Source organism: Trichosurus vulpecula, chromosome 8 (assembly GCF_011100635.1).
Source record: "Trichosurus vulpecula isolate mTriVul1 chromosome 8, mTriVul1.pri, whole genome shotgun sequence".
Lineage (NCBI taxonomy): Eukaryota > Metazoa > Chordata > Mammalia > Diprotodontia > Phalangeridae > Trichosurus > Trichosurus vulpecula.
Genome location: NC_050580.1, coordinates 240,717,009 through 240,789,097, shown reverse-complemented (window position 1 = coordinate 240,789,097; position 72,089 = coordinate 240,717,009). Strand labels below are relative to the sequence as shown.

Sequence of the window (72,089 nt, the reverse complement as noted above, 5' to 3'; positions counted from 1 at the left end):
TCCATTTCCTTGCCTGAAACATTATGCTTAATTTTGCTGGGTAGTCATCCTTGGCTGTCGTCCCAGCTCCTTTGCCCTTCGGAATAACATATTCCAATTTCTTCTGTAATTTAATGTAGAAGCTGAGAGATCCTGCGTGATCCTGACTGTAGTTCCACAGTATTTGAATTGTTTCTTTTTCCTGCTTACAGTATTTTCTTCTTGACTTTGCAATTCTGAAATTTGTCTATAATATTTCTTGGTGTTTTCAATTTGGGATCTCTGTCAGGGGGTGATCAGTGGATTCTTTCAATACCTGGTTCTCGGACTTCTGGGCAGTTATCTTTGGTAATTTCTTTGAAGATACTGTCAAGGGTCTTTTTTTCATCATGGATTTCTGGTAGACCAATAATTCTTAAATTGTCTCTCCTGGATCTGTTTTCCAGGTCAATTTTTTTTCCAATCAGATATTTCACATTTTTTTTTCTATTTTTTCATTCTTTACATTTTTTTGACTACTTCTTGATGCCTCATAGAATCATTAGCTTCCACTTGCTCAATTCTAATTTTTATGAGTTCCTGTCTTCATTTTGCTTTTGAATCTCCTTTTTCAATTGGTTGATTTTACACCTTGGAGTATCATTTTCTCTATTTAGATTCTGAATCTCCATAACCATTTCACCAATCTTATTTTTTTAGGACATGATTTCATCAGTTTTCTTTTCCATTTTTTTTAATCTCCCTAATTGGGTTTTTAAAATCCTCCTTTAGCTCTTCCAGTAATGCTTTTTGGGCTGGAGAACAGTTCACATTCCCTTTTGATGTATCAGATACGGGTATAATGTCATTGCTATCCTTTTCCAAATTGGTATTTTGATCATGCCTATCTCCATAAAAAGAATCAATGGTCCTCAGTCTTTTTGTGTTCTTCTTCATGTTGGTTAGCCTTTTCCTTGGCTTTACAATGAATTTCCGCTTTTGGGGCTCAGGGCTCTCTGTTCCAGTTTTCTTATTCTGAGGGTTGTGAGTCTAGTTACTGGCTTTGTGAATTATAGCCTTCAGTTTCTTGAGGTGTGGAGGAGGGGTCTGGCTGCCTGAAGTCTCCTCTTTCCCTGGGGTTGCTCTCCATCACTGTTGCTCTTCAGCAATGGTCTCAGCTGTTTGTTGTTTGAGCTGGTGTCTGGCACTTCCCCTGGGGGAGCAAGGGTAAGTCTGGGCTCCTGGTGTTGCCCCTGCTGGCTCTGCCTCCTGGGACTCAGGAACTCCCACTGCTCAGCCACTGAAGCCCCACTTCCGTCTCCTTTATTTCAGCATTTTTTTTTTCCTGAGGAATTATCTGGGGGGGATCGGGGGAGGGATTAGAGCCATTTACCTGGCCATTATGTCTCCCAGAAGTTCAAGAAGATGTGTTTCATACCTTTGGGCTGCAAGCCTCAGGAGTTGATGTCTCACAGCCAGTCGCATTGCGCTGCTGCCTCTCATGACTTCCACAGACTGCCATCCTGTGTTGGGAGACCTGGGGATCTCTGCCAGTCTCAGGCACCCAGCTTTCTTCCAGCCGGTCTCGCACGTTGGTTTCTGCGGCCGCTTCCACTTTGGTGCTGTCTGGAGCAGCTCCACGTGTGGAGCGCTCTCCCAGCCTACAGATTTGTCCTGTCAGCCAGACTCTCCTGGCTTGGAAATTTGTCTTACCCAGACTCCTCACAGTTTCTAACTCTCTCAAATCTGCTAAGATTCACCTTTTTATAGGAATCCGACAGAACTTGTGAGAGAGCTCTGATAAGATGTTGTTTTCATGTAGCCATCTTGACTCTGCCCCCCAATATTCAGTATTTTCAAATTTTATATGATAACGAACTCAATGAAAATATGTATTAGGAGTAAAATAGCATGGCAGGAGGTGTAGTTAGGTATTTATTTTTCCCCCAAATAACAAATGAAAAGAGGCAGTGTGTTAAAGTATATAGAAAGTTCTTGGAAGCAAGAATACCTGGTTTCAAATCTTGCTTTATGTTGTGGTACCCTGCACCTGAGGATCTCTAGGATTTGCCTACTAAATCAGAGACGGGCTATTATCTACTTTGGTAGAGGGAGTCACTGCATTGGGAGTTTCTCACATTTCCAAAATTACAGTTCTTTTAAATAGTCACATGACTATTCTTAGAGAGCAGTAAGATAAGACACCTGGGGGGTGTGAATATAAATGGGTACATACCATTAGGAGAGATAATTATTTGTGAATTCAGAAAAGCAGATTCAATTCCAGAATACATAAGGCTCTTACGTAAGCTAAGAAGGGGGTAAGGTAACAGAAATAGTCATACTGCTCTGAATACTAGATATCTGAATTGGACCAGTGATTTCATTGGTAAAGGAAACTTTCAGGATAAGGAAACCCCTTGCACTGGTGCAGGTTAGCACCTTCTCTGCAAATTTAAAATGGACTTTCTATAGTCTATATCATGTTGCCTCCCTACAGGTATTAGAAATGGCACTGGAGACGGGCAGAAGAGAGCTTTTCAATAACATCGGTTAATTATGTCATTTTGAGTCTGCTCTGCTGCATTCAGAAGAATGCCTCAGACGTGTGTATCTGAAATGAGTTGCAAAAATACTGAATAAGGAGTCAAGAGATTCAAATTTGAGTCCCAGCTCTGTCAAACATCTGCATGTAATTGCTTAAGCTCTACGGGACTCAGTTTTCTAACTTAGAAAATGAGAGGGCTACGAATTTTACAGATAACAAAATTGTGTAACAAGCAGAAGGTACAAGTAGAAAAGACAGAAAGTCCAGAATTGGAGTTAAGATATGCTGGGTTCAAGTCCTAACTATGATACATAATGGCTGTGTGACACTGGGTAAATCACTTAACTTCTAAGTTGTATACATAACTCTTTAAGTCTCTAAGTTGGAAACAATTGTTGATTTGCATTGTTGGAGGGAGTTGTCTAAATGGATGAATTTACAAGATCAGTCTAAATTAAGATGGAACATTTTATTCAATTGAAATGAAAAGACATACCCAAGTTTCTTAATTACCACTGTTTTCCATGACTGAAAAGCAAAGTTGCAGACCCAAGGTTACCATTTTTTCCCCACACAATGAATAAAACCAATAATGTGGAAAAACTACAGAGATATAATCATAGAATCAAAGAATCCCAGATTTCAAAGGATCTTGGAGGTCATCAAGTAAAACCTTTGTGTGTCTAAGACTTATGATCTCTCATCTCCTTCCCCTCATAAGTAACATGTTGCCAAGGACTGTCAAGTTCACCTTTGCGACATCTCTTTAAAATGTTCTCTTCTCTACTCTAACACTGCAACCCCTCTGGCACAGTCTTCACTGCCTGGATTATTGCAATAGCCTGCTGGTATGTCTGCCTGCCTTTTGTCTCTTTCCACTTCAATCCATCCAAAACCAAAGTGATTTTCCTAAAGTTCAGGTCTGACACTGCCACCTCTGCCTACTTTTCCAGTCATCTTACACCTTATTCCTCATTTCATATATATATATATATTTAAATTTGGTGATACTGGCTTACTTGTTCAATGAACAGGAAATTCTATCTCTCAGCTCCAGGCATTTTCTCTGGTTCTCTCTGTAATGCTGTCTCTCCTCATCTCTACTGACTGCCTTCCGTGACTTCCTTTATTTCTCATATAAAAGTCCATGTTCTACAGGAAGCCCTTCTCAACCCCACTTAATTCTATTGCTTTCTCTCTCTTAATTATTTCCAATTTATCTTGTATATAGCTTAGTTTTTTTTTTGTCTACTTGTTGTCTCCCTCATTAGTCTGTGAGCTCCCTGAAGGCAGGAACTGCTTTTTTTTTGGTCTCTTTGTATGTCTCCGGTGCTTAGGATGGTACCTTGTGCATAATAGGTGCTTAATAATTAATAAATGTTTATTTACTATAAGAGTTCCCTCTGCAATGAACCCAAAATATGGCCATTCAGTTTTTCCTTAATGATTTTTAGTGGGGAGGGAGGGAGGTGCAACTATGTCCCAATGGAATCGATTATACTTGAAGATAGCACTAATTATCAGAAAGTCTTTCATTTTGCAGCAATCCTAAAATGGTTTGTCTTCGCCTTCTGTCTTCTTGTTCTAGTTCTGTTCCCTGGGGGCAAGCAGAAGTCTAATCCCTTTTCCCACATCTGTATAATGTCAACCCAACCTGTTATATAAAGAAACAATCAAAGTTTTTTTTTTTCCCTACCTACACAGCACTGAATAAATGGTCTGACTGATTTCTTCCCATTTACCCCCTTTAAATTTACTACTGAATGTTACTTTATGCTGACAGACATTCAGAATGGGATGGCAGACTCCAAGGGATACCTTCTTAGGATGAGAGATAGAGCCTGGTGGCAGGATCACAGGACAGTGGCATGTATTCTCCAAAACTACTGGGTTGGTTAGAGACTAATCACAAAGACTAAATCCCCTTTAATTAAAGAATAAACTTTTTAAAAGAAAGGAAAATGTAGCAACTGCCAATCTCCTGCATTTGCATTTATCAAATCAAATTATCTCAGTCACTAGGTATAACATCATAATAGAATATTGTCAGAAGAGCGATGTCTCCTGCCTGGAGAATAAATGGCTCCCCTCTTTTTTATCAGCAGGAGACAGTCAGCCTTTGACAAGGATCTAATCCACTGACATTATGTCTTGATTTGAGACCATTGGGAACTTAAGGGTCTTCATCCTAATGAAGTTCTCCGTGAAATGACTGTGGGGAGTCCAGGTGTATAACCTACAGTGTGAGCAAAGTAATCCCACAGCACAAGTAAATAACTTGCACAAAAGACTGTACATCTGGAACAGCATAAACATTCCTGTAAAAATCCCATCCCAACCACAAACAATGATAGTTTGCAGACAATGAAAGGAGCTCAGTGAATATGCAAAGATGTATCTTTATTGCAAGATAATCCCCTGGATGCAGCTCCTGTCAGTACCCATATCTCTGGACCTAAAATGAATTAGATTTAACCCACAACTCAACATGTTTAATTTAATGGATACCTTTAAGGAAGAGTTTTCATCATGTTCAGATGTTTACTTTTTTCATATCCATAAGAGCAGTTTCTTTCTTTTTAAAAGATATCTAGGTGCTTGGCATCATATGGCAATACATATAAATGGCTGATAAAATTTAATATATTTCTTCTGGATGTTATGATGTTGCATAGACACAATCAGAATGGGGCGGGTGGTGGTGAATGCAGAGATGGAGACATAGCAGGCATTTCTGATAGCACCACCCCTTTCCTGAAATTTTGACTGCAGGAAATAGATCAGTAGGACAACTAGGATATTAGGGAAAAATATCTAAGTGTGTACTTTCCCCAAGATTTCTGGGCTTCCATTTCCTTTGAACATTAGGTGATTTTCTGCTATTCAACTGGGGGTATGGAAGAAAAAGAAAGATCAGAGAAAAGGGAAAGACCATAAGGTATAAGCCAGTTAGCCACAGAGCACATCGTTTGATTTGTGTGGTTTCACAGAGGCTGGATAATCACTTGCAAGGCATTGCAGTGGGGATTCCTTTTATGTTTCAGTTGGACTAAATAGCTGCTAAGGTCCATCCCAACTCTCAAATTCTGAGACTCCCTTATTTGAATCTGTGAATTAAGGCTGCTGGGACAAGTTGAGTGTAGAGCTGAGAGGGATTCTGGGACATCTAGACTAGTAGTATCTGGGCCATATCTGGTGAAAGAGGAGGACCAATTCACCTCATACAATATTTCTTTGCCCTCAGTGTTTATAGGTCCATGGCTCTTAAAAAAGGGCTTTTAGGCATTTAATTCCTTTTTCTAATACTTTTACTATGTAGAGAAAGTGGGAATAGTAGCTTGAGGTGAATAGACTGAGCAAATAGTTCTTACCAAACCTCTATTAATTTTTTCATAAAAACAAAATATGTGTGGCCAGAGCATGGATTACCTATGTAACATTATGAATCTAGAAAGTATTGAATGAGAATGTATATCACCAATGTGATACCCACAATGGCTGCTATGAATACTGCAGTGTATTCACAGGTTTGAATCTCAAGATTAACAGACTCTCTTCATTGAAGATAAGACCAAGACATTTATTCAAACACCAAAAAGTCAAATCCATCATAGAAATAAAGAAGTCTATACCCATTACCAATGCAGAGAGCACCTCCATCCCCAAGCCTTCCCTGCATCAGGGCTCCCCACAAACAAGCTCCTTTAAGCAACATCACTCCCTTTCTCACTCATGCTAGCTGCTGTCTGTGCCTGCCTCCCTCCCTCCCTCTCTCTCTCTCTCTCTCTCTGTCTCTCTCTCTCTCTCTCTTTCCTCTCTCTCTGTCTCTCTGCCTCCCCCACCTCTGACTCACTCCAACTTCCTGCTCCATCTCTTCCTGCTCCACCTGTTCCACAAGCTCCTCCCACCACAGGCTCCATGTGACTCAGACTCATGTGACTCAAGCAGGTCACATAGGCCTACGATGGGCAAGAAAGATCTTCCCATTCCACTAACAATACAGAATGGGAGACCTTCAAAGCAGGCATGGGGTTGGAAGTTCATAAGCAGAGATGCAAGTTTTTCCATTTTAGTAATTTTAGAACACATTCTATATGAAACCCAGGCCAGTATGAATTCCCTTCTCTGCATAATCCTTTATTACAGGGACAGCCCATTTTTCTGTATTCTTAAAAAGAACAGAGCCATTAGTGCAGACTATTGTTGTTTATTCAGCACCTGGAAAAAGCAACCAAGTATAGATCGGGGTGGGGAACCTGCAGCCTCCAGGCCACTTGTTCTGTAAAACTTGGACTCAGTCAAAAAGCCACCCCCAAGGACCTAGAAGGCCACATGTAGCCTGGAAGCCACATATTCCCTACCCCTGGTAGACCCTGCCTATACCCACTGTCAAAGAGTATTCATGTAACATGTAAGGTATTAGCTATTAAATGTTTCAGTGAGGAAAGAGAATGTTACATGTGCATGGCATCAAAATGATTCAGGTAGGGTAGTAAATGAAAGAGAGAGAAGCTTTATTGGTTGGTTAACATGGATTGGTGATAGAATCTTGTTAAATTATATCTTTTCTTCCTTCCATTAACCATAGGATTCTAGTTTATACATTTTCCTATAACCTTGCATATGTTTTTCTTATTTAAAGAAATATTATCCTTTTTTACTGCTCCAAATTTTGCAGACTAATAAAATAGATTACTAAATTCTATATGTGTATATACATACATACATACATATATACATATACACATATATACACATATACATATATTCAGACACACATAAATACATATGCATACATTCATACATATACACATTCAATAATGCACACTTTACATATGTCTACATGTATATATACACATATGTCTGCATGTGTATATATACACATGTATATATGTATATATACACACATATGTGTGTGAGTGTGTGTATATATTCAGCTAAACTGGTCTAGTTATTCTTTTCAGAATCAGCATTCCATCCTTCCATCTCATACTTTTCCACAGGCTGTCCTCCATACCTGGGAAATACTTTCTATTCATTTTTTCTTCTCACTATCCTTATCTTCCATTCAGATCCAACTCAGTCTTCTCCTCCAATGGCAAACCTTTCCTGATAATTCTGATTTGTTGTGTGTTTTTCCTCAAACTATCATGAATATTATTTTCCTTTTTTATTCTTCCCAGTAGAATATAAGCTTCTTTAGATCACAATCAATTTTGCTTATGTCTTTGTACATGTACACAATGCCTCTCGCAGAGTAGATATTTGATAAATGTTGTTTGAATTCCAAATTCTGTTTAGAAAACATATTCTTCAAGCTGCATTGAAAACACATTTCAGCAGAGTAGCAACAGAAAGGATAGTGACAAAAAAGGAAAAGCTATGGCTAGTCATTAGCAAATTTGTTAAATGAGCAAAATGTTTCTTCATTGTCCTTTGTTTTCCCCTTGTTAGTACTTTTGCTCTAATATACATAATTATACAGAACAACAATCTCTGCTTTCTGATTTCTAGTACTCTTTTCTCTTCCCCACTTTTCCTCCTTACAAATGTCCTTTCTTTTAGTTTTTCTTTTAACCTCAAAACCTTTTATTAACTACTTTCCAGTGAAGAAAAGTTTTTGGGCAAACCTCATTTTTTCTTTAGAAAAAAGCTACTTCTTTCAATTATCTGAGATAACCAGGGATAAAGATAACATGAGTAAGTGAAATACTCATGTAATTCTGAAACTTCATTTTAGCCGATAATGTCAACCTCCTTTCCCTCTTAACCCTTTCCCACAGGTGTGAAGCATAAACAACAAAAAAGTTTTAACTTATCTCTCCTTTGTGCTCTCCCTAGACTCCAATGGAAATGTCAAGAAACAGTCAAATTATAAAAATATAGGCAGCAAAATTGAGGAAATGATTGGATAATCAGTCTCTAAATCACCCAGGGTTGGTTGACTAACTATGTGAACTTGGCTATTGAACTTGTTCATTTAATTTTAGAACTCACTTTAATTGTCTGGAAAGAGAGGGGATTGGTATTAATATTCCCTAAAAATTCCTTTAGCTGTCGTATTCAGTGAATTAAACTGGGTAGATAGGCCTAAAATTTTTAATAATAAAAAAATACAACTTGGGACCCAAAATTAAGAATCAGTTGGCCAACTGATTATGGAATTTTCTCAACTATTGTGCCTTTTGTTTGTAATGTGAGCCCTAGAGAAAGTAAGTAAATATGAAACATAGATAATAAGTCACTGAGAAATGTCAATGTCATGTAATATCTTCTTTTTTAAAATTAAATTTTATTGATTTTTTAAAATATCACTGGCTTTTTTCCTCAGTATCTTTTGCCCTCTTCTGTCCAAGAGAGCCATCCCAGGTAAACAGTAAGATGTTTAAAAGAAAAAAAAAGAGGAAGAGAAAAAAATCACATAACTGAACAACAGATAAAAAATGAAAATACATGAAATGTAATCTATTCACAAATCATCTAATTGAAAGAATAAATTGACATCTCATATTTCTTCTAGAGCCACACTTCTTTGTAATTTTGCAACTTCCACTTTTGATTGTTTTATGGTTATTCTTTCCATTTACATTGCTGAATCACTATACATAAATATATTGTTTCCTGGTTCTGCATATTTTGCTCTGCATCAAATCTTGTAAAACCATGCTTCTCTGTATTCAACATATCTGTTGTTTCCTACAGTACTGCAATATTCCATTAGAATTTGTTTTTAATTCTTTGCCATTACAAAAAGTGCTACTATAAATTTGGTGTATATGGTGACTTTCTTCTCATCAATACCTGCTTAGGGTATAAACCTAGTGGTGGAATTTCTACATCAAAGAATAGGGTCATTTTAGTCACTTTTGTTTACATACTTCAAAATTGCTTTCCAAAATAGTTTTATTAATTCATAGCTCCACCAACCATGTACAGCTATTACTGTCTTCCCACAGTTCCACCAGGGGCCATTTCCAGTTGTCCTGATTCATATCTTATCATTGGACCCAGATGACTCTGGAAGACAAAGTTAAGCTGGTGACTTTGTGCAGCCCTCTGTCATTTGAATCCAATTCACTTGCAGGCCATGGTATTGCCTTCCTGATGCCATAGACTTCCTAGAGAATAAAGGTCAAACAACAACCTGTGTATGGACTGCCCAACTGGGGACCCAACTGACCAGTTCCAGTTGGGCAATGCAGTTGTTTCCTCCCTTTCTTTCCCCTTTCCCCCTTTTCCTATTTCTCTTTCCTTTCCTCTTTCTCTTCCTCTTTCTTTTCCTCTTTCCTGTCCTCTTTCATTTCTCCTTTCTTTTCTCCTTTTCTTTCCCTTTCCTTTCTCTTTTCCTTTCACCTTCTCTTCCTCTTTCCTTTCCTTTCCCTTCTCTTCCCTTCCCTTCCCTTCCCTTCCCTTTCCTTTCCTTTCCTTTCCTTTCCTACCATAAGTATTGAATATCCCTTGAGCTGTTAAATTTGTTCTTCATTTCTATAAGGAACACTGTGCACTAAATCTACACATGTATTTTGTGTGCTTTGTTAGATTGATGCCCAAGTATTTTATTTATTTTGTAGTAATTTGGAAAATAATTTCCCTTCACATCATTATTTCCTGTATTTTGTTATTATTATACACAAATGTTGTTCATTTTTGTGCTTTTATTTTATAGCCAGCAACTTTTGATAACTTACTTTATGATCTACAGAATATGCTTTCATTCCTCAAAATATTCAATCCTTGGCTCATACGTAGTCTTTATCTCCTTCCTACCTCCTTCCTTCATATTAGGATCCTCCAACATATATATTGAATTCTCAAACACTGTAACTTCCCAATTCTCATACTTACTCATTTTTCATGACCTATTTCTCCACTATATCCCACTCAGTTAGAGAGAGATGGCCATGCCCTTGATCTTGAGGCCATTAGCCTCAAATGTTCTACTTCCATGTTTCTAAACTCTGAATTTTTTTTATCTGATCATAATCTGTTGAAATTCCATCTTTCCTTCTGCCTTGAAACCCTTAATGCTGTTCTTCACCACAGCCTCTAATTTCTCCATCCTTTAGTTCTTTTCCAGACCAACTCCTCAGCTGTAGCTACGATCTCCTCTCTTCTTCACCTTGATTCCCTGGTGAAACATTTCACTTATATGCTGACTTCTTCCTTGTAGTCCCTTGATACCAAATAATATTGACAACTTTGTCTGTTAGCCATTAGCTTTGGATTAATCTTGCTCTATTTCTCACACAGGCTGGTTTACTACTCCTTAGGCAACCTGGTGGCCCTCTTCTTCTAAGAGATTACCCTACTGGTGCCATATTTAGTACAGATACTTTATTAGCTTAATTCACTGCAGCTCAGAACTCCCAAGGTCAAGAAGTCTATTAGAGTGAGCTTCTCTGGTAACAAGGATTATAGATATGCACCAACGTACCTAATATCAAAATATACACGACAGTCTCATTTGCACATTATTATAACCTAAAAATGTGACTTTTGCAAAGAGTGTTTTAGTTCAAATTTTATGTCTACCATGAGTGCTTTTATCCCCTAACAAAGGAATCTTTTTTGTGTGTGTTTAAATATAAATTTTGCTTTTTTTAAAATTCTGATTTGAACCACCAACTGAAAAAATGAACATTTCCATGTACAAAATAGAACAGGAATGGATGACCTTATACAAAAACACAAAACTGTTTCATACAGAAGAATTTTATATATATATATATAATTCAACATGTTCCTTTCACAGCAGCCCTGCTCATACGTTGCCTTCTGAACTTCTCGGTGCATTTTTTAAAAAAAATGTTTCAATGCCACTCTTTTCTCCCTTTCTTTGAGCAACCCTATAACTAGCTACCCTCTTGCTCTTAAATTTCCCTCTCAATAAAGAAAATAACATAATCCTTGAAAGAAATAAACATAGTTAAGCAGAACAACTCCTCGCCTTTACCATGTCTTTTTAGTAACGTGTAAGGAAAAAAAAACAAAAAAAGAAGATAGCTATGTTTGCTTTATCCAAGAACATGAATTCACTAGCTTTTCACTAAAAAAAATCACATAGGTGCAGCTAGGTGGCACACTGAGTAGAGCACTGGCCCTGAAGTTAGCAGGATCTGAATTCATATCATACCTCAGATACTTGACATACTTCCTGTGTGACCTTGGGTAAGTCAATTAACCCCAATTGCTCTGCCTTCCCCCCTCCAAAAAAATGGAAAAAATCAGATTAACCAAGAAAAATCTTTAAACTGTCCAAAATACAAGCTTTGGCTTGATGCACAACTGCCACTTTTTCCACTGTTTTTCTCATCCCTTTCTTCCTTCCCACTAGAGGAGAAATGCATGTACATAGCATTTGGATAAAACTTAGGAGAACTTAGGACATCATTGTGCCAAAGACTTACTAGCCAGAGCACTCAGCTACCTTCCCCTTTTTAGCCTGTGATGAAAGTCTGGACATATATTTCCCTCTATTAGCATGTATAACTGATAGGAGCTATATTCAGTTCCGAAATGCTTGACTTCAACAAGACTTCGCACACAGAGAACCAATCGTGAAAGTCATAAGCAAAATCACAGAAAAATCTGGAAGATCTATTTCCAGTTGGGTTGGACTTGGGCTTTATTCTCATTAGTTAAATATCTTTATTTGTTACCATTGGTCACTTTTCAGAAAATACCCTGCAATGTATAAAACATGTGTACAAGTGATGTGTTCTCCAATGAAAGAAACTGATGTCACTTTTCATAAATCACCTGGTCTCTTTATAGTTTATAAAGAAAGAAACATCACCAAAAAACTAAGAGAAAGTGACATGATAGTGTCAAGATAACTTTTAGGAGATTCATTGCAGGTAACTTTCTCTGATCAAGAAAAGCTAAGCAAAAATAAAGACACTCTATCCTTTGGAATGACAAAGAAAATTATTTAATTGGTTATTTTATATATCTGTAGTACAGTTAAAAGAGCTTAAAATTTGAAGTCCGAGAATATATCTCTATGTGCCCTGACCAAGTCACTTTAACTTCCCTAGAGCTGAGTGCCCCTCACTGGTAAAATGGAGAGGTGGAATTGATTGGCCTCTAATGTCTATTCCAGCTCTAAATCTATGATCTTATGGATATGTACATGATAGGAGGCTTCTGTACCTTAATCAGGTAAAATGAAAAAGTGAAACTTCTTGGAAGACAATATTTATTGCCAATAAAATTACAGTGAGTAAAAAAGTGTTTTAGATCTGTAATTATACTCCTGTGCTACCGATAAAGGAAACAAAAGAACTTTTTCCATCCATCACTATTGCAGAAAACTCTATTTGTTTTTTTTACTATTTTAATTTATTTATTTTCAGTTTTCAATGGTCACTTCTACAAGATTTTGAATTCAAATTTTCTACCCATCTCTTCCTTCCGCCCACCTCATGACAGCATGCACCCTGACCACCCCTTTCCCCAATCTGCCCTCCCTTCTATCAACTCCCCACATTTCCCATCTCCCTCTCCTCTATTTTCCCTGAAAGGGCAAGATATTTTTCTATACCCCATTGCCTGTACATCTTATTTCCTAGTTGTGTGCAAAATTTTTTTTTACGTTCTTTTTTTAAAGATTTGAGTTCCACATTCTCTCTGTTCCTCCCTCCCTACCCACCCTCATTGAGAAAGCAAGCAATTCAATGTAGGTTATACATATGTAGCCATTTCCATAACAGTCATGTTGTGAAAGGCTAAACACATTTCCTTCTATCCTGTCCTTGCCTCCATTTATTCCATTCTCTCCCTCAACCTGTCACCCCACAAAAGTGTTTGCTTCTGATTATGTTTAGCCCCAATCTGCAGTCTCTTCTATTATTCCCCCTCTCTCATCCCCTCCCCCTGCTTTCCTGCAACGTAAGATAGATTTCCATAACCAATTTAGTGTGTGTTATTCCCTTCCTAAGAAAAAACCAATGAGAGTAAGGCTCACTCATTTTCTCTCACTCTCCCCTTCTTCTCCTATGTTGTAAAAGCTCTTTCTTGCCCTTTTTATTTGAGATGATTTACTACATTCTACCTCTTTCTCCTAGCACATCCCTCTCAACACTTAATTTTATTCTTTAGGTATCATCTCTTCATATTTGAGCTCACCCCGTGCCCTCTATCTACATATATATACACATACATGTATATATCTATATATGTGTGTATGTATATATGTATATGTATGTGTATGTATATATACACATATACATATATAGGTACATATATACATATGCACACATACACACATTAAATTTTTATATATTTATATATATATATATATATATATATATATATATATATATATAATATACACATACACACATACATATATATTCTCTCTAACTACCCTAATACTGAGAAAGGTCTCATGAGTTACAGATATCATCTTTCCATGTAGGAATGTAAACAGGACAAATTTAATAAGTCCATTGTGGCTTCTCTTTCCTGTTTGTCTTTTCATGTTTCTCTTGATTCTTGCATTTGAAAGTCAAATTTTCTACTCAGCTATGGTGTTTTCAACAAGAATGCTTGGAAGTTCTCTATTTCGTTGAAATTCCATTTTTTTTCCTGAAGGATTATTCTCAGTTTTGTTAGGTAGGTGATTCTTGGTTTTAATCCTATCTTGTTTGACCTGTGGAATATCATATTTTGAGCCCTTTTATCCCTTAGGGTAGAAGTTGCTAAATCTTGTGTTATCTTGTTTGTGTTTACAAATTGCCTGAATTGTTTCTTTCTGGGTGCTTATAATATTTTCTCCTTGACCTGGGAACTCTGGAATTTGGCTGTAGTATTCCTAGGGGTTTTCCTTTGGGGATCTCTTTCAGGAGGGGATTGGTGGATTCTTTCATTTTCTCTTTTACTCTCTGCTTCTAGAATATCAGGGCAGTTTTCCTTGATAATTTCTTGAAAGATGATGTCTAGGTTCTTTTTTGTGATTATGGTAGACCAATAATTTTTAAATTATGTCTCCTGAATCTATTTTCCGGGTCAATTGTTTTTCCAATGAGATATTTCACATTGTCTTCTATTTTTTCATTCTTTTCATTTTCTTGATTTTTCATAAACTCATTAGCTTACATTTGTCCCATCCTAATTTTTAAGGAATTATTTTCTTCAGTGAGCTTTTGGACCTCCTTTTCCATTTGGCCAGTTCTTCTTTTTAAGGCATTCTTCTCCTCATTGGCTTTTTGGACCTCTTTTGCCATTTGGGCTAGTCTATTTTTAAAGATGTTATATTCTTCAGTATATTTGGGGTCTCCTTTAGTAAGCTGTTGACTCATTTTTCATGATTTTCTTACATCACTCTCATTTCTCTTCCCAATTTTTCCTCTACTTCTCATACTTGATTTTCAAAATCCTTTTTGAGCTCTTCCATGCCCTGAGGCCATTTCATATTTTTCCTGGAATCTTTGGATGTAGAAGCTTTGACCTTGCTGTCTTCTTCTGGTTGAATGCTTTGATCTTCTTCCTGTTGTATGCTTTAATCTTTCTTCTCAGTAAATGTGTAAGAAAACATCTTTTCACCAAGAAAGTAACATTCTGTAGTCTTATTCTTTTTCCTATTTGTTCATTTTCCCAGCCAATTATTTGACATTTGAGCTCTTTGTTAAATGGAGGGCGTACTGCCCCAAGTTTCAGGGGTTTTGTGAAATGGTTTGCAGAGATATCTCTAGAACCCTGAAATTCTAAGTTCCTCCAAAGTGGTATGATCACAAGAGAGGTATTTGCTCCTCTCTGGGCCTGCACTCTGGTCCATGAGCAAGCACAAACACTCTTTTCTGCCCTGGAATTGCAAGGAGGGTTTCCTCTCCACAGCTGCCAACAGTTCTGCTGTGTTAACACTCCTTTTCACCACAGGACCACTGCCCTGGACTACCACCCAGATCAGCTGCACAGTTCCCCCACTGTCTGTAGGCTAAGAGCTTCAAAAGCAGCCATCACTGGGGCTGGGGCTGGGGCTGACCATTCTCCTCTCTCACCCAGGTGAGAGAGCTTTCCCACCAACTTTTGAAGCTGTCTTTGGTGTTTGTGAATTGAGAAGTCTGGAAACCTCTGCAGCTGCCAGTGATTCAGTGCCCTGAGACCTGCAGTCTTGTCTGTGCTGTCAAAGCCCTGGCTCGGCTGAACTCTTCTCTGAGCACGTTGTGATAGACACTTCCTGTTGGCCTTCCAGATTGTCTTGGGCTGGAAATCTGTTTCATTCTGTGAATTTGTGGCTTTTGCTCCTGTAGTATTTGTTTAGAGTCACTTTTTTTACAAGTATCTTGAGGAATTTGTGGGGAGAGCTCAGGCAGGTCCCTGCTGTAGAAGGGACCATCTTGGCTCCATGCCCCACAAAGGAATCTTAGACACCAGAGTGCATATCAACAAATTATTTTATTTTTGCACAGTGAGTTCTTGTTGCTACCTTCAAAATCTTCCTTTGTATATATCCACTTAATGCTCTTACTATAAAGGCCCATCCTGGATAAGAACATATTCTAAACACCTTCTTTCTAAACTCTTGAGGCCAACAGGGCTTTCTCTGTGCATTGAAATTGGAAAGAGGCTTGGCAGCTTATTTGATGTACAAGTGAGCTCTTAATTGCTTCACAAAGCCCCCAAACAATCTGACAAATGTCAACTTGCATTTGGAGAAGCTCTGAGCTAAGGATTTTGGCTTCATGTTAAGTCAAAATTGACTTTTTGCAGCTCCCAGATACTCTATTCTGGGTCATAAGCTGATCCTTAACATTACTGGGCCCTGAAATACATCATTTTCCAAATGCTAAAATAAAATTAGGGGAAATGTCATCAAGTTGCTCTCTATTATTATCAGTTAAAGAAGCACTAGCAGGGTAGGGAGAATACCCAAGATGCAGTAGACATGCACTTAATGGAGCTAATCTTTCTTCTTTATATTGCCTAGAACTATCAGGACTGCCAGTAAATTATAATGGATCTAGCTTAAAGCCAATGATCTGTACATTAAATACTGAAAGCCTACTTTACATCAGAAAGTAACCATCACAACTTTTGTATCTTAGAAGAATGTGCCCCTGCCAAAGTTAAAATTCAGTTTGATTTATCATTGACAAACAAACAAACACAAACATTTATTGAATATTTTGTGTGAGGTAGGGATAGGAGAGGTCTTTTGCAGTCTGTCATTCCTAGAGAGTGGGACTATATGGACCTGGGTGATGGTAGTATATGTATCTTGTAGGGAAGATAGTGCGATAGAAGTTTGGAGAGAGAGAGGTGTAGGAGAGTCAGAGGCAATGGCAAATGATTCTACTGGGTCCCATGACATCTTAGATAGTAGAATTAGTGGAGGAATAGCCTGGGTTGGTTTACCTAAAGCAGAGGTTGTCAACCTTTTTTTGTTTGTTTGTTTGCACTTCTTGGTCTCCTTTGGCAATCTGCTGGAGCACACAGACCTTTTCTCAGAATAATATATTTAAATACACAAATTGAAATACATACGATTACAAAAGGAGCCAAATATAGTGAAATACTGTTAATAAATTTTTTTAAAGTATTTCGAGTCTAGATTCAGGATGCCTGTCCTGAAGGGAGAGAGGTAAAATATGGCAGGCTCCCTTAAGCAACGTACAACAATAGCTGCTTTCCTCTTGATCTTTGTTCATGTTAATTTTCAGGCTGGATGAAGTCCATTGACTCCATTGTGATTTTAACTAATATAAGAAAATCCTTCCACATTAAGCAGATGGCTAAATAGGCCTGTCTTCTTCCTGAGTATCTAGTAATAAATGAAACCTCAAATTGTAGGGGTGAATATAGTATTCTCCCTTTGAAGCAGTTCCTTATAAATACAACTGATGATCAAGCAATATAGTACATAGTCACATGCTGTCTTAAAATCAGCATAACTTAGGCTTCTGCTCAAGTTCTATAACTTGCCAAGACATCAGTGGCAAGGATCACAGTATAAACTACTTTATAAAGTATGAAAGATCTACCCTGTTAGTCACCTGCACTTGTGAACATTCTAACCAAAGAGTTTTTATTGTTTGTTTGTCATCATCTGCATGGCAATCTGCTTCCTCTTCCAGTTCACCTTGATCACTATATATTCATCCTCTTCCAGTATAGTTTTGGCCCAAGTCTCTGCTGAAATTGCATGTTCAAGGATTACCAATCCCTTCTTAAATCATCAGAGCCACTGCCCTCTTTTCCTTCATCCACCATGAATTTTCTGAATTTCCCAACATTGTGGATGACTACATTCTTGAAATTCTCTTTTCTTTGGCTTCAGAAAAGGAATACCAGCTTAGTCTTTTTGTACATTTCAAAAAGTGCTTCTTCTTTCAATCCTCCTCTTACCCCCAATTAAGGCATTCTTGAAAACTTAAGAGTCAGTTTTTTCTTAAAAATCAGAAATCATATCCACTCAGGTCATCAAATTCCACAGCTTCAATTTCTGTGCAGGTGATTTCTAAATATATACTTCTTACTGTGTTCTTTTTCCTGAGCTACATTCCCACATCTCCAGTTGCTTACTGGACACTCAAACACAACCTTTCCCTGTCACCTCAATCTCATTATATTCAAAATTTAACTTATTTTTCCCTAAATAAACTTCTCTTCCTAAATTCAATATTTATTTAAAGGCATAGACTTTTCTTCTTAGGTTCATAATCTGAATATCTTCTTTAATTCCTACTATTCTTTCCATATTTCTCTCTATTCATATTATCATATTCACAAAATCTTATCATTTCTACCTAAAAAAAGATGGAAGCCTTTCTTTTACTAATCCCACTCTTACAAACTAAAGTTCAATTTTTTTTAACCAAATCACACATGGACTTCTTGAATAATCTTAGCAACGTGTCTCTTTCCCTCTAGCCTTTCATCCCTCTAATTCATATTGCCATCATTATAACTGCTACAGAAAATTTGCAGAGGCAGAGACAGGATGGTGAAGTAAAGGCAGATACTTACCTGAGCTTTCCTCCAAACCTCTCCAAATACTTTTAAATGATGACTCTAAAATTCTAGAGCAGCAGATCCCACAAAAAGAAGGAGTGAAAATAATTTTCTAGCCCAAGACAACTTGGACATTCAGCAGGAAAGTTCTATTGCACCAGGACGAGAGAGGAGCACAGTTCAGCATAGGCCCCAAAAGTGCAGACCAGACCCCAGCAAATCCAAAGCAGTCATAAGGGCAACTGAATCAGTTGCAGCAGTTGAGGTTTCCAGACCTCTCAGCCCACAGATGCCAAAGACAACTTAGAAGATCAGCAGGAAAAGTCTAGCCCACCTGGGTTGGAGTAGAGCACAGTCGAGAGCAGTCCTGGCCAACGCAGACCAAACCCCAACAAACAAGGATCAGGCCTTGGGAGCCACTGAATTATCAGTAGTAGCAGATGGCAAGGGGGTTGAACAACTGGTCAGAAGGAGATTACAAGGGTCTCCTGGCTAGCACTAAGGCAGGATTCCATTACTTTACCCATCCATAGATCTGGGTCCCAGTCCTCAGTGACAGTTTCAGGATGAGGAGGAGAAGGTTCAAGGCAGAAGAGTTCTTGTGGTCACTCACAGACCAGAACACAGGCTAATGAAGTAGCAAACACAACTGCTTAGATCATGCCACCTTGGAAGAAGTGAAAACTTACAGATGCCTAGAAGTATCTCTGAGAACAGCTGAACAAAGCCACTCAGAATGCACTGAAGACAGTGCATACTCCATCCCGGAAACAGAGCCGTACTTTAACAAAGAGGTTAAAGTCAAGTAATATACTAGGGGAATGAGCAAACAACAGAAAAACAATTCTAAGTCTAGAAAGTTACTATGGTGACAAGGAAGATCAAAACACATACAATACATATATATGTATGTATGTATATGTATATGTGTGTATATATATATAGTATGTGCATATACATATGTATATATGTATGTATGTATGTATGTATGTATATAAACGGTTTTAGGCCATGGAAGAGCTCAAAAAGGATTTTGAAAATCAAATAGGAGTGGTAGAGGAAAAATTGGGAAGAAAAATGAGAGTGATGCAAAAAAAATCATGAAAAATGCATCAACAGCTTGGTAAAGGAGACACACTCCCCCAAAAAATACTGAAGAAAAACACCACCATAAAAAAAGACTAGGCTAAATAGAGGAAGAGGTTTTAAAAAGCCAATGATGACAAGAATGACATAAAAAGCGGAATTGGTCAAGTGGAAAAAGAGACACACACTCGCACGAAAGAAAAATACTGAAGAAAAAAACTCCTTAAACAGTAGAATTGGCCAAATGGAAAAGGACATACAAAAACTCACTGAGGAAAATAATTCCTAACAATTAGAATTGAGCAAGTCGAAGCTAATGACCTTATGAGAAATCAAGAAACAATAAAACAAAACCCAAAGAACGAAAAAATAGAAGACAGTGTAAAATATCTCACTGGAAAAACAATGAACCTTCTAAATAGATCCAGGAAAGACAATTTAAAAATTATTGGACTACCTAAAAGCCATGATTATAACAAAAAAGAGGCTAGACATCATCTTTCAAGGAACTGTCATGGAGAACTGCCCTGATATTCTAGAACCAATAGAAATTGAGAGAATCCACCTCTTGAAAATGATTCCAAAACTAAAAATAATAGGTATATTGTAGTCAAATTCCAGAGCACCCAGGTCAAGGAGAAAATATTGGAAACAGCCAGAAGGAAACAATTCAGGTATCCTGGAGTCACAGTCAGTAAAATACAAGATTTAGCAACTTCTACCAAGAATGACCGGAGGGCTTAGAATATAGTATTCTGGAGGGGAAGGGAGCTAGTATTACAACAAAAAATCACCTACCAAGCAAAATTGAGTATAATCTTTCAGGGGGGAAAATGGATATTCAATGTAATAGAGGACCCTTAAGGCTTCTTTTTTGTGGAAAAAGATATTTAATTGTAAAATTAAAAAGTAAATCAGAGTATGGTTTTAAGGGTAATTTCTTACTTATACAGTGTAGGTTATCTAGAGGATTTTTAGGTTTAGATTATTATTTTCTTTTTTTTTTATTTTAAATTTATTTATTTAACATATTTATTTTTCAGCATTGATTTTCACAAGAGTTTGAATTACAAATTTTCTCCCCATTTCTCCCTTCCCCCCCACTCCAAGATGGCGTATATTCTGCTTGCCCTGTTCCCAGTCAGTCCTCCCTTCTGTCACCCCACTCACCTCCCATCCCCTTGACCCTTCTTTCTTGTAGGGCAAGATACATTTATACGCCCCATTGCCTGTCTATCTAATTTTCTAGTTGCATGCAAAATCTTTTTTTTTTTTTGTTTTTGAACATCTGCTTTTAAAACTTTGAGTTCCAAATTCTCTCCCCTCTTCCCTTCCCACCCACCCTCCCTAAGAAGTCAAGCAATTCAACATAGGCTACATGTGTATCGTTATGTATAACCCTTCCACAATACTCATGTTGTGAAAGACTAACTATATTTTGCTCCTTCCCAACCCATTACACTTTATTGAATTTTCTCCCTTGACCCTGTTCCCTTTCCAAAGTGTTTGTTTTTGATTACCTCCACCCTCATCTGCCCTTCCCTCCCTCATCCCCCCCCCTTTTTTATCTTCTTCCCTCTTCTTTCCTGTGGGGTAAAATACCCAATTGAGTATGTATGGTATTCCCTCCTCAGGCCAAATTTGAAGAGAGCAAGATTCACTCATTCCCCCTCACCTGCCCTTTCCCTCCTCCCACAGAACTGCTTCCTCTTGCCACTTTTATGCGAGATAATCCACCCCATTCTATCTCCCCCTCTTTCCCTCTCTCAATATATTCCTCTCTCATCCCTTAATTTGATTTTATTTCTTTTAGATATCTTCCCTTCATCTTCAACTCACCCCGCAGCTGCTCTCTCTCTCTCTTCATATATATATACACATACATATATACATACATACACATTCACATATATATATATATAGATATATATATAGATAGATATATAGATATATATACACATAAACATACATATATGCATATTCCCTTCAGCTACCCTAATACTGAGGTCTCATGAATCATACACATCATCTTTCCATGTAGGAATGTAAACAAAACTGTTCAACTTTAGTAAGTCCCTTGCAATTTCATTTTCTTGTTCTTTTTCTTGATTACCTTTTCATGCTTCTCTTGATTCTTGTGTTTGAAAGTCAAATTTTCTACTCAGCTCTGGTCTTTTCACTGAGAATCCTTGAAAGTGCTCTATTTTATTGAAAATCCATATTTTGCCTTGGAGCATGATACTCAGTTTTGCTCGGTAGGTGATTCTTGGTTTTAATACTAGCTCCATTGACCTCCGGAATATTGTATCCCAAGCCCTTCCATCTCTTAATGTAGAATATGCCAGATCTTGGGTTTTTCTGATTGGTTTTCACCATACTCAAATGTTTCTTTCTGGCTGCTTGCAGTATTTTCTCCTTGATCTGGGAGCTCTGGAATTTGGCGACAATATTCCTAGGAGATTTCTTTTTGGGATCTATTTGAGGAGGCAATGGATGGATTCTTTCAATTTCTATTTTGCCCTGTGGCTCTAGAATATCAGGGCAGAATGTCTCCTTGATAATTTCTTGAAAGATGATATCTAGGCTCTTTATTTGATCATGGCTTGTCCAATAATTTTTAAATTCTCTCTCCTGGATCTATTTTCCAGGTCAGTGGTTTTTCCAAGGATATATGTGACATTGTCTTCCATTTTTTCAATCCTTTGGTTCTGTTTTATAATATTTTGATTTCTCATCAAGTCACTACCTTCCACTTGCTCCAATCTAATTTTTTAGGTTGTATTTTCTTCAGTGGTCCATTGGACCTCCTTTTCCATTTGTCTAATTCTGCCTTTCAAGGCATTTTCCTCCTCATTGGCTTTTTGGAGCTCTTTTGCCAAATATTTGAGTTAGTCTATTTTTTAAGGTGTTATTTTCTTCAATGTATTTTTCAGTATTTTTGGGTTCTCCCTTAGCAAGTCATTGAATTGTTTTTCATGGTTTTCTCGCATTCTTCTCATTTCTCTTCCCAATTTTTCCTCTACTTCTCTAACTCGCTTTTCCAACTCCTTTTTGAGCTCTTCCATGGCCTGGGACCAGTCCATGTTTTTCTTGGAGGCTTTTGGTGTAGGCTCTTGCACTTTGTTGACTTTTTTAGGCTGTATGTTTTGGTCTTCTTTGTCACCAAAGAAAGAATCCAAAGTCTGAGACTGAATCTAGGTGTGTTTTCTCTGCCTGGCCATATTCCTAGCCAACTAACTTGACCCTTGAGGTTTTCCAGTGGGGTATGACTGTTTGTAGACTAAAGAATACTATTTTCCACGTTTGGGGGGGATGCGCCAGCTCTGCCACACCAGCACTCCTCCTTCCCCCAGAACCCCCAACCCGGACTGGGCTTAGATCTTCAGCAGGCTGTGCACTCCTGCTCTGATCTGCCACTTAATTCCTCCCACCAGGTGGGACTGGGGCTGGAAGCAACTGCAGCTATAGCTGCCCCACCTCTGCTGCCCCTGGGGTGGTGGCCTAACCACGAGCTCCTTCTACTCCCACAGCTTTTCCCATCTACCTTCTCCACTGTCTTTGGTGTTTGTGGGTTGAGACATCTGGTAATTGCCGCAGCTCATTGATTCAGGGCGCTAGGACCCGCTCCGCCCGGCTCCTGGTCTGGTTGGTCCACGCTGCTCATGCTAGGCTCTGCTCCCAGCTCCCAGCTCCCAGCTCCATGTGGGATAGACCTCACCCAGTGATCATTCAGGCTGTCCTGGGCTGGAGCCTTGCCTCCCTCTGCTGTTTTGTGGGTCCTACAGTTCTAGAATTGGTTCAGAGCCATTTTTTATAGGTTTTTGGAGGGACTCGGTAGGGAGCTCATGCTAGTCCCTGCTTTCCAGCCGCCATCTTATAGGTAATTATTTTCAAAAACAGTGAAACAGAAAATCAAAGCAAGAAAAAAGTCTTGAACTTAAATTTTGCCAGAAAAAAACAAAAAAGTGAACAATAAAGTCAAAATTTAATCATTTGCCTACCAGGGAATTTAACAGTTTTATGATAGAGCAAGTCACAGCTCAGACAATCTGCTTTTATAGTGAAAAGCAATAATGCTAGAAAACAGTAGCATCAATGAAGTAAGAAAAGTTCTTGTCCTACATCCAAAAGCAAATGTTTTTCACAAGAATAGCCAAGACAACATTTGGCTCTTCTAGTTTCCTGGGGAGAAATGAGCCCTTGAGAATATTTCAGAAACCTACCTATGTTGAGCTTTCCAAAAACATTATCTTTTTTTTTTCAAGCCCAAAAAGAGCTGGAAGGGCTTGAAAAGGACTTTATTTTTTTTTTTAATTTCTTTATTTATTTTTAGTTTACCACACACAGTTCTACATGGTTTTGAGTTCCAGTTTTTCTCCCCTCCCTCCCACCTCCCTGCCCAAGACAGCATGGAATCTCATATAACTGTCATGTATAACTTCGCATTGAATTAATTGATGCACTAGTCAAGTCGTGGAGAAGAATTTTGACCAATGGAATGAATCATGAGAAAGAAGAGACAGAACCAAAAAAAAACCCAAAAACAAAAACAAGAAAAGAAGCAAAAAAGGCGAGCATGTAGTGCGCCTCAGTCTGTATTCAAACTTCGCAGTTCTTTGCCTGGATGAAGATAGCATTCTCCATCGTGAGTCCCCTGGAGTTGTCCTTGCCCCTTAGGTTGCTGAGAAAAGCACAGTATGTCAGGGTTGGTCCTCACGGAATCCATATATCTGCGGCTGTGCACAACGTTCTCCTGGCTCTGCTCCGCTCACTCAGCATTATGTCGTGTAGGTTTTTCCAGGTTGTTATGTAGTCTGCATCATCCCCATTTCTTATGGCACAATAGTATTCCATCACCTTCCTATACCACAGTTTGTTCAGCCATTCCCCAATTGATGAGCATCCCTTTGATTTCCAATTCTTGGCTACCACAAAGAGAGCCGCTATAAATATTCTTGTACATATGGGTCCTTTTCCTGCTTGTGTGATTTCTTTGGGATACAACCCTAGAAGTGGTATTGCTGGGTCAAAGGGTATGAACATTTCTATTTCTATAGCCCTTTGGGCATACTTCCACACTGCTCTCCAAAATGGCTGGATCAGCTCACAACTCCACCAGCAATGCAACAATGTTCCAATTTCCCCACATCCTTTCCAGCATTTATCATTTTCCTGTTTTGTTATTTTAGCCAATCTGACAGGAGAGATGTGGTATCTAAGAGTTGTTTTGATTTGCATTTCTCTAATCAGTAGTGATCCAGAGCATTTTTTCATATGCCTGTAGATAGCTTTAACTTCTTCCTCTGAAAACTGCCTGTTCATATCCTTTGATCATTTCTCAATTGGGGAATGGCTTGTATTCCTATATATTTGGCTCAGCTCCCTGTATATTTTAGAGATGAGGCCTTTATCAGAGATACTAGTTGCAAAGATTTTCTCCCAATTTTCTGCTTCCCTCCTAATTCTTGTTGCATTGGCTTTTCTTGTACAAAAACATTTCAATTTGACATAATCAAAATTATCCATTTTGCATTTTGTAATGCTCTCTATCTCTTGTTGGGTCATGAATTCTTTACTTTTCCACAAATCTCATAAGTTAACTATTCCTTGCTTTCCCAAATTCCTTAGAGTATCAACTTTTACTCCTAAATCATGAACCAATTTTGACTTTATTTTGGTATATGGTGTAAGATATTGGTCTATGCCCAGTTTTTGCCCTACCATTTTCCAATTTTCCCAACAGTTTTTGTGAAATAGTGAATTATTAGCCCAGAAGCTGGCATCTTTGGGTTTATCAAAGAGTAGATTGCTAAACTTGTTGATTTCACCTACTTGTGTACCTATCCTATTCCACTGATCCACACCCCTGTTTCTTAACCAGTACCAGGCAGTTTTGATGACTGCTGCTGTGTAGTACAGTTTACTATCTGGTGTGGCTAAGCCACCATCTCTAGCATGTCTTTTCATTAATACCCTAGATACTCTAGACCTCTTGTTTTTCCAAATGAATTTTGTTATTATTTTGTCCAGCTCAGTAAAATAATTTTTTGGTAGTTCGATTGGTATGGCACTGGATAGATTAATTTAGGTAAAATTGTCATTTTTATTATATTAGCTCGGCCTAACCATGAGCAAGTGATATTTCTCCATTTATTTAGATCTGATTTTATTCGCGTGAAAAGTGTTTCATAGTTATGTTCATATAGGCCCTGGGTTTGTCTTGGCAAATAGACTCCCAAATATTTTATAGTGCCTTCAGTAACTTTGAATGGAATTTCTCTTTCTATCTCTTGCTGTTGGGCTTTGTCAGTAATGTATAGGAATGCTGAGGATTTATGTGGGTTTATTTTATGTCCTGCAATTTCGCTAAAGTTGTTTATTATTTCAAGTAGTTTTTTACTTGATTCTCTAGGATTCCCTAGATAAATCATCATATCATCTGCAAAAAGTGATAATTTAGTTTCTTCTTTTCCTATTCTAATTCCTTCAATTTCTTTTTCTTCTCTTATTGCTACAGCTAATGTTTCTAGTACCAAGTTGAATAGGGGTGATAATGGACATCCTTGTTTCACCCCTGATCTTATTGGGAATGCATCTAGTTTATCCCCATTACAAATAATGCTTGTCGATGGTTTTAGGTAGATGCTATTTATAATTTTGAGGAAGGTTCCACTTATTCCTATGCATTCTAGTGTTTTTAATAGGAATGGGTGGTGTACTTTGTCAAAGGCTTTTTCTGCATCTATTGAGATGATCACATGGTTTTTGCTAGTTTTGTTGTTGATATGGTCAATTATACTAATAGTTATCGTAATATTGAACCAGCCTTGCATTCTTGGAATAAATCCTACCTGGTCATAGTGTTTTATTCTCGTATTGAGTTGCTGCAATCTTTTTGCTAATATTTTATTCAAAATTTTTGCATCAATATTCATTAGAGAAATTGGTCTATAATTGTCTTTCTCTGTTTTGACTCTACCTGGTTTGGGTATTAGTACCATATTTGTGTCATAAAAAGAATTTGGTAGGACTCCTTCTTCACCTATCTTCCCAAATAGTCTACAAAGTATTGGAATTAGTTGTTCTTTAAATGTTTGATAGAATTCACCTGTAAAGCCATCTGGCCCTGGAGATTTATTCCTAGGGAGTTCGTTGATGGCCCGCTCAATTTCTTTTTCTGATATGGGGTCATTAAGAAATTTCACTTCCTTCTCTGTTAGCCTGGGCAGTTTATGTTTTTGTAGATATTCATCCATATCTCTAAGGTTGTCAAATTTATGGGCATACAATTGGGCAAAATAATTCCTAATTATTGTTTTGATTTCCTCTTCATTAGAGGTGACCTCACCCTTTTCATTTTTGATACTAGTTATTTGATTTTATTCTTTCTTTTTTTTAATCAAATTGGCCAAAGGTTTATCAATTTTATTGGTTTTTTCATAAAACCAGCTTTTTGTTTTATTTAGTAATTCAATAGTTTTCTTGGTTTCAATTTTATTAACCTCTCCTTTGATTTTCAGTATTTCTAATTTGGTATTTAATTGGGGGTCTTCAATTTGCTCTTTTTCTAGCTTTTTCAGCTGTATGCCCAGATCATTGATCTCCTCTTTCCCTATTTTATTCATGTAGGCATTTAGAGATATAAAACTTCCCCTAAGAACTGCTTTTGCTGCATCCCATAAGTTTTGGTATGTTGTTTCATTATTGTCATTCTCTTGAATGAAATTATTAATTGTTTCTCTGATTTGTTCTTTGGCCCACTCATTCTTTAGAATTAAATTATTTAGTTTCCAATTAGTTTTTAGCTTATTTTTCCATGGTACTTTATTAAAAATGATTCTTATTGCATCATGATCTGAAAAGGATGCATTGACTACTTCTGCTTTTCTGCAATGGATTGTGAGGTTTTCATGCCCTAGTACATGGTCAATTTTTGAGTATGTGCCATGCACTTTTGAGAAGAAAGTATATTCCTTTTTATCCCCATTCAGTTTTCTCCAGAGGTATATCATATGTGCCTTTTCTAAAATTCTGTTTACCTCCTTAACTTTTTTCTTATTTATTTTGAGGTTAGATTTATGAAGTTCAGAAAGGGGGAGGTTGAGGTCTCCCAATATTATAGTTTTGTTCTCTATTTCTTCCTGTAACTCCCTTAACCTCTCCTCTAAGAATTTGTATGCCTTACCACTTGGTGCATATATGTTAAGCAATGATATTGCTTCATTGTTTATGGTGCCATTTAGCAGGATATAATGTCCTTCCTTATCTCTTTTAATTAAATCTATCTTTACTTTTGCTTTGTCTGAGATTAGGATTGCTACACCTGCTTTTTTTACTTTAGCTGAGGCACCATATATTTTACTCCAGCCTTTTACCTTAACCCTATGTGTATCCCCCTGTTTGAGATGCGTTTCTTGTAAACAGCATATTGTAGGATTATGGTTTTTAATCCATTCTGCTATCTGCTTCTGTTTTGTGAGAATGTTCATCCCCTGCACGTTCAGGGTTATGATTTCTATCTGTGTCTTTTTCTCCATCCTAATTCCCCCTGTGTATGCTTTTATTTCTCCCTTTCCCCTTCTCCTCTTCAACAAAGTTTTGCTTTTGACCGCCGCTTTCCTCAGTTAACCCTCCCTCTTTATTCCCCTCCCTTGTCTTACCGTTACCCAGTTGCTACTTCTCCTCTCCCTTCTGCCCACACCCCTCCCTTTTTCCCCCCTTACCCTCCCACTTCCCGTAGGACAAGTTAGATTTCTAAACTTATCAGAGTATGTTATTCCCTTCTTGAACTAGATCAGATGACAGTAAAGCTCAAATACTGCTCTTCTCCCTCTCTTCTTTCCCTCTACTATAATATGTTTTTGTGCCACTTCCTTTGGTGTAATTTACTCTTTTCTACTACCTCCTTACCACTTCCCTCATAGCCCTCCCTTTATATCTCTTATTTATATTTTATATCTTTACATCAGTTAATTTATACAGGCTTTCACAACTTATGTATATCCCTTTCATTTGTCATAATAGTTGTACCATTCACAAGAATGACTTATATATGTATATATATACATACACACACACACATATATATATACATATACATAAAAAACATACATAATATGATATAATCCCACATAAAGATGTAAACAACCTGCCCTTATTGGTTAATAAGGTTTGTGGGGTTTTTCCCCCTGGTTACCTTTTGATGTCTCTCTTGATTTTTGTATTTGGAGATCAAATTTCCCATTGAGTTCTGGCCTTTTCATCAGGAAGGTCTGGAATTCCCTTATTTTGTTGAATGTCCATCGCCTTGCCTGGAAAATTATGCTTAGTTTTGCTGGGTAGTTGATCCTTGGTTGTAGTCCCAGCTCCTTTGCCCTTCGGAATATCATATTCCAATTTCTCCTGTCTTTTAATGTGGAAGCTGAGAGATCCTGCGTGATCCTGACTGTAGTTCCATGATATTTGAATTGCTTCTTTTTGGCTGCTAGCCATATTTTCTCCTTGAGTTTATAGCTCTGAAATTTGGCTATAATATTTCTTGGTGTTTTCAGTTTGGGATCTCTTTCAGGGGGTGATCAATGAATTCTTTCAATGACTATTTTGCCCTCTGGTTCTAGGACCTCTGGGCAGTTGTCTTTGATAATTTCTTTGAAGATACTGTCAAGGCTCCTTTTTTCATCATGGATTTCCGGTAGACCAATAACTCTCAAATTGTCTCTCCTGGATCTATTTTCCAGGTCAGTTGTTGTGCCAATCAGATATTTCACATTTTTTTCTATTTTTTCATTCTTTACGTTTTGTTTTATTACTTCTTGGTGCCTCATAGATTCATTAGCTTCCACTTGCTCAAGTCTAATTTTTATCGAGTTAGTGTTTACATTTTGCTTTTGAGTCTCCTTTTCCAATTTGTTGATTTTGCCTCTTAGGTTGTGATTTTCTCTCTCTAGGTTCTGAATCTCCGTAGCCATTTCGCCAATCTTTTTTTCCATATTTTATTTTAGCTCCCTAATTTGGTTTTTAAAATCCTCCTTTAGCTCTTCCAGCAGTGCTTTTTGGGCTGGAGACCAGTTCATATTAGCTTTTGAGGTATCTGATGTATCTACCATGTCATTGCTATCCTCTTCTATGTTGATATTTTGATCCTGCCTGTGTCCATAAAAAGAATCTATTGTCCTCGGTTTTTTTGTGTTCTTCTTCATGTTGGTTTGCCTTTTGCTGGCTTTACAACGAATTTCTATCTGTGGGTCTCAGGGCTTTCTGTCCCAGCTTTCTTATTCTGGGGGTTGTGAGTCTAGAATTATAACCTTCAGTTTCCTGAGGTGTGGGGGAGGGGTTTAGCTCCCTGGTGTCTCACTCCCTATGGGTGCTCTCCAGCACTTGCTTTTCAGCAATGGTCTCAGCTGTTTGTTGTTTGAGCTGATGACTGGCACTTCCCCTGGGGGAGCAAGGTTACGTCTGGGCTCCTGGCATTGACCCCTGCCGACTCTGCCCCTCTGGGTCTAATGAGCTTCTAGTATTTGTCCTGTGAGGCACCACTACTTTCTCCTCTGTTTCAGTTCTCTCTTTTTTTTTTTTCTGAGGAATTCTCTGGGTGAGGGGGGGAGGGATTAGAGCCTTTTACCTGGCCATTGAGTCTTCCGGAAGTTCAAGAAGCCGAGTTCCTGGGTTTTGCAAGTGTCAGGAGTGGGTGTTTTCACGGCCAGTGGCATTGTGCTGCCTCTCGTGGCTCCCACAGACTGCCGTCCTGTGTTGGAAGTCCTAGGGATCTCCGCCGGTTTTGGGCACCCAGCTTTCTCCCCGTCCGTCTCCCACGTGGATTTCCCGGCCAGCCACTTCCGCTTTGGTCTGGAGCAGCTCTGCACCAAGCACTCTCCGAGCCTACAGGTGCATTCCTCCGGCCTTTCAGACTCTCCCGGCTCGGAAATTTGCCCCACACAGACTGCTCGCGATTTCTGACTCTCTCAGATCTGCTCAAGTTCACTTTTTTATGGGAATCTGACAGATTTTGTGAGAGAGCTCCGGTAAGAAGCTGCCTTCACGCGGCCATCTTGCCTCCGCCCCCCAAAAACATTATCTTAAAATCCAGTGCCTGGAAATGTTTTCACATGGAAGTCATGGTGAAGGCACTGAGTACAAAGTTTAAGTCCCCTACTTGAAACTTTAAAAGAGAGTACAGGGTTTGCAAATTTAAGTTACATTGAAAACTGCTACCTCCAAGAATACTGTCATTCCCACAGAACCAACTGCTATCTTATTTATTTTCAATGACCTATGGACTAAAAGTTTTTTCTGCCTAATAACTTTCATCATCATTTCAAAAAAATGCCTATGCAAGTGATGCACTTTGGAATTATAAAAACATGCAGAATACATACAAACTGAAAATTTTAAAAGTATTTGCTTCATATACAGATAAACAAATAAAAAGTTTCACTTTATAAAAATACTTTTCAGACACTGAGACAACTTTTTAAAGATATAAAAAGATTTGCTTAGAGAAACCTACTCTTCAGTTAGAGGCCTACTTGATACGTATAGAAATAATTCCACAATCAGTCCACTCCATAATTATTATGTGAATATTTGGTATAATCAACAAGGATCACCCTTAAAATTGTTCTGCTTCTGAGAAATTAAGGTTCATACTAAAATCAAAAGGAATTCACAGAAACAGTGGTTTATTATGTTTCTGATTCTCTTCAGCCATCGTTTATCAACTCATTTTGGAACTATAAAAAAAAAAAACCAACAGGCCAACTATTTATAGAATTCAGTTTTAAATACTTTTCATACAACTTCTAAAGTCATAGTTTATGTTACAAGAAAATTCAGAGTTCATGGCTTAAGTCCAATCATCAAGCTGTGAGTCTCTTTTCTCTATGCTGGATTCCCATGACTGTACTTATATAAGGTATACAGTTCAAGATTGTACTCCTTTTTTACTCAAGGTAAAATTAATCTATCTTGTCCATTTCAATTATACTGCTTCTTACTTAGTCTGGAGATGGGTCACGTCCTCTAGTTTGTGCTTATAGGTTTGTGATTCCTGTTCTTTCTTTAAAAGTTGCTGCTGATACTTTTGTGCTTCTCGATTTGTTTCATGCAGCTGTTTCTGAAGTGCTTCTCTCTCTTCTATTTCTGCAGATTCCTCCTGTTTTTCTATAATTTCAATACATTGTTTCTTGACTGGTGGTTCTTCACTTACAACAGTTTCTTCAGCTATATCTTTTTCTGGTACTGTTTATGCTTGTTGTCCATCTGGTGTAGTTACAACAATGGGCTGACCTATTCCATTGATTGGAATGGAGGCAAATTACCAAGCTGAATTTTGTCTTTAACTATTGTAATGACTTGCTGACCCCCAGAGCTAACAACTTGCTGGATTGCACCATCTACTGATTCTGCCATCATCACCTCTTCAGTAGCCACTGGGCTTTCTGAAGAATTGGACAATGGAGCAGAAGCTTCAGCTAAAACAACTCATGTAGCTAATACTGATGTAGATGAGTTTCCAAAATAAAGAGCAGATACTGCCATTTCATCTGTTAGTTTGACCACCCCTCCAGGTCCAATGATAAACTGTGGTGTTGCCCCATGGATTGTCATAGTATCAGGGCTCTCTGGGTTTGTATTTATTTGTTTCTGCATTGCAATCTGTAATATTTCTGCCAAATCTTCATTTCCATTGTCTATTGAAATATCCAACGCAATATTCACAAAATTCACTTTGTGTTTGGATACCAGCACAATATTTGATTAAAAGTTCTACCAACTCTTGATGGTTATGTTCTGTAGCCCAGTGTAGTACTGTCATCTTTAGCATGTCTTTTGCATTGATGCTAGTGCCATGTTTAAGTAAAAGTTCTACTATGGTTCCATGACCTTCAGATGCTGCCATATGTAATGGAGTTTGGTCTACTTTACTTCTGGCATCTAGGCTTACACTAGCTCAGAGCAATACTTCTGTGTTTGAATAGTGGCCATATTGTGCTGCTAGATGAAGTGGAGATGTACTCAACCAATCTGTAGTAAAAGGAGCTCCATTTGCTATCAAAATCCAAACTTCATCATCTTTACCTGCTTGTGCTGCTTCTAAAAGTTTCTTTCTCAAATCTGCCAGGGATGTCTGGAAAAGTTTCAGGAGTGGTGGCAGAACAGCAGTGGGAGATGTGGGGATCTGAGGCACCTGGTACCTGGCCGGGCCGATGCAGCCCCGCTATCAACAAAGTGCTTCAGGACCACCAGGCACTATTTTCTGAAAGTGCCACATCTGGTCAGAGCCTAAAATCCCCACCAAAATTTCCCCCCCATTTTGAAGCCTTCCTGATGAAAAGACCAGAGCCCAATAGCAAATTTGACTTTCAAATACAAGACATAAGAGAAACATTAAAAAGGTAAACAGGAAAGGGAAATCATAAGGGACTTAATAACATTAAAATGTTTACATTCCAACATGGGAAGATGATATTTCTAACTCACAAGAACTTTCTCATAATTAGGGCAGTGAGAAGGAGTATATTCAACTCACAGGTGAAGGGATGATATCTTAAAAAAATAAAATTAAGGAGACAGAGAAAAATGTACTGGGAGAAAAAGAAAAGGAGAGGTAGAATAGGGTAAATTATCTCACATAAAAGAGGCAAGAGAAAGCTTTTACAGTGGAGGGGATTGGGAGGGGGAGGAGGTGATAGAGAGTGAATGAATCTTACTCTCATCAGAATTGGTTCAGAGGGAGTAATATATACACTCAATTGGTTGTAAAACTCCATCTTACCTTACAGGAAAGTAGGAGGGGAAGAGGATAAAAGAAGGGGATGGTAGTAGAAGGGAGGGCAAAAGGGGGTAGTCAGAAGAAAAACATTTTTGAGGGAGGACAGTGGGAAATAGAGAGAGAGAATAGAACAAACACAGGGTAGGAGGAGAGAAAAAGGATGGAGGGAATTTTAATTAGCAATAGTAACTGTGAAAAAAAATGAAGCCAGTTTCTCTGATAAAGGCCTCATTTCTCAAAATATAGAGAGTTGAGTCAAATTTATTAAAATAAGAGCCATTCTCCCAATTTCTAAATGATCAAACAATATGAACAGTTTTCAGATGAAGTAATTGAAGCTATCTACAGCCATATGAAAAACTGTTCTAACTAAATATTTCTTAATTATTTTATATTATTATTATTTAATATTTTTAGTTTTCAGCATTGATTTCCACAAGATTTTTAATTACAAATTTTCTCCCCATTTCTACCCTCATGCCAACTCCAAGATGGCATATATTCTGATTGCCCTATTCCCCATTCAGCCCTGCCTTTTCCCACACCCACCATCCCCTTTTCCCTTATTTTCTTGTAGGGCAAGATAGATTTCTATGCCCCATTGCCTGTATACCTTATTTCCCAGTTGCATGCAAAAACAACTTTATTTTTTTGTACATCTACTTTTAAAACTTTGAGTTCCAAATTCTCTCCCCTCTTCCCTCCCCTTTTTGAGCTCTTTCATGGCATGGTAACTGCCTCAGCTCAATGATTCAGGCCAACTCCTAGTCTGGTTGGTCCCTGTGCTCTGCTCCACTCCCAGCTCCGTGTAATAGACTCTTCCCCACAACCATCCAGGCTGTTCTGGGCTGGAACTCAAAGTTTTAAGAATGAATGTTAAAAAATGTTTTTCCATGTAACTGGGAAAAATAAAATACTAAGTAAAGGAAAAAAATTGCAAAAAAAAGAAAATTTGTTGAAAGAGACTAACCCAACATGTAAAAAAGACAAGGATGAGTTGTCCTAAAGTAGTGGAGGGAATTACCAAGTAAAAGAAAAGCTCACAGATATATAAAAGTCTCTGGGTACAAAAATGTTAAGGTGTAAACTATTAATCTTATTAAGTTAATCTCATTTCTCTATGAGATGGGTAGGGGGAAATGCAACTATTTCCACTTCATTTAAATATTCAATACATTGTCCATTCCTGCATTTCCCCAACTTCAATATTGCAAATCATTTATTCTTTTTTTTGTTTTGATTTTTTTTATTTAATATATTTCGTTTTCAGCATTGATTTTCACAAGAGTTTGAATTACAAATTTTCTCCCCATTTCTACCCTCCTGCCCACTCCAAGATGGCATATATTCTGGTTGCCCTGTTCCCCAGTCAGCCCTCCCTTCTGTCACCCCACTCACCTCCCATCCCCTTTTCCCTTCCTTTCTTGTAGGGCAAGATAAATTTCTATGCCCCATTCCTGTGTATCTTATTTTCTAGTTGCATGCAAAAACATTTTTTTTTGTTTTTGAACATCTGTTTTTAAACCTTTGAGTTCCAAATTCTCTCCCTTCTTCCCTTCCCACCCACCCTCCCTAAGAAGTCAAGCAATTCAACATAGGCCACATGTGTATCATTATGTACAACCCTTCCACAATACTCATGTTGTGAAAGACTAACTATATTTTGCTCCTTCCTAAGCTATCCCCTTTTATTTAATTTTCTCCCTTCACCATGTCCCCTTTCAAAAGTGTTTGTTTTTGATTACCTCTACCCCCATCTGCCCTCCCTTCTATCATCCCCCCCCTTTTTTGTCTTCTTCCTTCTTCTTTACTGTGGGGGAAGATACCCAATTGAGTATGCATGGTATTCCCTCCTCAGGTCAAATCTGATGAGAGCAAGATTCACTCATTCCCCCCGACCTGCCTTCTCTTCTCTTCCTACAGAACTGCTTTTTCTTGCCACTTTTATGCAAGATAATTTACCCCATTCTATCTCTCCCTATCTCCATCTCCAATATATTCCTCTCTCAACCCTTAATTTGATTTTATTTCTTTTAGATATCTTCCCTTCATCTTCAACTCTCCCTGTGCCCGCTCTGTGTGTGTGTGTATGTGTGTGTGTGTGTGTATATAGACATATGTGTATATATATATACACACATACATATATACACACACACATATATGTACACATATATACACATATATATACACACATATATACATACATATTCACTTATACATATATATATATACACATAAACATATATATGCATATTCCCTTCAACTACCCTAATACTGAGGTCTCAGGAATCATACACATCATCTTTCCATGTAGGAATGTAAACAAAACAGTTCAACTTTAGTAAATCCCTTGCAATTTCTTTTTCTTGTTCTTTTTCTTGATTACCTTTTCATGCTTCTCTTGATTCCTGTGTTTGAAAGTCAAGTTTTCTATTCAGCTCTGGTCTTTTCACTGAGAGACCTTGAAAGTCCTCTATTTTATTGAAAATCCATATTTTGCCTTGGAGCATGATACTCAGTTTTCTCGGTAGGTGCTTTTTGGTTTTAATACTAGCTCCATTGACCTCCGGAATATTGTATTCCAAGCCCTTCGATTTCTTAATGTAAAAGCTGCCAGATCTTTGGTTATTCTGATTGTGTTTCCACAATACTCAAATTGTTTCTTTCTGGCTGCTTGCAGTATTTTCTCCTTGATGTGGGAGCTCTGGAATTTGGTGACAATATTCCTAGGAGATTTCTTTTTTTGGATCTATTTGAGGAGGCAATGGATGGATTCTTTCAATTTCTATTTTGCCCTGTGGCTCTAGAATATCAGGGTAGTTCTCCTTGATAATTTCTTGAAAGATGGTATCTAGGCTCTTTTTCTGATCGTGACTTTCAGGTAGTCCAATAATTTTTAAATTATCTCTCCTGGATCTATTTTACAGGTCAGTGGTTTTTCCAAGGAGATATTTCATATTGTCTTCCATTTTTTCATTCCTTTGTTTCTGTTTTATAATATCTTGATTTCTCATCAAGTCACTAGCTTCCACTTGCTCCAATCTTATTTTTAAGGTAGTATTTTCTTCAGTGGTCTTTTGGACCTCCTTTTCCATTTGGCTAATTCTGCCTTTCAAGGCATTCTTCTCCTCATTGGCTTTTTGGAGCTCTTTTGCCAAATATTTGAGTTAGTCTATTTTTTAAGGTGTTGTTTTCTTCAGTATATTTTTTAGTATTTTGGGGATCTCCTTTAGCAAGTCACTGACTTGTTTTTCAAGGTTTTCTCGCATCCTTCTCATTTCTCTTCTCAATTTTTCCTCTACTTCTCTAACTTGCTTTTCCAAATCCTTTTTGAGCTCTTCCGTGGCCTGGGACCAGTTCATGTTATTCTTGGAGGCTTTTGTTGTAGGCTCTTTGACTCTGTTAACTTCTTATCTCTGTATGTTTTGGTCTTCTTTGTCACCAAAGAAAGAATCCAAAGTCTGAGACTGAATCTGGGTTTGCTTTCGCTGCCTGGACATATTCCCAGCCAACTAACTTGACACTTGAGGTTTTCCAGTGGGGTATGACTGCTTGTAGAGTTTAGAGAACTATGTTCCATGCCTGGGGGGATGCACCAGCTCTGCCACACCAGCAGTCCTCCTTCCCCAAGAACCCCCAACCCAGATGGGACTTAGAACTTCAGCAGGCTGTGCACTCCTGCTCTGATCTGCCACTTAATTCCTCCCACCAGGTGGGACTGGGGCTGGAAGCAACTGCAGCTGTAGTTCTGTAGCTGCCCCACCTCTGCTGCCTCCAGGGCAGTAGTTGAACCATGAACTCCTTCCACTCCCACAGCTTTTCCCACTAACCTTCTCTGTTGTCTTTGGTGTTTGTGGGTTGAGAAGTCTGGTAACTGCTGCAGCTTACTGATTCAGGGCGCTAGGGCACACTCCACCCGGCTCCTAGTCTTTTTGTTCCATGCTGCTCATGCTAGGCTCTGCTCCACTCCACTCCGCTCTGCTCCCAGCTCCGCGTGGGATAGACCTCACCCAGAGACCATCCAGGCTGTCCTGGGCTGGAGCCCTGCTTCCCTCTGCTCTTTTGTGGGTTCTGAAGTTCTAGAATTGGTTCAGAGCCATTTTTTATAGGTTTTTGGAGGGACTTGGTAGGGAGCTCATGCTAGTCCCTGCTTTCCAGCCACCATCTTGGCTCCACCCTGCAAATCATTTATTCTTGCAGTTCATTGAAAAGAACACTAAAAGAAGGTCAAAGCATAGAGCCCTTTAGGAGCACAAAAAATATCTTTTACAATTTTAACTCTTTTGGAGGGTGAGGAGGTGAAAGAATGGGCGAAATTCAAAACATGCTAAATGGATGTCAATTCCATTCACTACTTCACAAATCATTATATAGAATATTTGTTTTTTCTTTTCACCCAACATGGAGACACAAAGGAATGTAATTGCCTTCTAAAGAAAAGGCTTACAGGTAATCAAAGAGCTTAGAGATATACGCTGGAAGACACTTTCAGGCTAACGAGGATCTAATATATTAGAACACTCTAAAATCAAGGCTAAAATGGGAGAAAGTCATAGACTCACCCTTATCCAAGTAATACATGAAGGTGGCTCTTAGAGGGGAAAAAGAAGCTAAATGCTGTGATTGCCCATGTTTACACAACACTTGAAAGTTGTTGAAGCGTTTTTATTTTAACAATCACTTGAGAAATATAGTAAAAGTTTTATACCCCACCTTTACAAATTAGAACGAATGTGTCTCAGAGAGGTTAAGTTATTTTTGCAGTCAGGATTTGAACTCAATTCTCTGAATCTGAGCAAAGAACATTTAACATTCTACCTTGTTGCTGCAATAATGTATTCAATTCAGGTTTATATAGGGGAAAGACACATATTCTGGTTGATATATAATTCAATAATGATGGTAAACACCAGATCTCAGTAAATTTCATTGTTTGAATCGTTTTGATGTAGAAATTGTGTCTGAAAATTAGCTGAGTCTTAGCCCTAACATCTTCCATTAACATTTTGAAAGCAGTCTTCCAGAAACATGCTCCATGAGTTTTGATGCTTTTCAAAAACACTCATTTAAGGAAGAAAAGCCTTAAGCCTGGGGATATATGGATGCTTTTTTTTCATTTTTATCCTTTTCTTGATAATAACTTGAAGATTGGAATGAAAATGATGTCACTATAATATTCCTGCTATTAATTTAAACGTAGGAAAAATTATGAAATACAGAGTCATCATACTCCTGGAAAGTATGACAAATGTGTACATCTTGTACAATTATTATATTTGTGATATTGACCGATCCATTTCATTTTATTTCTCTATCTGCAGTAACAAACAAAAAATTATTAGGGTTTTATTTATTTCAATTAAACAATGATTCAGATTATGTTTTAAAGTATCTGAAGACATTCACTTAAAAATTAATATACTCAATACATTAAGTAGTTAGCTTGGTGTTATGGTGGATAGAAAGCTGAGTTCAAATTTGGCATCAGACATTTATTATGTGTGTAACTATGCTATTACATTATGATCCACTTCCCCCTCCACCTCCTCATCATTCTCCTCCTCCTCATTTTTAATATAATCCTGAGTGATAGAGTGGTATTTAGAAAATTTAACTTCTGGGGCAAATGGGAAACCTTGAGAAGGAATGTCTATGGCATGACCATTCCTGTGACTGATCAAGGTCATGGGAGATGAAGAAATTAAGGAACAGGGAAGGCACAGTGTTTGAAGTGGGGAGGGAATGGGCTGGAGAAGACTATAAACCAGAATCTGAACCTCTTAGGAATGAGGATAAGACACCTGGATATCCATAGCAACAAGGAACTAAAAAGAATGGATTGAATTTCAATGAGTAGCAGATGCTAAACTATGGAAGCAAGTTGAAGGTGTTGAAGTTGTAATGGGAAATAAGAACTATGCCAGTTTGTCCTTCTAGCATTACATATCAATGGTTTTGATGGAAGTAGCAGTAAGTTTTGGAGTGAGTTTCCAGATACGTGATAGCTGTAGAAGCTAAGCTCATTAAGCACCAGTGCATGGAACGATAGAGTCAGAGGCCTAAAATGAAGGGTAGTTTGTTAACAATAGAGGATGGTAGAGATAAAATTAGTAATAATAATAACAATAATGAATTGAAGAGAAGGACAGTATCTGGGCATATCCTGGCCTGACTTTTGTATGTAAGGGTAGGGTAGTGTACAATGGGAGATATGTGTTTGGACCTAGTCAGGAAGACCAGAGTTCAAATTCTGCCTCAGACACTTACTTAACTCTGTGATGCTAGGTCGATCATTTATCTTCTCTCTATCTCAGCTTTCTTACATGTAAAATGGGCATAATTGTACCTACTTCACAGGTGAAATGAGGGTCAAAAGGAGATGACCTAAGTAAAATACTTTGCAAAACTGTATACATGCTGTCATTTTTGTTTTGTCATTTAGTTGTATCTGAGTCTTTGTGACCCTGCATGGGGTTTTCTTGGCAAATATGCTGGAGTGGTTTGCCATTTCCTGTGGATTAAGAGAAACAGAGGCTAAGTGACTTTTCCATGGTCACACAGCAAATAAGTGTCTGAGGCCAGATATGAACTCATGTCTTCCTGATCCACTGAGCCACGACGTGCCTACTATTATTTTTATCTTCGTTGCTGAGTTCCTACCAGAAATGATCCCTCTAAAGGGGGATCACCCTGCGTTGATTACACCTTTGGTGTCCTTTGTGGAGTCAGTAGCCAGGAATGGTTCCTGATGGTTACAGGCAAGGTCAGTCTACCTTTAATAGAGGCCCCACGAGGCCCCATGAGAGTTACTACAGCCACTTAACCTTGATGGGTGGAAATCAGAGACGTGCCTTTTTCTAGGGGGAAGAGGAGTTAGGGAAAGAAATATATTACCTGATGGTATCTGGCACAAAGCCCTTGACCATTAATACTAGCTTCAATTATGCCAAACACTGGACCAATAACCTACATTGATACACAGTAAATTTTTGGTGATTTACAAAAATAATATTATTAGCCAAATTTCTCTCTTTAAAAAGCTAACTGCTCTATTTTACTTTTCATCATTAACTCTCTAATACTATGTGTGGTCTTCTAGGCCACAGAGATCTCCTGAGCTAAGGCTTCAGGGGGCAGAAGATTTTAAAGGAGAAAACTAAGAAGAAAACTAAGTTTCCAACTTCACTGTATGATCTGTTTTTTTAAAGGAACACTGGGATAGATGGCCTTAAAAAGTCTCCTGAAGTTATGATTCTATGACCATTTGTTTTGATAGCAGCTGTCATTTGACTAGAACACAGGAAAATCAAACAGATATGTAATTAATTGGGGAAAATGGTGGAATGGCTCTTTCCTAAAAAATACATCAAACCAAAAGCAGCAGAGGGGAAATATATATATATATATACACACATATACATATATGTATATATACACACATACATACATACATGTATGTGCATGTGTGTATATGTATGTAGGTATATGTGTGTGTGTATTTACTAGATTTATCAACAAACTCATCAATCAGTAAATATTTACTAAGTGCCTATTATGTATAGGATAGTGTACTAATTTCTGGAAACACAAAGTTAAAATTGAAATGGTCCTTTACTCCAAATCAAATCCAGTAGCCTTTATACAAGTGCTTACTATGTGCCAGGCTACTGTGCTAAATGTTGGGGATATAATAAAGGCAAAATGAAATAAAATGAAACAAAATAAATGAAAGCAAAAACAAAATTAAAAACCAAAAAAGTAAAAAAATCCCTGTTCACAGTCTAAATGTTTACAATCTATGAAGGTGTTTACAGTCTAAATGAGGGAGATAGCATGCAAACAACTATGTTGAAACAAGATATATGCAAGAAAAACTGGAGATATTCTCAAAGGGAGGGCACTAAGAACAAGGAGGACCAGGAAAGGCTTCTTGAAGAAGGTACGACTTCAACTGAGATTTAAAGGAAGCCAGGGAAGCCGCAAGGAAGAGCTAAGGAGGGAGTGTGTTGCAGCATGGAAGATGGATGGTGAAAAGGCCCAGTGCTGGGATACAAAGTATCTTTCATGATCAATAGAAAGGAGGGAAGATTAGAAAGCCAGAAAGGGGTCAAATTATGAAGGTCTTTAAAAGTCAAAAATGATTTACATTTGATCTGGAAGTAATGGAGAGCCACAGGACTTTATTGTATACCTCAATTACATCAAGGAGCTTACATTTCATCATGGGAACAACAAGAACATATGTCTGTACATACAAAAGATTTACTTAAAAAATAAAAGCTAGTTTTTTTCAGGAAGGCATTAATGGCTGGAAAAATCAGGAATGGCTTCATACAGAAAGTGGTGCTTGAGTTGGCCATGAAGGATTTTAAAATATGAGGGTGAGGAAAGAGTGTGTTCCAGGCATGCCAGATAGCCACTGTAAAGGTTCGGAGATGGGAGATGTACTTTCATGTATGAAGAACAGTGAGAAGGCCAGTTTGGTTGTAGTAGGATATGTGAAGAGTAACAATGTGTGATAAGGCTGGAAAGATAGGTCAGGGCAAATTTGTAAAGGGCTTTAAATGTCAAACAAAGAAGTTTATATTTTATTCCAGAGCCAATAAGTAGTTTATTGAGCAGGGAATGACATAATTAGACATAAGATTTAGGCAAATCACTTTAGCAGCTGTATCTTTTCTCATCTTTTTTTTTTTATTTTTCTACAACCCTTGATAATTCTGAGTGCCTTCTCCTCCTATGTACTATCTTCTTCCTGAGCCTCTGTGATACTGTGCTCTCTTGGTCATCTACCAGTTTGATCATTCCTCAATTTCCTGTATTGATTCACCTCCATATCATGACCCCTATTGGCAGGTGCTCCTGAAGGCTGTAATATCTTTCTTTGTCACCTCACCAGTTCCCAGGATTTTAATGATCATCTCAATGCAGATGACTGCTCAGCCCAAATCTCTTCTCTGAGCTCCAGTCTTAGATCATGATTTGCTTTCAGACATTTAAAATTGGGTGTCCTAGAGATATATAAAACTTAACATGCCTAAAATTGAATGTCTACACCAAACCAATCTATCTTCTAATTTTCTCTATTTCTTTCAAAGGCACTACCATTCTCCCAAACTCTGATGTTCATAAGGTTAACATTATTCATGATTCATCAATCACTCCCAACATCCATATTCAATCAATTACCAAATCTTGTCATTTCTTCCTTCATAGCATCTATCTTATCTGACTCCTCTTTACTCACACAGTAGCTACCTTATCTCAGGCCTTAATTAGCTGTCTTCTAATTGGTCTTGAGCAACCTTCTACTACAATTTCTACAGCATTCTAATTCTCCAATTAGAAGGTTACTAAAAACAATGGCTGAAAACAATGTGTGTATGCATGCAGGTGTGTGTGTGCGCACATGAACATGTGAAAACATTTCAGAAGTAAGGCATTAGTATTTAAGAGGACTGGGAAAGCACTCTTGCAGAAGGTGGAATTTAAGCAGAAAAATGAAGGAAGCCATGTTGACTAGGAGATAGAAATAATGGAGAGAATCTCATACAGGGAGACAGGTAAAGGGAATGGAGTTGGGAGATGGAGTGTCATGTGTGAGAAACAGTGTCAACCCATGAACATGGGGGTAGCTCCTACTATATGCTAGGCTGTATGCTAAATTCTATGGATACAAAGAAAGGCAAAAGAGAACCCTGTTCTCAAGGAGCTAATGGTCAAGTGGAGGAGACAACAACTAAATGATCATGTACATACAAGATATATTCAGGATAAACTGGAGATAATCCATAGAGGGAAGACACTAGCATTAAGGGATTCAGGAAAGTTGGGTTTTCAGCTGAAGGAATTCAAGGAAGTCAGAAGGTTGAGATACATAAAGGAGAGAATTCAATCATGAGGTACAGTCAATGAAAATTTTAAAAGTCAAAAGACAAAGTATCTTATGGAAGGAGCAGAAAGGAAAGTGTCACTGGATCACACAGTATATTGAGAGAATTAAGTAAGATGTAAGAATTCTGGAAACATAGGAAGCAACCAGATTATGAAGAGTTTAAAAGCAAAGCAATGGGCTTTATATTTGAACCTTGAGGTAATGGAGAACCACTAGATTTTATTGAATAGGGGATGATATGCTCAGACCTGTATTTCACAAAGATTGTTTTGACAGTTGAGTTGAGGATTGACTAGAGTAAGAAGAGACTTGAGACAGAAAGACCAAAGAGGAGGCTATTGAAGTAGTCCAGAAATGAGTTGATGAGAACCTGAATAAGAGCAGTGTCTGTGTTAGTGAAGAGAAAGGGACGTATATGAAATGTGTTACAAAAGCAGAATCATCTGGACTTGGCAAAAGATTAGACATATGTGCTGAGTGGGAGTGAAGAATAGAAGACGACACAAGTTCCAAGCCAAACATGGTGAATGAGAGGCTGTGATAAGGATATTAGTAAGAGGGGAGTGTTTGGGATAAGGAGAAGATGGACATCAAAAATAGCTTTGGACATGTTGAATTTAAGATGGCCACAAGATATCTACATTGAGAGATACAAGATAGCACCCTGGAAATGGATTTCATAATATGTATAGTCACAAAGCTGAAAAACTATGTGTTTAGTATATAGTAGATGCTTAATAAATGCTTGCTATTTGATGGATTATTTTTCACAGAAATTTTTTGAGTTTTTCACCAGAGTGGGACTATACAAGTTCTGCAAAGACATACTTTCTGTGAATAATTAGAAAAGTCCCTATCAGGGATCCCCAAAGTCATATTTTACTCTAATTGTGGACTGTGTATGTGTATCCTTGATTTCTTCCTGAATTCCAGTAAGCCATGGATCTGTTAAATGGTTGTGTACTGCTTTATCTGCCCTTGGAACAGAAGATGGCATTTCACTATGGAATAGATTTTGGATCTGGGAAGGACTAATGACTGTCCTCATCTTGGCAAGGACTGAATACAGTGCTTGCTTCTGTGCAATACAATATCTTCTTGTCAGTCCATTACAACATGTGTCCAGATGGTGAGTCCCACTGTACAGCTGGGAATTTGGCTTTCTATGATTTCCAGCTCATTCTGCCTTTCCCTGAGGTGAAACCCTAGGCATAGAAAAAACCTGAGTGGTTGGAGAGGGAGTAAGATTCTTCTCCTCTTTGTGTACCCAGGAGAAAATGGGAGCACCTAACTTGATCTCTCAAAACAATAAGATTTATTCTTCCTAAGGCAGTATGAGGAACTTTCTTAGACCCAGTATGAAATAAACTGTAAGCCTTTGAGAGTCATACATAATTTTTTTTCATGTCCTGTCCAAAGTGCATCAAGAAAAGAAGAACTCATAACAAAATAGTCTTTTCCAGATGGTCTAGAAGTTGATGTGTTTTCTTGATATAGTAACAGAGGGAAGAATACATACTAGACAATCCACGGATAACAAATGCCAAAAGCAAGCTTTTTTTGAGCAACAAAATGGAGACAAAAATAGATGAGTGAGCAAGATAAGTTAGAATAAGAAATGACCTGACACTATATGTAGAAATCAAATTGCACTTAAACTGAAGTTGGAACTGACAGTCTTAGATAATGTAAGGAAGAGTGCATCACATCTAATCCCTCTCTCACGGAGAGTACCATTGGTTAGACAATAATATTAATTGAAGCCCACTGCATGCACAGAAGGCCTAGGTGCCTTACCAAATGGAAGAAAACACAAGTTGTGTCTAAATGATAATCAAACAACCAGTAAGCTTAATCAAATCAGTTAAAGCGAATGGCTATCAAAAATGTTTTGACTAATCTTGCTGATAAATTCACTAACAGCATCTTATAGTCCCAACTAGATACAAAGCAAACTTTTGTCCTTGACACTTTTATTATCAAATAATGGAGAAGGAAAAAGCACAAATAATCACCAAGTAACCACGAAAAAAGCATGTAAGGCTGTATGTGTGTATATGCGCACATACATACATATGTACACACATATATAATATGAAGTATGAGAAAATATACTTTCCTCTGTTCATTCAAAAGTGATGGAAGGTTGTGTGGAACATTATATCTATAATCTATGTAGTACACATACATAAATATAAGTGCATATATCTATATGTCTATTATAAAATATAAATCCATAGGCTTGAGTGACAATAGGGTGAATTATCAGCTGAAGCTGGGCCAAGCTGTCTTTCTAACTGCCAAGTTCTCTAGGAAAAGAAAAAAAAAGCCAGTAGGCTCAGGAAACAACGGGAATCCTTCCCCTCCTACCAGTCAGGGCTGCTCCTTTTTATCCTTGCTTTTGTATAGCTTTAGGGCCAAGGCTCAGGCTCTAGTTTGGATACGCCAGATCTTACCTCTATTCTGATCTTGCTCTGACTGGAGTGGAGAATCAAATGAAACAGTAGAAAAGAAGGTTGGGACAATTATCCTCCACATAAAAGTCAGATATCTATACTTCATTACATTTTTCGATGAAAGACACGAAGGAACTACAGACTGTCTTCATTCTCAGCAACATACAAAGAATAAGCAATGCCCTCCATGTTGTAATTTCAGAAGCTTCTAGGGCTAATAGACTTCCAAAATGTTTCCCTTATCTTGTCACTGATATTTTAAGTCAACTTAACAGGGGGCAAACTTCTCATTCCACAGCTATAGAAAAGCTTAAAATTAATCTCTCAGCAAGAAAAAAGAGTGATAAATTTACTCTCAAGGGATATGCTTTCCTAACTTAATGGGAAGTCAGTTCTCTACCAAGAGCTATCTCCTTAGTATGAGATTTTATATAATTAGTCTTTATGGGGGAAAGGTAGGAGGACGTGTTGATACATTAGGTTTCCTGGGGGGGGGAAGGAAAATACCATCACAAACTCATCAATTAGGGAATGACTAAACAAATTGTGGTACACCAATTAATCAACAAGCATTTATTAAGCATCTGCTGTGTGCCATACACCGCATTCTTTTTTCTGGGCCAGGATAAAAGGATTAAAATAAAACAGTCCCTATCAATAAGTAGATCATATTTTAATATGAATGTAATAGAATGTGATGAATATGATAAGAGATACATGAGAAGATTTGCATGAACTGATGCAGTATGAAGTAAGTAGAACTAGAGAAACAATACGCATATTACGCTAATATAAATGAAAAGAACTTATGTTTTTGTTAAGTGAAACAGAACACTGAAGAACCATAGTGAGCAAAAATGTCTCTAAAAATAGATGTGATTGCTCTGATTGTTTCATTCAATGAATTGAAAATAAATTATATATTTTTTAAAAAAGATAAGAAAATGTACTTATTTCTCCCCACTAAAGATGTAGGATAATGTTGATACAAAACATTACATGTGTTATCAGATAGAGTTAATGTGTTGCCTATATTTCCTAAAGCTTTTAGTTCTTTTCAAAAACTTTGTTACAAGTAACCTTTCATGGGGGAGGGGGGTAAAAGGTGTGTCATATAAACCCAAAGGAAATTTTTTATAAAAGTCATCATTTAGTTGCGTAAAAAGCTGAAAAAATCAGAGGCAATGGCCAAAGGGGAAAAAATCCCAACTTTTTAAAAAATATGTTTGCTAAGGCTATCCCTGATAAGTTTCTCTTCAAAGCCTTTTTATCTCAGGTTATATCATTCAAAATAGATTACTTTTCCTTCTGATTACATGAATTATTATTATTTTTATTTTTTTTCTCTAATCAACCTGGAAGTTAATATTCCCAAACTCCACCAAAAAAAAAGACTTTTTTATGTTTTTGGTCTAAAACCTTCTTTTGGTATGTTTACTAATTTTATATAACATGCTAAGGTTTACATAATAATTTGCATATATTATCTCATTTTATTTTTTCTTAATCATAGTCCTTTGAGCTACATGCTTTTATTATCTACATTTTAGTGATGAGGAACATGAGGCAGGAGTTAAATGACTGGCCCAAGGTCACATAGCTAGCAGGTGTCTAAAGTAGTACTTGAACTCAGATCTTCCTCCTGAATTGAACTCCAACTCTGCTGATGAGTCCAACAGTCATGTATTACCATTCTCATTTCCAATTTTTTTCAATATTTCGTAAACAGCATGACCATCCAGTGAGAATGTTACAATGCAGAGCATTTCTAATCCTTTTGCATTCATGTTACATTTCTTTTTCTACTATTTTCCTATGATTTTAAAATATGGTTGAGAAAAACTCCTTGGTTTTAGATGCTGAGAATCATCATCTGAAATATCCTGGTTCTGGTCATAAGTTTTCACCTGACATTGGCTGTTTAGTGAAGCATCATGGTAAATTGTAAAAAGAAATGAATCCCTTGCTAGTTGGTCCTTACAAACAGGCTGCATGGCTGTAAATTCATATGCTTCACTTCCCCTCTCTGGTCCTCAGCTTCTTAAACTGTAAAATAGTTTGGATCAAACTATTTCAAAGGTCCCTTCTAGTTCAAAATTTCATGTTTGTATTTCCAATCTTTTGCTCTCTCAAGTGACATACTTGTGATGTAAACAATTAAAAGCCCATGAGTCAGTTGAGAAATAATTATGCTTGATCTTGCCTTAAAACTTGTCAACATATATTATGGAGTACTGTGATGTAATGGCTTAAGAGCTATACTAAGTTGGAAGACTTCGGTTAAAATCCTTCATCAATTTTTTTTTCAGAAACCTTCCATACTATCTGTATGACCTTGGACAAATCACCTAATAGATCAGCTAAAGTTTCCTAATTTGAAAAATTAGGATAGCAATAACTTCAGAACTTTTATCATAAGGTTATTGTAAGGATTAAATGAGATACAATATTCAAAGTACTATATAAATATCAAACCATTAATTAGATGTCTATTATTATTATTTTTAATAAATGTTTCTGATCAGTGTAGTACTGGTACCCAGGTGCTACTCAGTTATTTTAGCTTGATCTTCACTGTTCTTTTCTTACCTTGCTTAAAGCAATTGGCAGCCACTTTTAAAAGGTACATTCAGTAATTTTTTGTTGCTGAGGCAGAAAAACAGATGGCATTTGAGGCTAATCAAAGAGAGAAGCAAGGATGACACTGTTAGTATGATCTTTGCGAAGGTTTAGCTAACAAGGTAAGTCAGCAGAAAAGGAGTGAGGTGGAGAAAGATGTTTTCTTGTCTCAGTAGAGGGAAATCATTCCCCACCTCCATTGCATTCAGAGGAACTTGGGAAGATTCTAAATGAACTAATATGAAGAAAAGTGAGAAGGGCAAGGAGAACAGTTTATTAGTTATTACAGAATTTTAAAGAAAAATAACGGTAAAAGCATTGATGATTGCAACCACAACTTCTGAGTCAGTCAGTCACTATGTATTTATTAATCACCCACTGTATCCCAGACAGTGTGCTAAGTATTGAGGATACAAAGAAAGGTAAAAGATGGTCCCTACCCTCAGCCTCAAGGAGGAGACAACACACAAACAAATACATACAAGCATGCTATATACAGGACAAATAGGAAATAATTAATAGTGAGAAGACGTTAGAATTAAGGGGGATTGGGAAAAGCTTCCTGTAGAAAGTACTTTGATGGAGAGTCATACAACTACCTCCTGAGAGAAAGGTATTTTATTTAATGCATAGAATAAGATAAATATTTTCAGAAATGACCAATGTAATACTCTCTGTCTCTGTCTCTGTCTCCCCTTCTCTGTCTCTGTCTCTGTCCCTGTGTCTGTCCCTGTGTGTCTGTCCCTGTCTCTCTGTCTCTCTCTCTGTCTCTCTCTCTGTCTCTCTCTCTGTCTCTGTCTCTCTCTCTCTCTCTCTCTCTCTCTCTCTCTCTCTCTTTCTCTCACTGTCTCTCTTTCAGTTTAGGAAAAAGGGATTAATGATAGTGACATAAAAAAGAAAGAAAAGAAAGGTGAATCATTAAAGAGTTTGTTTTAATGCACAGAAGAGAATAGAAGGAATTTTAAAAGGAAAGATGAGCAGGAGAGCTTTGAAACAATCACATTGCATTTTTTTTAAAGAGAAGTCCATGAAAACAATAGGGATTTGAGGTTTCATGTATAATCCTGCTTTCCTGTTATTCTTTGAATACCAAAACATTCATATTTATTGGTATTTATCATGTTCAGCATGACAACAAAAACAAAAGAAAGCTTATTTAAAAGAAAAAAAAAGGTAATTGGGAGAGAAGGAATGTATTGTCCAAAACAATAACTAGGAATTCCAGAACGTGGGTCAAATTCAATCAAGTGGTGTTCATGAGGCAAGGATTGTAAGTAACAGAATAGAACCAATCCAACTAAGAGTATAGACTTACTGTAAGAACTGGCAGAATCATAGGTCATCAGATGACTCTTTGGTGAAACAGAGACAGCAGTCATCATGGAGGGAGGTTCAGAGAATGAATATGGTCACCAACATTTGGAACAAAGTCCTGTTTGCTTCATTCTAGTTACTGCTGGTTCTAAAAATCAGATCAATTTTAAAGTGGAAGGAGCTCTTACTTATGAAGCAGTAAGTTTACTGTTACTAGAAAAAATTAAGTAGAGATTAAGGGGCTACAAATTAGGAATTTGTGCATTGTAGAGGAAATTCCATCATGGTAGGAGAGACTGCACTACATGACGTCTGAAGTCTCTTCCTACTCTAAGATTCACTCATTTTATGAAATACAATGTGAAAAAAAATTAAGCAGGAGAGAGAAAGTAGTATTTGGAAGAACAAAAGAAATTGTAGTAGTACAGGAATTTTTCACTATAGGAGCCGTAGTATTTTCAAAATTTCCAACATTATCTAAAATAAAGAAGGGAACAAGAAGGGAACAACAAGAATAAAGGGCGGTTTAGGGAACTTTGCATTTAGTATCCCATTATTTCCCAAAATCATATGCCAGAAATATATATATATATATGTGTGTGTGTGTGTGTGTGTTTGTGTGTGTGTGTGTGTATACATTTGTATGTATGTATATGTATGGATATACATATTTGTGTATATATATATATACATATACATATGGATTTTAAGTTAATTAAGTCTAAGATGTAGTTTCAGGTCATATAAACAATAAATTAATTAAGCAAGAAAGCAATCATTAAGCACCTATTATGCTCCAGGTGTCCTGATAGACTTTGGCACATAGGGAAAAAAAAGAATCTTACATCCAAGGAAGAAGATGATAATTATTAGAGATCACTGGAAAAGTGAAATGACTTTAGATTCCATTAGATTTTTATCTTACATTTTATCTTATGCCCTTGTAATTCATCAACTTGTGTCTAGTGTGTTTATTTCTTTTTTCTGCTTATTTCTGTTAAATAAATTGGGCTTTACTCACAAACCCCTTCATAGTAGAAAGTGCCAACATCCGGTGAAGTAAGTGAAGATGGTTGGTGATCAATAGCAGTATGTAAAGATGTGGGTTCAGCTCATTAGATTTTCATCTCATAAACTGCATTTTTCAAATAAGCAGATTGTCATCAAAGTTAGCCAAGAGAGCTAACAAAATGAATGCGAAGGATGGAAGGCAGTAAGAAATTATTCAGTGACCTGTAGAAACTGTTATGTTTTGTTTCTACCAGTATCAAATATGTATGAACAAAGTAGAAGTTGGTTTCCATCTTAATGAATAAAGTAAAGGTGTTTAGGCATGCATTTCTATTCTTCAAGCTATCAGGGAAAATGAAGTATCCCTTGGAAGAATGTATGTTCCAGTGAAGAAACAAAATTAGAAAAAGGGAAATGAAAAAACCAAGGGGAATCTATTATGTGTCTAGAAATTAAAAGATGGAAGATTGTGACATAGAAAAGGAAGGGAAGAAAGAGCACTGACTATGTAAAAATAAACACCATTCTGTACCATCTCTGAGAGGATTAGTTTCTTTTCTGGGTTCCATGAAATAACATGGGTCCACAGGTAGAATTTGGTTAACTGATAATCAGAGGAATAAGAGATGAGTAGCTGTAGTGGGCAATTTTATGCTGAAGGGTATCATGTCTATGATATGTCAGCATGCTGCAAATAACATAGAGTTTTCTGTCTTCATAGGGCATATGCATAGGAAATAGAGGTAGGACTTCCAAGACTTGTCAAACCTGACAACCATGTCCAGTAATATTTGTGAGGACGAATAATGCCAGAAGAAATCCAGAAAATATTGCTAAGGATTGGGAAGAGCCTAGCAAAGAACTAGAGATTTGAGAACAAAGATGGTGTTTTCATCATTATTAATGATTGAAAGTAAAGGATTCAGGTGGGAAAACATACTTGGGGCTAAGAATATGTTTCTGCAAAGGGTATTTGGATTTTGAATTGTAACTGTATGGGCTCTTGGCCAGGGGTTAAATAATATAAGATGGGCTAGTAAAAACATATTTTCCTTTAACCTTGTGAATTCAATCAAAGGCAAGTTAAATGTCAAGACGGGGGAGTTTGTATTTTATTCTGGAATCAACAGGAAATAACTGCCCATTCTTTTTTTTTTCTTTTTCTTTGAATCTATTTATTTAATTTATTTAATATTTTTAGTTTTCAGGACTGATTTTCACAAGAGTTTGAATTACAAATTTTCTTCCCATTTCTACCCTCCCCCACTCCAAGATGGCATAATTTCTGGTTGCCCCATTTCCCAGTCAGCCCTCCCTTCTTTCACCCCACTCCTCCCCCAATCCCCTTTTCCCTTACTTTCTTGTAGGGCAAGATAAATTTCTATGCCCCGTTGCCTGTATATCTTATTTCCTAGTTGCCTGCAAAAACTTTTTTTTTGAACATCTGTTTTTAAAACTTTGATTTCCAAATTCTCTCCCCTCTTCCCTCCCCACCCACCCTCCCTAAGAAGGCAAGCAATTCAACATAGGACACATGTGTATCAATATGTAAAACCTTTCCACAATACTTCCTGTCCTATCCCCCTTCATTCAATTTTCTCCCTTGACCCTGTCCCTTTTCAAAAGTGTTTATTTTTGATTACCTCCTCCCCTATCTACCCTCTCTTCTGTCATCTCCCCTTTTTTATCTCCTTCCTCCTTCTTTCCTGTGGGGTAAGATATCCAATTGAGTGTGTATGTTATTCCCTCCTCAGGTCAAATTCAATGAGGGCAAGATTCACTCATTCCCCCTCACCTGCCCCCTCTTCCCTTCCTACAGACCTGCTTTTTCTTGCCACTTTTATGCGAGATAATTTACCCCATTCTATCCCTCCCTTTCTCCCTCTCTCAATATATTCCTCTCTCATGCCTTAGTTTGTTTTTTTTTTTAGATATCATCCCTTCATATTCAACTCACCCTGGGCCCTCTTCCTATATATATATATATATGTGTGTGTGTGTGTATATATATATATATATATATATATGATATACATATATATACATATATATACACACATATATGTGTGTGTGTATATATATATGTGTGTATATATATATATATATATATATATATATATATATATGTATGTATGTATGTATATTCCCTTCAGCTGGGGTTTCATGAATTATACACATCATCTTTCCTTGTAGGAATGCAAACAAAACAGTTCAGCTTCAGTAAGTCCCTCATGATTTCGCTTTCTTGTTTACCTTTTCAAGCTTCTTTTGATATAACTGCCCATTCTTAAGCAGGGAAAGAATTTGTCTTGCTTGATTAAAAAAAAATGTAGAATGACTAGAAGTCGGAAGATTAAAAGTTTTGGCTTGATATATGAAAAGTAGTTCTTGTTTACACATTAAATGAATCTATATTGGAAAGGCAAATTTAAAAAAGAGAAATCACAAGATGATATCAACATGTGAAATGAATGAATAAATCTACATGAATAATTGAGAAAATTTATGAAGTGAAAGGGCAAGCAAAAAAGTGAGAGATCAACCTACAGTAGGAACCATTTAGGGAAAATCTCTAAGGGGAGCTTTGAAAATTTTAATATAACTAATTAAACTTTCCACAGCATTAAATTTCACTGTGAAATGTCCATGAAACCTACCAATGGGATGGCAAATCCTTAAGTACTTACCTGACACACCTGGTATGTGAAACAGAATGAAAGCAATTCCAAAAAGACAAAACAGAACCAGTGTGATGTTGATACACCCCATGGATTCCTACAGTGTATTCTGCACCTGTTCCAAGGCTAGATTTCCACTGGTGCCAGTAGGAGTTCTGAACATGAAAAGAAAGAATAAGCATGAAAGAGTTAGGAGACATTCCCACTGGGATTGATCATCTCTGAAAGAACTCCAGGGGGTCTCTGCTCACCTTTGAGCATTGGAGGAGAGTAGAAACTGCTCTATTTTAGTATAGAAAAGGAAATTATCTGTGACCTTCACAGACCCTGCCTTCATGTCTAACTGTGAAGATGATAATATTTCAGGCAAGTGTCCCTGACTACAACTCAGGCATTTTAATCATGCTAAAGCCAGTGGTGATCAGCGTGAAGGATGTCTTTCTAGTTGTCCTAAGGCAAATGTCTTGGGTAATGGATAGTGCATTGAATCTTCTTCACTGTCCAGTGGCTACAGAATGTTCACTTTACTTCCCTTCATTGTTATATTTCCCCCCACTTTCTTGTTAGCTCAAAGTAGTGAATCTGGGGAAGAGAATACAGTTAGGGCTTTGAGGCCATGAACAGAGTTAGATTGAGGAGGAACTAACATTCATGAAATCACACTTGCCCAGCCAGATCAATTTTATTTCTCTAAGACCTAAGAAGGGAATCCCAATATTGTCTGACTTCATCATACTATCTCTTTTCTAGAGGGAGACATTGGTGATAATGACATTTCAAATTATGTGACAAAAATCTTTCTGCAGTTGGATGACTTAAACTTCTGAACTCTTGGGGGCTCCATCTCTACTCTAAGTCAAATGACCACTAAAATAATTACACTGCAGATCTTGACATAGATTAAGTGTTCTACTTCCCTCCTAGGTGCATTCCAATTTAACTATTTTGACTGTAGGTGAAGGAAGTCAGAGGAGGATATTTTATGTATCTTAATTCACCCCAGAAAAGACATTTGATGTGAATTAATTTGAGACACACATGGTTACATGGATATAGGGGAAAGTGAGGAGTGGAAGAGGATATGTTTCAATCAAATTACCTGAAAGGTAATGTAGGCATATATTTTCAATATGACCCTCACAACAAAGTTTCTACTGTATGCTTAAGAGGCTGAAAATATTTATAAAGAGGGGCAAAGTTTCTAGTATTGGTGTCTGAGGCAGCTATTTGGCATAGTGGAGAGAGTACTAGATTTAAAGGCAGGAAGACCCAAGTTAGAATCCTGTCATAGACACATATTAGCTCTTTGATCTTGAGTAAGTCACTTAACTATCTCCCTCATAGGGTTGGTATGAATATCAAGTGAGATAATTAATGAAAAGTATTTGGCAAGCCTTGAGGAAGTATACAAAATTTAACTTGAACTGTCTTGCAAATCTCAAAGCTCTATAAATGTTGGATTTTTTTTCTAATCTGACTGATTTTTTTCTATCTATATATGTATTTGTATCTTTGTATATCTGATCTCATATGCCAAGAGGTGCCAACTAGAAAAGTTGTGTGAAGCATGGAAATTTCCAGATATGGTTGGAAGGGAATCCCAGAAAAAAGAGGAATGGAAAAAGTACCAATCAAGAAGAAGGAACATGTTCAAAGTAGGGTGAGTCTTGCACTTTGCTAAAACAAAAACAAAAGAAAAAAGCCCACAACACAGAAGTTTCTTCCAGTATCATAACCTGTCAATACGTTTCTTCCACACTTCTGTAATTTCTTCTTCACCATTATTGTGACTTTGGCCCCTTGGTTTCACTATACACGAAGAGAAGAAAGTGAAGGAGAAACAGGGTATAAAGAGTTAAAATAGAAAGAAGTGAAGGTAAAAGCTTCATTGTGAGGGTAGGAATAATAGCTTTTATGAAGATCTTGCAGTAATTATCTCATCTCATCCCTACAACCAACTTGTGATGTAAGCGGTATTATGATCTCCACTTTAGAAATTACAATACTGAGTTTAAGTGACTTGCTCAGGATCACAAGCTAGTAAGTATCCAAAGTGTGATTCTAATACATGTATTCCTGACTTTAAGCCCAAACCTCTATTCACTATGCTATATTGCCTCCTAAGCAGGGTTTGGAGGTGTGATGCAGTGGCAAAAATAGAAGAATAGGTGGTGGTGATCAGTGAAGGCATTTCATAGTTGAAAATGCTGGAGATTCAGTTCTTTCAGTTGATGTTGATATCTAAGGTATAACTACTCCTAGTGGATAACTAGAGTGGAATGGAGATAGAAGTCACATAGTTGAAGAGTTTGATGAATTGTGAGGCCAGTTAATGTCAAAGGACATTGACTTGGAAACTGAAATTACCTAAGATGAAGGGTGAAAGTGAGTTTTTTTAAAATCTTTTTTGTATAATACACAATTTTGGCACTCTGGTGAAGCCTATAGATCCCTTTTCAGAATAACGTTTTCAAATACACGAAAAAAAGATGTATGATCACAAGGGGAAACCATTATATTGAAATACAGTTATGAAAACTTTTTTTTTTAAAAAATCAAATCCCCAAGGTTAACAAACCTTGGGATTGCAAGAAAGACTATGAAGCAGGTATTACAAATGTTGAAAAACTAGGGAGATGTTTGCAAATGACAGCTACAGGAATTTGGACAGTGTAATATAGCTAGATGGAACGAATTTCAAAGCAGGTTTCTGAGCAATGGTGGCAGATGGAAGGGCTGCAAGAGGCAAAGAGGAAAAAGGAGTATGTTTCCCCTTCTTCTAGCCCTTTCAACTGAAGGAATGTGAGAGGAATAACCAATGATGGAGAGAATGCAAGTATGAACTGTCTTAGGTTCTAGAAAGTGTCAGAAGATGGATTGAATATGTGAAGAAGAGGAAAAGGATAAATGGGAGTTTAGTAACAATGGAACGAGAGTTTCAGAGAGTACAGTAGAACAATAAGGCATAAAAAGGGACTAACTAGAAATGTCGTTCAAAAGGATAGGGATGAAAATATGGAAAGAAGGAATTTAAACATCATGTACTATGCACCAGATGCTGTGCTAAGTACTTTATCAATATCAACTCTTTTGATCCTTGTAACAACCCTGAGAGCTAAGTACAATTATCAACCCCATTTTACAGTTGAGGAAAACTGAGGCAAGCAAGTGTTAAGTGACTTAACCAAAAGTAGTAAATGTATGAGGCCAGATTTAAACTTAGGTCATCCTGATTCCAAGTCTATTGACTGGTTCCAGATCTATTGACTGTACCACCTAAATGCTTAGCAAATAAAAGACCTTTTGGCTGACGTAGAAAGCATTTTTAAATGATAGGTGCCTTGAGTATTTTCCACTTCATTCTTTGTAATGGGTGTCTTTGCTGATAGGAGGAGAAGAGAGTTACCAGTTCCAACCTTTCCCTTTCTCTTTAAGAAATTTAAGAAGACGCTCAAATGTTATTCAAAACCTGATCTATCTAGCCTAGAAGGAAATGGGAGACAGAAAAATAAATGACAAGACAGTTGGAATGTCTTTCAAAATCATGAACTTCAGTGGCAGGCATTGCCACAGGTAAGATATACACAATATAAGCACTTGAGAGCTAGAAGGTAAAAGAAGCAGCTGATCTCTGGGATATGTTCATAGTTACCTGAGGAAATCTTAATGGCAGGGGGGAAGGGAGAAGAGGGGGGTTCTTGAGACTCAGAACACTGGAATAGGCCACAAGGGGAAATGACCTTATAGGACATTAATAAGCCCATTTCTTTTTAGCTCTTCATTGTCCTGAGAAATGGGAATGATTTTTAAAACCTGAAGCAACTTTAATTCACAATGTTTATTTTGTCCCTGCAAGGAAAAAAATCAGCTTCATTGTTAAAGGTGTTTTTTTTCAATCATGCTTAATTATTTAGCCATTTAGGCAAGACATGAAAGAGCCAAAGGGAAAGGAGGATAGAACACAAACCATGGTATTCCATGCCTGTCAGTCACAGAAATAATGAGGAATGGGACATGAAAGAGCCTTGAGAGCATCACAGTCTAGCCCCTTGCCTACAAAACAAAACAAAAAGGCCATGTTTAAATTATTCATGATTAGAACCTGCTATATCTAGAAAGATCTTTATAGGAAATTCCATGGTCTTCCTTGACAAATCATCATTGTAAGAACATTGTTAGACATTTCTAACCAGAAGAATAAAGAAAAGCTACTGAAGATGCCTCCCCATGCTAAGAATGTCTGTATGGAGCAACTACAGGACATTGAGAGATTTGGGTTCCAATTTAAGATTAAGAAGTAAAGGTACTACCCCTATTGTAATAGAAAGCAAATCAAACCAAGAATTAAAACACAGCCATTACAAAACTAGTTGTCACTAACTCTAAACAAGTCATTTAATCTTTTGGAACTTCAGTTTCCTCATGTATAAAATGAAAGAGTGAAACAAAATGACATCCAAATTCCCGCTCACTGCTAAAATACTATGACATATGTCTTAGGAGTGAGAGAGAGTACACAAAAACTTGAGTTGTAGTCTCTGAAATCCTGGGCAGTCTTAGTGAAGCCAAGTTTTCATCTCTCTTTTTCAAAATTTGGATTTTTCCCTTAGGGTTATGGAAATGCTTCCAGGACTCATTGTTACTCTCAGAAATGTCTATAGAATTTTTTGTAAAGGGAAGATGGTGGGGCGGGCTTACACCAGATGCCATAATACTATATATTGTTCTTATTCTCCCCACTACTAAGAATGTAATTTTTTACCAATGATTTGACATCATCACCATAAACATCATTACTTTATTTTTTTTATTTTTTTAATTTAAATTTATTTATTTAACATATTTGGTTTTCAGCATTGATTTTCACAACATTTTGAATTACAAATTTTCTCCCCATTTCTACCCTCCCTCCCACTCCAAGATGGCATATATTCTGGTTGCCCTGTTCCCCAGTCAGCCCTCCCCTCTATCACTCCCCTCCCCTCTCATCCCCTTTTCCCTTCCTTTCTTGTAGGGCAAGATAAATTTCTACGCCCCATTGCCTGCGTATCTTATTTTTTAATTGCATGCAAAAATCTTTTTTTGTTGTTTTTGAACATCTGTTTTTAAAAATTTGAGTTCCAATTTCTCTTCCCTCTTCCCTTCCCACCCACTCTCCCTAGGAAGTCAAGCAATTCAACCTAGGCCACACATGTATCATTATGTATAACCCTTCCACAATACTCACGTTGTGAAAGACTAACTACATTTTGCTCCTTCCCAACCCATCCCACTTTATTGAATTTTCTCCCTTGACCCTGTCCCCTTTCCAAAGTGTTTGTTTTGATTACCTCCACCCCCATCTGCCCTCCCCTCCATCATTCCCCCTCTTTTATTTTTTTCTTATCTTCCTCCCTCTTCTTTCCTGTGGGGTAAGATCCCCAACTGAGTATGTATGGTATTCCCTCCTCAGGCCAAATCTGATGAGAACAAGGTTCACTCATTCCCCCCTCACCTGCCCTCTCCCCTCCTCCCACAGAACTTCTTCCTCTTGCCACATCTATGCGAGATGATCCACCCCATTCTATCTCTTCCTATCTCCCTTTCTCAGTGTGTTGCTCTCTCATCCCTTAATTTCATTTTATTTCTTTTAGATATCTTCCCTTCATCTTCAACTCACCCTGTGTCTGCTCTCTCTCTTTTACATATATATATATATATACACATATATATAAACACACACACATATATATACACATACATATACACACAGATATATACATACGTACACATTCACTTCTATATATACATAAACATATATACATATATATATATATATATATACATGCATATTCCCTTCAGCTACCCTAATACTGAGGTCTCATGAATCATACACATCATCTTTCCATGTAGGAATGTAAACAAAACAGTGCAACTTTAGTAAGTCCCTTGCAATAACTTTTTCGTGGTTACCTTTTCATGCTTCTCTTGATTCTTGTGTTTGAAAGTCAAATTTTCTATTCAGTTCTGGTCTTTTCACTGAGAAAGCTTGAAAGTCCTCTATTTTATTGAAAATCCATATTTTGCCTTGGAACATGGTACTCAGTTTTGCTGGGTAGGTGATTCTAAGTTTTAATCCCAGCTCCATTGACCTCCGGAATATTGCATTCCAAGCCCTTCGATCTCTTAATGTAGAAGCTGCCAGATCTTGGGTTATTCTGATTGGGTTTACACAATACTCAAATTATTTCTTTCTGGCTGCTTGCAGTATTTTCTCCTTGATCTGGGAGCTCTGGAATTTGGCGACAATATTCCTAGGAGATTTCTTTTGGGGATCTATTTGAGGAGGCGATTGATGGATTCTTTCAATTTCTATTTTGCCCTGTGGCTCTAGAATATCAGGGCAGTTCTCCTTGATAATTTCTTGAAAGATGGTATCTAGGCTCTTTTTTTGATCCTGGCTTTCAGGTAGTCCAATAATTTTGAAATGATCTCTCCTGGATCTATTTTCCAGGTCAGTGGTTTTTCCAAGGAGATATTTCATATTGTCTTCCATTTTTTCATTCCTTTGGTTCTGTTTTATAATATCCTGATTTCTCATAAAGTCACTAGCTTCCACTTGCTCCAATCTAATTTTTAAAGTAGTATTTTCTTCAGTGGTCTTTTGGACCTCCTTTTCCATTTGACTAATTCTGCCTTTCAAGGCATTCTTCTCCTCATTGGCTTTTTGGAGCTCTTTTGCCATTGGAGTTAATCTATTTTTAAGGTGTTGTTTTCTTCAGTGTATTTTTCAGTATTTTTTGGAGTCTCCTTTAGCAAGTCATTGACTTGTTTTTCATGGTTTTCTCGCATCCTTCTCATTTCTCTTCCCAATTTTTCCTCTACTTCTCTAACTTGCTTTTCCAAATCCTTTTTGAGCTCTTCCATGGCCTGGGACCAGTTCAATTTTTCTTGGAGGCTTTTGTTGTAGGTTCTACGACTTTGTTGTCTTCTTTAGGCTGTATGTTTTGGTCTTCTTTGTCACCAAAGAAAGAATCCAAAGTCTGAGACTGAATCTGGGTGTCCTTTCGCTGCCTGGCCATATTCCCAACCAACTAACTTGACTCTTGAGTTTTCAGTGGGGTATGACTGCTTGTAGACTAACAAGTTCTATGTTCCACGTTTGGGGGGGAGGTGCCAGCACTACTCCTTCCCCAAGAACCCCCAGCCCGGGCTGGGCTTAGATCTTCAACAGGCTGTGCACTCCTGCTCTGATCCTCCACTTAATTCTTCCCACCAGGTGGGCCTGGGGCCAGAAGCAGCAGCAACTGTAGCTGCCCCACCTCTGCTGCCCCGGGGGCTGGAAGCCAAACCGCGAACTCCTTCCACTCCCGCAGCTTTTCCCACTAACCTTCTCCACAGTCTTTGGTGTTTGTGGGTTGAGAGGGTCTGGTAACTGCCGCAGCTCACATATTCAGGGCGCTAGGTGCCCCATCCGCCCGACTCCAAGTTTGGTTGTTCCATGCCGCTGAGGCTGTCCCCAGCTCCCAGCTCCGTGTGGGATAGACCTCACCCAGAGACCATCCAGGCTGTTCTGGGCTGGAGCCCTGCTTCCCTCTGCTGTTCTGTGGGTTCTGCCGTTCTAGAATTGGTTCAGAGCCATTTTTTATAGGTTTTTGGAGGGACTCGGTACGGAGCTCACTCTAATCCCTGCTTACCAGCCGCCATCTTGGCTCCGCCCCAACAAGCCAACACCATTACTTTAAATTATGATTCTGAGTCATTTCAAAAGGGTTAAATTATCTTCAGTATCCTCTAATACGCCAGGGAAGTATACAACAACAACAAAAAAATCGAATGAATCCAAATTGTTGATCCATGATGATTCTTTTATTTTGAAACTTCAGGAACTTGGAGAAAGAAAATGTCATTAAAGCAATCGAGGCACAAACATTTCACTTAAATATACCATTTAATAGTTCCACTATATATGCCTGCTTCCTTTATGAATTAATATTTCTGAGAGTGAGACTCTTAAGAATAAGGAAGTAAATCTGCACAAAGAAAGAAAGGTGGGAAAGGGAGGAGTGGAAAAATAATAGACGAATGGAACAGGTCACAAAGCTATCATCTTCCAGATGTCTTACCTTTTTGGAGATACACATAGAATAAAGAAAGAATAAGTAAGTGCATGGCTCATGATTTATAGACTAGATTTAAGATTAGACTAGAAGAAGAAGAAGAAACTAAAGAAGGTGACAAAATTATTGAAAATTCCAAAAGAGTTTAATGAATGGGAAAGTAGAGTGAGGAGAGAGGATGCTGAATTCATTAGTGTCTGAGCTGCAAGAGTAAAATATAAGAACAGATTAAATTGATAGGCAAGGGTAAAGATGACCATAGATAAATAACAACTTGATTATGTCCAAGCAAATCAGGAAAGGACTGGTAAATGGGAAAGAGGGTAGATTGCCTGTTGAAAATTTGATAAGTTTAAGCAAAGGAATCAAGTGCCTACTTTAAAAAGAGAGGGGGAAATCAATATAACATAATTAAGTAGGAACAAATGTAAACATAACAAATACAGCCTTAAATATTAAGGGATTAAACTTGCCAATGACAATGAACAAGAACGAGAAAATAGATGAGAAAACAAAATGAAACTTTTAAAGAAATTTTAAAAATAGAGAAATACAGAAGCAATATGAAGAGGCCAGAACTGCCAAACATTTTCTAAAAAGCAGTTAAAAATTTTAAGTTATAACCATGATAAATAGGAAAACTACATTACACCTAAAGGACCTGTAGACAGCGAAAACAAACAGATATGCATATATATATATATATATATATATATATATATATATATATATATACACATGCACACATATACATACATATGTAAATATATGTGCATCTTTACATATATATATATATGTATATGCATACTTTTTATATATTTTTGTGTGTGTGATTGGGGCTTTGTTCATTCTTTTGCCTACCTCCAGGAGGATATGGAGTTAGATTGATACCTATCTGAACACTTGAAATATCTCTGGTTTATTGTCATGATTCTGGGAAGTAATTAAGAAGAAATGCCAATTCTCTACTCTTTAAACTCAATATGCCCAAACCAGAACTATTATCTTTTCCCCTAACCCCTTCTCACATTTTCTATTCCTGTAGAAGACTCACTCACTCCCAGTCTCTCAGTATCTCAGGCTCACAACTTAGGAGTCATCATGGATTTCTCACTATCTCTCACTCCCCATTACCTAAGCCGTTGCCAAGGTCTGTCAATTTCTTCTTTGCAATATCTCTCCAATATGTCCCCTTCTCTCCTCTGACATAGTATCACTATAGTGCAGACCCTTATCACCTCTTGCCTTGATTATTGCAATAGCTTGCTGGTGAGTCTGCCTGCCTCAAGCCCCTTCCCATTCCAATCCGTCTCCTTTTAGCCACTAAATTCATTTTACAAAAGCTCAGGCCTGGTTATGTCATCCCCCTACTTCCCACTCAATAAACTCCAATGGCTTCCTTTTGCCTCTAGGAACAAATACAAAATGCTCTGTTTGGCACTCAACGTCCTTCATTACTTAGCCTCCTAGCTTCCCAGGCTTCTGGAACCTTACTCTCCAACATAAGCTATTGATCCAATGACACTGACCTCCTGGCTGTTCCATAAACAAGACATTCTATCACTCTGCTCTGGGCATTTTCTTTGATTGTACCCCATGCCTGGAATGCTCTTTCTCCTCTCCTCCAATTAATGAACTCCCCGGCTTCCTTTAAATACTGACTAAAATTCTACCTTCCATAGGAAGGTTATTTATATTTGGAATTTATTGTAGCATGTCTTCTAACATTGTTTCTCTAATCTTAATTTCTTCCAAACTACTTTCTATCTTTCATATTTTATAGGAATTCCTTCTTCAAAAGAAAAATACTTTAATCAAATAGCTCTACTAAATTCTGATATCCAAGAAGTATAGGGAAATAATTAAAAATCATAAGACCAAAAAACATTTCTCAATTAACAAGTATTGAGAGAACACGAAGAAACAGTTTTCTGAAGAAAAAGTGCAAAGTATAAACAATCATTTGAACTACTGTGCCGAATCACTAATGATAAAAGAAATGAACATTGAAATAAGTTTATAGTTTTTTCTTATGTATCTCTCAAAATGGCAAAGATTGCCCCCCTAATTATGAAACACATGTCCAGAAATGATTCTTTCTCTTGGACCTTTTAAATAGCTGATGCTGACCAGATGAAGTGTTAATAACAATAGCATTATCTATCTAATGAGATTTATTTAAAAAGTAGGTCTCTCTTTTCAAAATCATGCTCTCTGTAATAGAAATTGATCTTTGTTCAATAAGTTCCTAAATCACTATTCTGTTAACATCCATTGGCTTAGTTGTAAGCAAGAGCTATAAGAACTAACACAGAAATTCTTAGCACTAAGTTATTGCAGAGATAGGTGAGTTCAAAACTGATTGCCTACTTAGACCTGAAGATTGTTGAGTAATGTGACTGATGTGAACCTGGAGGGAAAACTCCAGTAGATAGCCTCTGAGCTCTATCCTTGGCCCTGCATCATTCAAACTTTTTTTTTCATTCAACCTTCTTAAACTATTATTTGAATAAGGACATAACAGTTGAGCTTCTTTTATACAGCACGTAGCCAGGAGGGATAGGTTGGTTGACAGAACCATTATCAAAAATATTCTCAGTAGGCTGGAAGCATTGGCTAAAGTTAACAAGCCTGAATTTAAAAAAGATACATGTAATGTCCTATACTTAAGTTTAAAAAAAATCAACTACACAGTACAGGAGACACGCAACCATGTTGTGTTCATGTGATTAAGACTTAGGCATTCTAAAGGAATAAAAATGGTGCAGTAAGCCTGTGTGATACAGGCCAAACAAAAACAAAAATCCTAACATGGCATTCTATGTTGTTAGAAGTATGAATAGTACCCAAAACAGGGGAAGGAGGGGAAAATTGTGATAGTCTCAATGTAGTATCCCATAATCAGGAGTTTTCAATCTGGAGACTATTTTGATTAATTCATTTTGTTTTTAGTTCACAAAAAGAAAGTTTAATAAAATTGTTAAAATCTATTTGGTAAGTTCTTACAAAGTAGGACTAGTATTTTAATATGTAGAAATAAAATGGCCAAAGTAAGTATTTCTCATTGACATAAATAAAATTATATTTAATTTTATAAGCAAGTCACTTTAACCTTTCTTGGCATTCACTGCTTCACCTGTAAGATGAGGAATCTGGACAGGATTATGTCCACATGCATAGAATATTTTTATTCGTATTTGTGATATTGTTAATTGCTGAAAATGTACTAACAAGATTAACTATGTAGCAAAAATATGTATTATATCTAACTGCTATGATTGAGAGCTGTAGGGATGTCAGAAATCAACCATCTGGTTCAAGTCTTTTCTTTTAAAAAGAGGAAACTGAGGCTCAAAAAGGCAGGCTGACTTACCCAGGATCACAAAGAGCTGGGATTCTGAACCCATTTTACAGTAAATTGTAAAATGTGAGGTTTGTTATCGTACATTTGAGCCTTCTCAGATGTTCACTAAGGTATTTAACAAGATCTAGAGAAACACCATGACTTGTGGGAGGGTGGAGAAAAGCAAGATCCATTTAATTTCATCGACATCCACGAGCTGCCTACATCTGTGGAGTCAGCACCAAAACTTCAATGGAAAAAAAAGAAAAGATGGCCTGTCCAACCCAGATAGACTGAGGCAGCCACATGGCGATGCTCATTTTTATCCCTTAGCTTATTAACATTTTAATAAAAGGAAGGCAAAATATTTTTTTCTTAATGACTGCCAAACTGTCAACACTGTAACACTGCTACATTACAAAATTAAAATATGAAGATTTCCAACCTTTATGAACTCTGGAGATGGAGCTTATTATAATTTAGAGCAACCTGTTCAGAAACATAGTGTTGCCTGGGTGATGCTTCATAAGAGCATGGGGACACCATTCATCCTTTAATAGAAGCCATGTTTTGCTTATAGATGTAAGGAAACTCCATGGGTTGAATGTCAAGGAGAATATTTAAAATTTATGTCATAATAACAATGGATTATAAAGATATAGATTTGTTTATTGTTAATCCTTGGCTCATTATTGGTAGTTTTTTTAAAATAAATTTTTAAATAGAAAAATTCTGGAAGTCTTAAGTATGCCTTAGCACCAAATCTACCTTCAGACTGAAGGACAAATAGAATCCTTCTATACTTTTAGAGTAAAACAATAAATTTAGACTAATTCAATGACTGGGAAATAGCACCATCCACTAAGTTTCTCAATTTCTCCATATAACAAATGTTTTGGAGACTTCTTAAGGTCTTCCCTGTTGTGCACCATTATTTATAGAGGATTGTCTCTACAGGTGAGAGGCACCTACAATATGTGCAAAATAATTGCTTTTTTTGAGCAGTGAGTCATAAGAGATAACACAGGTGCTTAGCTAACTTTTAAGAAAACACTGTGTTGATGGACAGTGTTGACTATTACCTCTGACTTTGGTAATACATGATGACCCAGTGCTGAAAGGTGTTGTTCTCTAGTAATCAGGAAGAGAACCATCTTCACAACCACACTTTGAAGTCTCCATAGGCAGTTTGGAGATTTTGAACTGTGTTGTCATCTGGACAGAAAATTATTTAATAAATGTTATGGAAGTTAACTCAACATGATAATTTTCATGCTGAAATGATTAGTACAAATAGCCTCCACAATTTAACCAAGTTCAATATTTGTGTAGCACTAATTAGGAAGCATATTACCTGCTATTAAACTCAAAGTAAATGGTTTTTGCCTTTCTTTTTTTATATGTTTGTCACTTTATTAATTTATATGCAGAGTATACCAAAATACCAGACTGTACAAATCAAAATACAGAATCACAGGGAGATCAGCCATCTCAGATATACAGACAATACCACTGATGGAAGAAAGCTAAGAATTAAGAAGTCTATTGATGAGTGTGAGGGTGTAAAAGCTGGCTTGAAGCTTCATTAAAAGACCCTGATGTTAACAAAAATTGAAGGCAAAAGAAGGGGACAGCAGAGGATGAGATGGGATAGTATCATGGAAGTAACAAATTATGAACTTGGACAAACTTTGGGAGATGGTGGGTAGAAGGGCCAAGTGTGCTAAGGTGCATGGAGTTATGAAGAATTGGACATGACTGAAGGACAACAGTATAGCTGGACTAAAGACAATGTAGTGGCAATTCTACATAATCATTCAAGCAGACACTTTAGCTTCTTGGTCTTCTACTTCCCACCGCATCACTGCTGCTACGTGTCTTCATCGAGAGCTGAGTAGGTTTAATGGTATTCAGCATTTTAGGTTCAGATACTGGTCAAGCTCTCTTCATTTCCTGAATACATTTAATAGTATTCAGCACTTTGAGTTTAGATCCTGGGCAAGATCTCTTCATTTCTTTAGGAGTATGGCTCCCGAATGGCACAGGCAGGCCCATTCCCTGAGACTTCCCGGGAGCCCGGCCATAATTCACAGCACTGAACCTCCATTCTACCTCATGAACCTCTGCAGCTAAAAAGAAAGCAGTTTTTGTCTTTCAACCTCCATTGCATTGCTCAAGTATCACAGCTTAGTGTTTGTAATACCATTATGCTTTATTTTAATTAGGCTATTCAATTTTTTACTTATCAGGTAAACTGGAGTTATCAATTCTTCCATGTGGTAATAAGATGCATGCTGTCAAGTTATTCATCTACCATGATAATAAAAAATCCTTGGCATTTTTAAAACACAGAAATAATTTTTGGCTGATTGTGTGGCTGGTTGTTAATTCCTTTATGGGTCAGACAAAATTCAAGCTAGTCATTGTAGAAAATTTGCACAAATTACGATAATTCCCAGATAATATTTTTCAACTTGTGATTAGAGCTGAAGAGTCAAAAAATCTTAGGCTAGTAAATATTTTGTAAGAGAGGTGATCTCTGAAAGTCATCACCCTCTGATATAATAGTAATAAATTTCACCTTAGGTCTAAAGCATATGAGGGGTCAAAGCATCTCTCCTATGCATGTATATATTATGTAGACATAAAAATTTTATGTGGTCAACATGAAGTTCAGTCACAAAAAGAAGACTCACTGTCTGAACTCTATTTGGCATTTGCTTCATCTTCCCCATCAGGCACTGGGGCATCTGGCCTCTAAAAAAGATCTGGGTCCAGTCCTCCAGATATCATTTTGTTTCTTATTGCCATCACAGGAACACCCACTTGAACTATTTTGAGATTTCCGGCATATCTTGGATCCTTGGCTACAGTTAAGATATGTTCTGTGGCCACTTCACATTTCTTTGGTCCAATGTCTTGTATACTCTTCTGCTCAGATTGAGGAGACAGAGATGACTGTTGACCTGAGGGGGCTTCAGGATCACTTGTAACACTGTTAACATTTGCAGTAGATATTTCAAATTTAACGTATTCTAGACCCAGAATAGATGATGACTTTGCATCCAAAATATTGAGAGTTGTTTCAATTTGTTGGATCTGAAAAGAAAGAGCTGACATCTTCTTTTCACAAACTGTAGAAAATTGCTTAAAGAATTGCACAGTACGTACCACAAAGTGGTTTCAAAAAGGAACAGTCCTTTTCTGTTGAATTGCTGGCACCTTGGTCAGGTCTATGCCTCACTCCATCAGAGGCAGCCTGTCCTCATCCACAGCCCTGGGGAGCAGGCCCTACACCCCCTGTTTTCCAGCCCAGAGCCCAAGAGTGGCTCCCAACTGGCTCCCTCAGTCTGAGGTCCCACAGCCCTTGACCCCAGAGGTGGACATAGCAAACACGATTAATTGATTTCTTTGTTAGTAGGTTTAATTTAATTTTTTTTTTAGGTGAGATCACTGTGTCTCACCTAGGCTGGAGTGCAGTGACCACCCCAACTACTGATCAGGCACAGACGTTTAACCTTTCCTGTTTCCAACCTGGACAGATTTGCAATTCCCTGGATGTCCAATGGACTTCCCAATGGCCTTCCCACTCATAAAGCTTATCATATTGGTGGCTGACATAATGTGGACACTCAATCACATTAAGCTCTTTAGTTCACATCTCCTGAACTTCAGGGATCAACCAGAGCCTCCCTTCCTACTCCTTCATAGCAGGGACTATAGGAATTCACCACAATATTCAATAGCACTATGATTTAACAGGGCATTTACCCAGTCTCTGTTTAGACAAGCAAAAACAAGATGGTGAAGAGATTCAAAACTGTGTCACATAAGGCTCAGCTGAAATAATTTTGGTTGTTTAACTTGGAGAAGAAAGGACTCAGTGGGGACCATGATAGCTGTCTTTGGGAACAAGAATTAGGCTTGTTGATATCGTGGATAGATAACAATGTATAGAGTCAGACAGTCCTGGATTTGAGTCTGTGGCAGGACAGCAGTTTTCTGACATAACTTGTCTTACCCTGACACAGCTTTCTCCACACATACAATCCTTACACAATTTCCTTGGCCTCCAGCTTCTCTAGTGGCTTCCTTGGTGAAGCTTCCTTCCCTCATGGTACATGATTGGCCCACCTTCTCTGACACAGCTTTCTGGCTTGGGGCCAATGAAAAGTCCTAGCCATGTGGGCTCTCAGCCTCCAAAACTTAATTGATACCTGACATCATGTGAGTCGCTATACCCTCAGATGGAAACTACAGTGTCTGCTCCAGAGAAGCTAAGTACCTCTACAGCCATGTTGTACATCCTCAATGCATATTCTCGTGTAAACTTTCTCTTTTGTTAAATGTTGAATGTTCATTGCCTCATGAGTGCCTCATTTCATCCCAACGTTGAAATTAAACTAAGAGATCAATGACTTCAGAGCTGTTTTCACAACAGAGTAATACCATTGACACTTACTAATTGTGTGACCAGGGCAAATCCTCTCTGACCCTTCATTTCCTCATCTATAAACCTGAGAAACTTAACTATATCACAATTTTGATGTCAGATTCAAGTTATTTAATCAATGCAACATGCTTTGAAAGTCTTAGAGCACTATGGAAATTTCACTTACTATACTGCTTATTCTCAGAGCATCCCAGAAGTTATAGAAAAGCTTATTTCAGCTCACCCTAAGGACAATCAGAGCTGTCCTCCAACAGTAAGGAATGAGTTCAACAACATTGATAGTACAAAATCAGAGGCTAAATGGTCATTTATGACAGATCTTGTGAAAAGGTATTCATTACTAGGTAAGAGACTGGACTAGACGACCTCCCAATGTCCCTTCCAACCCTAAGTATGTAATTCGATGATGTTTCATTAACCAGAACAAAATATTCTGAAGTATTTCTGAACGTGTTGTTCTTGTTCATTTTCCTGGTATTTTTCCAAGAGTTTGGGACTTGAAAGTTAGTCTTTTTCTTCTTTTGCCCCTGAGATAAAGTAAGTCAAACTTCCTTTATACCAGAGTTCCTTTTGTCCATATTGTCACATTCACCAACTGGGGATATCATAAGACTGGTCCCCTAAGCAGTTCATAGATTTAAAAAATATACAGAAATAATGAGAACAGGGAAGAGGTAAAAAGTTTTTACTTGAAAGTTCAGTCTTGATCATGACTCACAAAAATCTGTCTCTGAGTATGCAGAAAGGGACATAAAACTTTTTTTTTTATAAATTTCTTTATTTATTTTTAGTTTACCACACACGGTTCTACATAGTTTTGAGTTCCAGTTTTTCTCCCCTCCTCCCCCCTCCCTCCCCAAGACGGCATGAAGTCTCATATAACTGTCATGTATAACTTCGCATTGAATTAATTTATGCACTAGTCAAGTCGTGGAGAAGAATTTTGACCAATGGAATGAATCATGAGAAAGAAGAAACAGAACCAAAAAAAAAAAAAACCCAAAACAAAAACAAAAGAGAAGCAGAAAAGGCGAGCATGTAGTGTGCCTCAGTCTGTATTCAAACTTCGCAGTTCTTTGTCTCGATGAAGATAGCATTCTCCATCGTGAGTCCCCTGGAGTTGTCCTTGCCCCTTAGGTTGCTGAGAAAAGCGCAGTATGTCAGGGTTGGTCCTCACGGAATCCATATATCTGTGGCTGTGCACAACGTTCTCCTGGCTCTGCTCCGCTCACTCAGCATTATGTCGTGTGACATAAAACTTTATACTATCAGAAACCTTAGATTGATAATTCATTAAACATTTATTATTTTATTTTTAGTTTACAGCACTCTGTCCCACAAGTTTTTGATTTCCAAATTTTCTCCCCCTTCCTCTCCTCCCCACTCTCCCTCCAAGACTGCAGGCAATCTGATATAGGTTCTACATATACCTTCACAGTAAACTTATTTTAACAATAATCAAGTTGTAAAAAAGAATTATAACCAATGCAATGAACCTTGAGAAAGAAGAAACAAAACCAAAAAAGAGAAAAAAAAGAGAGAGCAAATAGTTTGCCTCAATCTGCATTCAGACTCCTTAGTTTTTTCTCTGAGTAGGGATAGCTCTTTCTATCATGAGTCCTTTGGAGCTGTCTTTGAACCTTGCGTGGCTGAGAGGAGCCAAGTGGATCAAAGTTAGTTATCACAGATAATGTGTGTCTGTAATGGTGTATAATGTTCTCCTGGTACTGCTCCCTTTACTCAGCATCAGATCATGTAAGTCTTTCCAGGTTACTATCACTAAACATTTATTAAAAGCCTACTATGCCCAGGCACTGTGCTAAGAAGTAGGGATGCAAAAAGAGGCAAAAGATAATTCCTGTCCTAAGAGATCACAGACTAATAGAGGAGACAACAAACAAGCTATATACCAGCTAAACGGGAAATAATTAATAGAGAGAAGACACTAGCATTGAGTTGTAGAAAAGGCCTTCCTATAGAAGATAGGATTTTTGTTAAGACTTGAAGGAAGTTAGGGAAGCAAGTAGATGAAAATATGGAGGAACAACATTCCAGGGATGAGGGACAGCCACAGAAAATGCCTGGAAAGGAGAAGAGTGCCACTGGATTAAAGAATACCTGGCAGAGTAAAGTGTAAGAAGACTGGAAAGTTAGGAGGGAGCTAAGTTATAAATGGCTTTGAATGCCAAACAAAGGGTTTGTATTCGATCCTAGAAGTCATAAGGTGTCACTGGAGTTTATCAAGTAAAGGGATGATGTGATCAGACTTTCATTTTAAGACAATCACTGAAGTGGCTGAGTGGAAAATGGGCTGGAGTAGGAAGATACTTGAGGCAACCAGGTCTAATGTCAGACTATTGCAGTAGCCCAGGTGTGAGGTGATGAAGACTTGCATGAGAATTGTGGCAACATCAGAAGAGAGAAGGGGAGGCCACTGAAGATATGTTGCAATGGTAAAATTGACAAATCTCAGCAGTAAATTGGATCTAGAGGGTGAGTCTTAGTGAGGTATCGAGGATGACACCTACATTTTGAGCCTGAGGACAGTGTTACCCTTAGGGAACATAGGGAAGGTAGGAAGGAGAAAAAAGGCTTAAGGGAAAAGATAATTAATTCTGTTTTGCACACATTTAGTTTAACATATCTACTGTATTCCAGTTCAAGATGTCTGAAAGGCAGATGAAGATGTTAGATTTGGAAGTCAGCAGAGACATTGGGGAAGAATAAGTAGATCTGAGAATTATCAGCATAGAGATGACAATTAAATTCATTGAAACTTGGAAGATACTTAAGTGAAGTAGTATAGAGAGAAAAAAGAAGAGGGTCCAGGACAGAATCCTGTGAGACATATGGTTTAGAAGTCATAATCTGCATGAGAATTGAGCAGAGAAGACTGTGTGG

General features: G+C 37.5%; 2 pseudogenes; both read right to left on the bottom strand.

Annotated features, from left to right (window-relative positions):
- Positions 1-31,644: 31,644 nt before the first annotated feature.
- Positions 31,645-44,263, bottom strand: LOC118829892 (annotated as a pseudogene).
- A 23,145-nt stretch (positions 44,264-67,408) lies between these two features.
- On the bottom strand, positions 67,409-68,851 carry LOC118829891 (annotated as a pseudogene).
- Between the last annotated feature and the right edge of the window lie 3,238 nt (positions 68,852-72,089).